Raw genomic sequence first — 72,089 nt, 5'->3', positions numbered from 1 at the left:
CTGCTGTTGCCACCCTCCACTGATGCTGGAACTCAGTGTCCTCGACTTTCTGACATGGGCTCAAGACCTATGATTCCTCAAAAATCCTCTGGGCTTTCTGTGCTAGATGGGACCACTGAGACATTCAGCCTCATGCACTGGAGCAGTTACAGTGTTCTGAGTCTTGTCACTGTGCAGAAATGCCAGCGCTGAGCTACCCAGCCTATATTACACAAGGCAATCTAATAAATGCCCTTTGCAACGTATGTCCATTCTGTTCTTCTCAATAACTCTGACCAGTACAAGGAGAAATGGTAGATTTGCAGAGTCAGGTGTTTTAAAGTTCCTTATAAAACAATAAAATGTCAACAATAAAAAGGAAGACAAGAAATAAACTAAAAAAAATTGTAACATACAGAATAAAGAATTAATATTTGTAATTTGTAAAGCTCATTTACAAACTAAATATTTAGGAATTGGAAAACACAAAGAAATGAAGGGATACAAGAGAGAACTGAAAATAAGCATTAAAGATATGACAGTATCTATTCTTAGATAATAGAAATATAAATTAAAACAAAAACAATAGTACTTTCATTGTACCAAACTGGTAGCAGCATAAAGTTTCAGACATGTTTAAAGACCATATGATAATCAGTGTTTTTTTACAGAGGGGTGTGTGTGTGTGTGTGTGTGTGTGTGTGTGTGTGTGTGTGTGTGTGTTATGTATGCATGTGCACCTGCACCTAGACAAATGAAAATAAACACTTTCAATTTCAGCAATAAAATATATCACAGAAAATTTTATAATTTGCATACTTTTGTGCTACTAAGAACTGGGGTTGATTTTTAAAAATATATTACCCAGTTATCTATCATTAGTTATATACATCTCCTATTCATTTGGCCCTTGCTATTTCTGTATATGCAAAGCAATGGAAGGAAATCTCATTCTGTATGACTCTTCCATAATGAAAACTATCTACATATTTATAATTTAATGCATGTTCCTAGTTGGTCATTAGTGGGTGTCTATTAACTAACAGTTTGGAGTTCACAAAATGACAAGTATCGAGTATTTTAAATATTTTTTATTGTGAAGTTTTATAGTAACATTATTCTTAAATGCTATCATCTCCATTTTAGAGATGAGGAAATTAAGGCCAGATTAAGGATTTGGGTCTAATGTCATTGACTCTGGTTTCACATCATCTAGATCTAATCAAGACATCATAGACTGAGGAGCTGATGGTTTCTGCTTGTCCCAGAATGGATGGAAGACATGAAGGAGCCACACACAGGAAGGCCTGGGTGCCTGGTAGTAATAATGACAGTTTCTTCCTGAGCAATTAGAGCTTACTAAATTTAATATGCCTCAGCACACTGCGTCTTCAACTACGTTGCCACAGACCAGCACTAAAACAGAGGTTGCGGCCACAGGCTATATTCTCTTGTTGTTTTACTCAGTGCACATTTTAAGAAGCACATGAACATCTACATACTTTGGGGTTTACCCTATACCAAATGAGCTCCTGGCTTGGCTGTCACCTGATCAAGCTTAGAATCTTTAACATGGTCGTTCATCTTGCAACTTTGTTCTGCACATGGGTCCATGCACCATAAAAGGGGAAGCTTGCTTACATGGCCACCCACAAATTTATTTGCTAAATGTTTGATCATATTTGCCACAAACATATATGCATATATGTATTTTTTTTAAATAAGATGTTACTTAATTTTCAGGCCAAAATTTTTTCATGTCTGTTTACAAATAGCAAACATGGAAAGGGGTTGTGGTGAAATCACAGAGGATCTGTGTCCAGAATTGGAAAACTCTTATTGATCGTAAATCTGTTCAACTGTAACATTGAGTGTTAAGTGAATTAATGGTTTTATGTTTTAAATAATGTGCTAAAGAAAACAATATTGTGTTTATTGTATCTAGAAACCTTAGCTTTTATGACCTTATAGCTTGAATGCTTTTTAACAAAAACATTTTTGTTAAATGTTTTCTTTTAAATCATGTCCCACGTAAAATAAAATTCATAAAAGAAAGAGTTGGTCCATTGAAGTCATCAATAAGATAGACAAACCATTAGACAAATTAACTAAATGGCAGAGTGAGAATATCCAGATCAATAAAACTGGAGATGAAAAGGGGACATAACAACAGACACCAGGGAGATACAGAGAATCATAAGTACATGCTTTAAAAATCTCTACTCCACCAAATTGGAAAATATAAAATAAATGTATAATTTTCTTGATATAAACCACCTATCAAAGTTAAATTAAGAAAGATAAACAATCTCAAACAGTCTTATAAGTCCTAGTGAAATAGAAGCAGTAATGAAAAATCTCCCTAAAGCTAAAAGCCCAGGGCCAGATGGTTTTCGTGTAGATTTCTACCAGATTTCTAAAGAAGAATTAACACTGAAGCTCCTCAAATTATTCCACAAAATAGAAACATAAATAACACTGACCAATTCTTTTTATGATGTCACAATCACCATAATATCTAAGCCACATAAAGACCCCAAAAAGAAAGCAAATTATAGACCACTTTCCCTAATGAACTTTGATGCAAAAATTCTCAATAAAATGCTTTCAAATAGAATCCAAAAACACATCAAAAAGATCATCCACCATAGTCAAGTAGGCTTCATTCTAGATATGCAGAGATGGTTCAACACACATAAATCGGTAAATGCAATCCACTGTATAAACAGACTGAAAGATAAAAACCACATGGTAACTTCATTAGATGGAGAAAACGCCTTTGACAAAATCCAACACTCCTTCATGATGAAAGTCCTGGAGAGATTGGAGGAACAAAGAACACGTATTAAAATAACAGAGGTGATTTAAAGCAAGCTCACAGTCAACATAAACTAAAGGGCAACAAATTTAAAGCATTTCCACTAAAATTAGAAACAAGAAAAGGTTGTCCAGTTTCTCCATACCTATTCAATATAGTACTTGAAGTCTTAGCTAGAGCAATAAGACAACTGAAGGAGATCAAGGGGATGGAAATAGAAAGTGAAAAATCAAAGTATCCTTATTTACAGATGATATGATTGTATATATGTGACTCTAAAAATTCTACTAGGAAATTTCTACATCTGATAAACTCTTTCAGGAAAGTAACAGGATACAAAATCAATATACAAAAATCAGTTGTCCTCTGTCTTAGTTAGAGTTTCTATTGCTACCATGAAACACCATGACCAAAAAGCAAGCTGGGAAGGAAAGTGTTTCTTTGGCTTACACTTCAGCATTGTTGTTTATCACTGAAGGAAGTCAGGACAGGAACTCAGACAGGGCAGGATCCGGGAGGCAGGAACTGATGCAAAGGCCATGGAGGGTGCTGTGTACTGGCTTGCTACCCATAGCTTGTTCATTCCACTTCATAGAACCCAGGACCAACAGCCTAGGGATGGCACCATCCACCATGATCTGGCCCCTCCTCCATTGATCACTAAATGAGAAAATGCCTACAGCTGGATCTCATGGAGGCATTTCCTCAACTGAGGCTCCTTCCTCTGATGACTCTAGCTTGTGCTAAGTTGATACATAAAACCAGTCAGTACATCTTCCTATATACAAATGTCAAATGAACTGAGAAAAGAAATACCTTTCACAACAGACTCAAAACCCAAAATATCTTGGGGTGACTCCAACTAAGCAAGTGAAAGACTTTTATAATAAAAGCTATAAGACATTGAAGAAAGAAATTTAAGAAGATATCAGAAGATGGAAAGAACTCCCATGCTCATGGATTGGTAGGATTAATATGGTAAAAATGGCCATCCTACCAAAAGCAATCTACAGATTCAATGTAATCACCATCAGAATTTCAACACAATTCTTTATAGATCTCAAATGTTTAGCTTCATACAGAAATAGGAAAAATCCAGAACAGCTAAAATATTCCTAAATAATAAAAGAACTGCTGAAGGTCACCATCCCTAATCTCAAGTTGTACTACAGAACTAAAGTAATGAAAACAGCATTGGCATAGTGACAGATACTTTGATCAGTGGAATCACATCAGAGACTGAGACATAAATCCACACACCTATAGACACCTGATTTTTGATAAAGAAGCCAGGAATACACACTGGAAAAAAAGACAGCATCTTCAAAAAATGGTGCTTACCAAACTGGATAGCTGCATGTAGAAGAATGAAAATAGATCCGTGTTTAGCATCCTGTGCAAAACACAAGTCCAAATGGATCATAGATCGCAACATAAAATGAGACACACTGAATCTGATAGAAGAGAAAGTGGGAAATAGCTTGAATGCATTGGCACAGGAGACAACTTTCTGAACAGGACACTGATAGCACAGGCATGAAGATCAAAAATTAATAAACGGGACCTCATAAAACAGAAAACTTCTGTATGGTAAAGTACACCATCATTCAGATAAAGCAACAGATTACTGACTTGGAAAACATTTTTACCAACTATATATAACTAGAGGGCTAATACTTAAAATATATAAGGAATCAAAAAACTGGACATCAAGAATTAAAAATAAAAAATTAAAAACGGGGTGCAAATCTAAACAGAGACTTCTCAAAAGAGGAAATAAAAATGTCTGAGGAGCACTTAAATATTCAACATCCTTAATGCATCAAGGAAATGCAAATCAAAATTACTTTGAGATTTCAAATTACATGAAGCAGGATGGCTAAGACCAATGAAATAAATTACAGCTCATGCTCATGAGCACGTGGAGTAATAGGAACATTCCTTCATTACTGGTGAGAGTGTAGTGGTATTTGCTCTGCCCATGACCTTGGGCTATACGGCTCAAAGGAGGCGGTGCTTCCTGCTGTTGTACATGATCTCTTATAAGGAGTTGGAGAAGGCTCACATACCCCTTCTCCTTGCTCCTGCCTGCAAGGTGGATTTGCTCCTGGTCAGATCAGAGGATGACTTCAGCTGTCTACTTCATTCTGTATTTGTGAGTGTATTTCCTCAATTTATATCTTAATAAATTCTGTTACCCATTTAATAGACTCACGTGGATTGATTGTAATACAGTACCATAAACACTGGTCCACAGGGTGAAGGTCCTAGGTAGGCACCAGCTCCACTTCTCCATATTTAATGAATTTTGTAAGTGTTGTGGAGAGCAACCAAAAGCATTAGCAAAATCCTGAGTTGTTTGGGGCTTTCCACAGGGCTCCTTTGGCCAATAACTCAATTAGATGTAACCCACTCCTGGTACTGGAAACTTCATTTGGTGACAAGAGATATCCAACTGGGACTCTGTCCACTCCCCACCCTGTTATTTGGTGATTTCATTTCCATCATATTCATACAAGTATATATTTTAAGAAGGGTGGGAACCAACTGACGAGTTGACCAGGTAGGTGGGTGGAGGCACGCAGATTGTAGAGACAATGAAGAGGACAGAACAGAGTCGAGAGGACTGCCCGTCAGTGATGGACAGTGCCTGAGTTTATTTCACAGCCAGCTTATACACAGTCTTGAAGGGCAAAAGTAGAACTCTTCACAGCACAGGCATTCAACCACTATCTATCCTGTCCCTGGGTCAAGGAGCAGGCAGTTTCATTTTCTATCACGCTGCACCTCCGGCTGGTGTCAGCAGCCTGCATTTAGCTAGATAGTATGTTCTTTCCCATGGGCTAATCAGGACTTTATCACAGCCCTCAAGGAGACTCTACGGGCTAATCAGGACTTTCTCACAGCCCTAGAGCAAGCAAACTTGAACTCTTTTGACTCAGAATAGACTTCAGATTCAAACTGGGAAACTGAGTCACTTGTGGGCTCCCACAAAGAAGCTTCTACTATATTAGTTTCCCATACCACCCACAAATGACCTGTAATTTTAGCTCTCTTTCCCTGTGCTCCTTCCTCACCCCCCTCTTTCACCCTCCCCATTTGATCTTTCCATTCTTGCCACCTCCCATCCATCTATCCATAACTAACCCTCTGTTATTTTCCCTCTGTAGGGAGATCCAGCCTTCCCTTTCTATTCCCTTACCCTATGCCTAGCAGCTGTAGTTATACAGATTGTAGCCTGCTTATTGAGAACTTAAGAACTAGTCCCACATATAAGTGCCCACGTACCATAGTCTTCTAGGATCTGAGTTACCCCACTCAGGATCATTGCTTTTAGCTCCATCCATTTATCTATGAATTTCATGATTTTTTTTAAAACTGATTAATTCTCTGTAGCTAGAGTTTTCCTGCCTGGCCCACAGTCAGGGCAAATCTCTCTCACCTGCCAGTCCCACAGCCGCTCAGACCCGACCAAGTAAACACTGAGACTTATATTGGTTACAAACTGTGTGGCTGTGGCAGGCTTCTTGCTAACTGTTCTTACAGCTTAAATTAATCCATTTCCATTAATCTATACCTTGCCACATGGCTCGCGGCTTACCGGCATCTTCACATGCTGTTTGTCACCGTGGCGGCTGGCAGTGTCTCTCTGACTCAGCCTTCCACTTCCCAGCTTTATTCTCCTCCTTGTCCCGCCTATACTTTCTTCCTAGCCAATGGCCAATCAGCATTTTATTTATTGACCAATCAACAACACATTTGCCATATAGAACATCCCACAGCAATTCTCCATTGTACAAATGTACCACACTTTCTTTATCCATTCATCTGTTGATAGACTGTTTCCAATTTCTGGATATTATGGAAGAGTAGCAGTAAACATGGCTGAGTAAATGTCTCTATAGTAGGATAAAGCTTCTTTTAGGACCATGCCCAAGAACGTCATAGCTGAATCTTGAGGTAGAGTGGTCCCATTTCTTTGAGGAACTACCATGCTGGTTTCCATTGTGGCTGTTTAAATTTGCACTCCCACTGCTGGGGGTTATCTTTCTGCATGCTACGAATATATGTTGTTCCCATTGGTTGATAAATACAGCTACATTGGTCTGTGGCAAGGCAGCTTAGAGGCAGGTGGGAAATCTAAGCAGATATATGGAGAAAAGAAAGGAGAAGAGGAAGAGATGCCAGCCTGATGCCCAAGGAGCAACATGCCAGCAGACCAGTAATGCCACGGCCACATAGCAATGTATAGATTAATAGAAATGGGTTAAGTTATAAGAGCTAGCTAGCAAGAAGCTTGCCATAGGTCATACAGTTTGTAAATAATATTAAGTCTCTGAGTGAGTATTTTATAAGTGGCTGAGGGACCTTGGGGCAATGGGTGTTGCAGGAGGAGGTGGTGTAGCAGCTGGGGGGATGGGAACTGATGTGACGTTTGCAGTGATGGTTGGTACAGGGGTGGCAGCAATGACAGGTGTCTGGGATACAGTGGGGGATATGTTCTGGAAGGGGGCTGCTGGGGAGACTGAGGATACAGCTGCTAATTTTTGTGTACCTCCATTATGGACTCCTGCAGCTGGCAGTCGGTAGAGCATGTGACTCTTAATCTCAGGGTCGTGGGTTCATGCTCCATGTTGGGCACCAGTTATTATGATCAATCCATGTGAGTCTGTTAAATGGGTAACAGAATTTATTAAGATATAAATTGAGGAAGTACACTCACAAATACAGAATGGAGTAGACAACAGAAATTGTCCTCTGATCTGACCGGAAGTGAATCCACATCGCAGGCTGGTGCTGGGAATCCAACCTGAGTCCTCTGGGAAAGTAGCCAAGGCTCCTAACCACTGAGCCCTAATCTCTCCAGCCCCGTGATCTTTTAATAAATTTATTCTGGAGGGAAGAGTTTTGTAACGTGAAATTTCCTCCTTTTCTCTTCTCTTTAAAAAATATCAAATCATTCTACTGGAGTATTATTTGATAGTCACATACTGTGACTATTTTATTTTTATTTTATTTTATTTCATATACAATACTGTGTATGAAATAAAATATGGCTTTAAGGACAAAAAATACAAAGTCTCAATTGAATTTTATGTTGCAAAGGATCGTAGAATGGCATATTGCCGTTCTTTCTGATACCAGGAAGCCAAGGTCAAGATTACTCAAGTGACCTGATCATGGGTACACTGAGTTAAAGAGCCAGTTTCTAAGCATGCTGAATTCTTTCTAGACTAGTACTTTTTTACAACACATACATGCTGCTTTTCAGGAAATGAGATTTTTTTTTTTTTAATAATACATGCTTTACGATGGATTTTGGTTCCTCATTTTTCAAAGAAATTCGTAAGTGTTGTTCTAGAATCAAATTACCCAGGATTATATAGACTACCAAAAGTTGGTTCTACTACATGGAGGAACTCAACAAATGTGTAGGAATGAGACTGGCCTTACATAACTTCTTTCTACTTACTCTTGTTTGTTCTTTTGTTTTTCCAAAGCCTTGGGCATAACATTACATACATTGAGTGCTGAGTTCCAGGTACCTTAGAGTCACTGCATCTATTTTTTTTCTAAGTAGTAACTTTATAGGTCAACATCTGAAATGAAGGATGTTACTTTCTATTGAGGAATTGTTTAACTTGTTCTTATCAAGATATAGCGAATTCCATCAATAAAATCTTGATAGGTGGGAGGTAGGTGGACAATGTAAAAAAGACGGTGCCCGAAACTAACCATCCAAAATAGTAATGTATTTTTTATAACCCTTCTTTGTCAATTTTTACAATTATCACTAGATTTTTAGCAGGGCACTATTAGTGCTTAATACTTGCCCAGTGCTATAAGGCGAGGCGGGGTCCCTTTATTTGTCTCAGGGGGTCAGAGTGGAAGTTCATGGGTTCCCTGTGGCCACAGAAAAGGAGAGAGTGGGACATCACAGGCTGTGTTTAATCACGGAGAAGCCACGGAGTATGTGAGCATGGAACCCCTCAGGCTGTGTAACCAAGGAAAGGCCATGGAATATGTGAGCGTGGAACCCCTCAGGCTGTGTGTAGCCATGGAGAGGCCATGGAATATGTGAGCGTGGAACCGCTTAGTCTGTGTCCAGCCACAGAGAGGCCATAGAGGATGTGAGGGTGGAACCCCTCAGGCTGTGTACAGCCACGGAGAGGCCATGGAGGATGTGAGAGGGAACCTCAGAAAGAATGTGTGGCCCTATCAGGGGCAGATTGTACAAGTAAGTAAGGAATGAGCTCTTCCAACTCACAGCCACTTTGGGAAAGGCCCCGTATAATGCTCTCAGCTTCTGTGTGCAATTGTGATCACTGAGGTGATCTTGTGCCTTGAGTTTTTCCAAAAGTGCTTCTAGTTTCACGTTTTTTGTTTTCCTAATACATAGAGTGAGAAAATAATTACTAACATATTAGCAAAATTTTTCAGTTTTTTAACAGAAATTAAAGGAAAGAGCCTCTACTCAATTATTAGAAACATTTCTTCTCAGTTGCATTGCACAATGATGACTTTAAAATTTCAAGAAAATAAAGGAAATGCATTAGTACAGTCTTGAGAATAACTGAGTGTGGTTCCATTTACTGATGCTATTTCAATTCAGAAGAACGTTAATATACTTTTTTTAAATCATAAAAACAGCAACTTGAGAAATATGGTTCATGCTTCTTTGCACAAAATCAGAATGATAACTCCTCTGAGTTTTGACACTCTAAAAACCTGGTGGATATTATCACACTCATTTAGTTCCTGTTGTACTGGGCATTGAACCCAGGGCCTTACACATGCTACGCAAGCTCTTCACCACTGAGACATGCCCCAGCCTTTCTTGTGCTCGTCTTAACAAAATCTTTGGGCAAAAGAAACCATGAATCTTCTGAGGAAAAAAAAAATCAGGCAAAATGTGGTGCCCTTTTAAAGGCTAAATAACAAGAAAAATCAATTTGCTGCCTTGTATTTATCTTAAAGGACAGGCCTGGTGTTGTGACACTGCTTTTGGTCTTTCCATTTATTTGTTCATTTGAAACACTCACGAATATCACCCAGGCTTTGTGCTATATGGTACGACAGGCATTGAGCTAAACATTGGTGATATAAAGGTCAAGGGCAAAATATTTCTTCTTTCAAATTATTCATAGTTTGGAAACCAGGAAGGGGTAGGCACTTATATTATAGTTAATATAGGGAGTGTAGCTTGAGAAACACATAAGAGGATTCTTCTCCAGAATGGATGATAAAGGAACATTAAGGGGTCCTTGCTGCAGAGTTCTAATGTAGTGTCCATAAACTTTATGACATTTCCCAAGGTTCTGGAAGGAAGTAACTGGGTGACATAATTTTCTTAAACCCCTGAGTTTTGTCCAGATGTTTTTGCTCATGGGAAAGAGACATGAATGTAATAAAAATTTAGGAGAATATTTGAATAGTGAGATCTGAGTTCAAACCATATTTTCAGCACTCAATAGTGTTTTGACTTTGACAAAGGACTGCATTTTTTCTGACCTCTGTTTTTAATTTCCAAAGTGTTTTAAATTCAATAACATTAATTGTTTTATTCATATCATAACTGCATCCCATTTCTTTTTTTTTTTTTTTTTTTTTGGTTTTTTTTTTTTTTTTTTTTTTTTTTTGGTTTTTCGAGACAGGGTTTCTCTGTGTAGCTTTGCGCCTTTCCTGGAACTCACTTGGTAGCCCAGGCTGGCCTCGAACTCACAGAGATCCGCCTGGCTCTGCCTCCCGAGTGCTGGGATTAAAGGCGTGCGCCACCACCGCCCGGCGCATCCCATTTCTTAAATAAGAAAATTAGAAGGCTTAGAAAATAAGAAGAAACCGGATGACTCAGAGGGGAAGAGCACTGGCTGCTCTTCCAGAGGACCCAAGCTCAATTCCCAACACCTACGTGGCTGCTCACTGTCATTGATGACTCCAGTTCTGGGGGATCTGGTAAACTCTCCTGGCTTCTGCAGACATACAAGTGGTGCACAGATAGACATGAAGGCAAAATACTCATACACAAAAAATACATTTTTAAAATAAAAAAAATAAAATAATGCCAAATAGAGCCAATGTGAAACATTCGTTAGATATTTTGTTTCTGTTGTTGTTCTCAGGCTAGTTCAAAAATGCTATTTAATCCACAATGTAAAATGAAAGGCAAAAAAAATTCCTTTCATCTACTACTTCCCACATTACAACCTAAACTATTCTGGGCAGCTGACTTAATGGCCACTTTCCACCATTTCTATTCCATTTCTGCAAGAGTATTGGTATATTTACATGGTCAAAAAACAGCCAAGAAAGAAAAAGCACTCATGGATGCACTGTGTGATGTCATCGCACCTAGTATTCATTCAGTCCGTGCATAAGGTCCTTAGAGAAATAAGATAATTGTTATCCCAAGTCATCAATAACTCAGGAGATACAAGAATGCTCAGCTAAGCGTTAATTTATTCACTTCTTTCAACAAACAGACCTACTATGATCTAGCTCTGTACTAAGTGTGAAGTCTGACTAACAAATAAAGGTCTTTAAGCTCTACAACTCCTGAAGATAATAAGAGAGAATGGACGTGTGGCATTGGAGACACACTCTTCCTAGCATTGCACAAACACCAGCTTCTAGGCAGGTGGCCACTTTCTAACATGCCAATAAGTAGGTGGTATAGTTAGTTTTGTTGACTGTGGGTTTTATTATTGAATATAAGAGTAGCTGTATATAATAGAATGCATAATGTGTAGATCAATAGACTAAAAATGGTTATTACAACTAAAATTTGCTTTGTTACTCAGTATTATTTTTTAACCAAAATGTTCTTCATTTTCTTCCAAACTTATAAATACATTTAATTAAAAGGAGATTGAAATAATTTATAAATTTTTGGGAGAACTAATAAAAATCCTGTGATTATTCTTATATTTTTTATATATTTGAATTGAGGTTTTTTTCTCCTCTTCTCATCTGAGAATACCCTTTTATTAGTTTTTTTTTCATTAATAAAACACGGCCTTGTTAAACAGCCCAGGTCGGTCTTGAACCTGAAATTCTCCTGTTCCACCCGCTGAGTGCTAGGATTAGAGGTGTGCACCACCATGCTTAGCAGGAAAACCTGCCTCTAAGTAGTAACTTCATTCTGCTTACTGTGATAATTGGTACGTTTACTTTTACCATCAGGTGTACCTTTCCTTTTGGTCTCCTCCCACATTTCCTTCTGCTGAACTGATTGAGGGATTGGGCCAATCACATATTCATTTCTTTGTTTATGCATAATACATTTTTACTTCTTGGTATTTTACAGTTTTAATGTTCACACTTAGCTTATTAAGTCTGCAGTTGGTTGCTTTTTTTCTGGACATGGAGAGAAGAGTTGTGGTTAAAAAAAAAAAAACCCTGATTATGTTTTAACACTAATCACCCACTTTCTTTCTCAAATGTCAAGTTTAAATATTTTGGAATCATTTCCCCTCTTGTGCTTACATTAATAATAATTTTTGTATTTTGTGTCATTAGTGCTTATACTTATTGCGTGGTCATCAATTTTTGATTGCCTTTTTGTTGTTTAGTTTTTGAGACAAGGACTCATCTCAGTTGTCCAGGCTGGACTCTTAACTCACAAGGTATCCCAAGCTGTCCTCAAACTCCCCATCCTTCCCCTTGAGTTTCCTGAGGACCAGGATTACAGGAATGAGCCACCATGACCAACCTGGCTTTGTTTTCCTAAAGTGTCTCCTTCATGGAAGTTGTTTAAGCATGGATGTAGGTCAAGTAAATTCTATTTCTTTTTGTTCAGATGGAAATTGGTTAGTTTTGCCTACACTGGGATGATGATTTGTTTGGTACAGAATTATGAATTGAAATATATTGTTTCTGAGAGCACTGAAGTACAACTCCGTGAGTGTATGACCTCTATGCATTAGGAGAGGTTCCCCATTATCCACTTCCCATTTTTATAGAAGATCATCTGTCATTAGTTCTCCTTTTCAAAAGTTTTCTCTTTGCCATTCAGTTTTGGCATAATTAGTCTCAGTGTCACTTTGCTTATATACCTGTTCCAGGAGTCACTTGCTACTTTAATCTGAAGATTCATGTCAGCCATCTTGGAAAAGAAAGAAAAATTCCTGTGATTACAGTATATCATTTTACCTAACTGTTGACATCTACATCCATGCATGTTAGCAAGCACTGGTGTTGTGCTGACAGATGGTAACACAAGAACAAATTGGATGGCAAAGTTTTATCTAAGTGCAATGGTTATTAATGGCACCTGTGTTCACACTTCACAGATTGACTCTACAATAAACAATATTTTAACTTAATCGTGTGTGTGTGTGTGTGTGTGTGTGTGTGTGTGTGTGTGTGTGTGTGTAATTTTAAGTGTGATTAATGGTGGGGATTTGTTTTCAAAATACTGCTCTTTTTCCCCATGGACATCTTTTAGAAGCCTGCACACAACAGAGAGAAGAGCAAATTATTCTCATTGTTGTCTTTGTTATGATCATTATCAATGACTGCAGCTAATACAGCAAACACAACAGTCAAGACGAGAGACAGGCGAACGGGAACTTCTGCAATAGGGGAGCAGGAAGGTCAAATGAAGCAGAAACAAATTCTGCTTGCTAAATGGGATGCTTTCTAAGAAAAAGCAGTATATGAATTCAACGTCTACCAGTAATATTTCCTGAAATGATTCCTCCAGGTTATATTTTTCCCAAATTACTTTTTAAATGTTAAGAGGTTAAAATAACTGAATTATTAATATTTTTTATATTTACTCTGAGCATGCCTGTCTTATAACAGGGTTTATTTGCATAGTTAAATTATGTGGAGATATACATAGATTGAGCCACTTTGTATAATTATATATATATTTATATAGATATAGATAATTGCATGTTTATACCCATTTGATTTGACCTGAGTAGTGTTCTCATAAAATTGAGCATATAGTGATTTTCTATATTTATCATTAAGATTTTCTTATTAACTATAATGGTACAGATTTTATGTTCTCTCCTAATTTCTACATTATTTTTATGGAAACACATGAGCCTTTGCATGACAAACTACTTCATACTGCAATATATAGGCAAACTTTGATGAAAGGAGGAACCATATTGAGGAATATTTGTAATAAAGGTTGGAAAAATATTTTAAATAAACTACAAACTAAAATGTTTTTATTAAACATTGAATGACAACATTTAAGAAAGAAACAAAAGCCATAATCCACTAGTTCTTTAGGAGTCATTATTGGAATTGGGAGAGGAAAATGATATCACAGAGGCCAATTATCCTGAAAGTGCAGCCCATAGACATGCTTATTTCTCATTATGCACTAAACATCAGATCAAGTTGGTTTAAAAAGATCCAAACATCTCATCTGAAGTTCAGATGAAATAGAGACCCATTACTACGTGCTAAGTGACAAGCAGTCTCACAATCCACCTGTGGCATAAAGCTGCAATCAAGGTGATGCCAGCACCTTAACTCAGGTTCCAGCACCCATAGAATGCTTGCTGAGACACTGCTGTTGTTTGAAAGTGTCCATTGCACACCCTGCACCAACTGGGAACAACTGCTCCCGAAGACAGAACCCATTAATACTGATTTGACTAAGCTGCTCCCAAAGAAACAGAGCCCAACAGCACCAATTTAACCAAGAACTCCTAGTGAACCAAGACTAAAAATTAGAACAAGAGAGGCACTTTCAGACACAGACACTGCCTGCACCGAGCAGAGGAAGAGATGAGTAGACGACAGTGCAAAAATACAGGCAACAACATAAAGACCTATATGACAACATCAGAACCTAGTGATTGTACACCTTCTAGACCTGAACATACCAAGACAGAAGAAACAGAATAAATCAATCCTAAAAATGACTTTAAGAAGATGATAGAGGCCCTTAAAGAAGAAATAAAAAATTCCCTTAAAGAGGAAATAAATTCCCTTAAAGAGGAAATGAAAAACTCCCTTAAAGAGGAAATAAAAAATTCCCTTAAAGAGGAAATGAAAAACTCCCTTAAAGAGGAAATAAAAAATTCCCTTAAAGAAATGGAAGAAAAAACAAACAAAAATTGGAAGAAATCAAAGAAAGCCAAGAAATGTAATGAAACAGATGAAGGAAACAATTCAAGATCTGAAAGTTGAAATTGATACAATAAAGGAAACACAAACTGAGGGAATGCTGGAAATAGAAATCCTGACTAAACGAACAGGAACTACAGAAACAAGCATAACCAACTGAATGCAAGAGATGGAACAGAGAATCTCTAACACTGAAGACAAAATAGAGAAAATAGATTCGTCAGTCAAAGAAAACAGTAAAAACAAAAAAGTTGTAACACAAAACCTCCAAGAAATTTGGGACACCATGAAAAGACCAAACCTAAGAATAATAGGGATAGAAGAAGGAGAAGAATACCAACTCAAAGGCACAGAAAATATATTCAACAAAATCATGGAAGAAAACTTTTCTAACCTAAAGAAAGAAATGCCTATGAAGATACAAGAAACAGAACACCAAATAGGCTGGATCCAAAAAAAAAGTCCCCTCGCCACATAATAATCAAAACACTAAACACACAGAACAAAGAAAAAATATTAAGAGCCGCAAAGGAAAAAGACCAAGTAACATATAAAGGCAAACCCATCAGAATAACATCAGACTTCTCAATAGAGAAAGCTTGAAGATCCTGGACAAATGTTATGCAGACTCTAAGAGACCACGGATGCCAACCCAGACTATTATACCCAGCAAAACTCTCAATAGCCATAGGTGGAGTAAACAAAATATTCCATGATAAAACCAGATCTAATCAATACCTGTCCACAAACCCAGCCCTACAGAAAGCACTAGAAGGGAAAATCCAACCCAAAGAAGCTAAACACACCCATGAAAACTCAGGCAATAGATAATCCCACACCAACAAATACCAAAGAAGGACAACACAACACAACCACAAAAAATAACAGGAATTAACAATCAATGGTCATTAATATCCATCAATATCAATGGTCTCAACTCACCTATAAAAAGACACAGACTAACAGAATGGATAAGAAAACAGGATCCATCCATCTGCTGCATACAAGAAACACACTTTAACTTCAAAGACAGACACTACCTCAGAGTAAAGGGCTGGGAAAAGGCTTTCCAAGCAAATGGACCTAAGAAACAAGCTGGTGTAGCTATCCTAATATCTAATAAAATAGACTTCAAACTAAAATCAATCAAAAGAGATCAGGATGGACATTACATATTTATCACAGGAAAAATCCACCAAGATGAAGTCTCGATTCTGAATATTTATGCCCCAAATACAAAAGCACCCACATTCATAAAAGAAACATTGCTAAAATTTAAAATGCACATCAAACCCCACACATTAGTAGTGGGAGATTTTAACACACCACTCTCACCAAAAGAGAGATCTACCAGACTGAAACTTAACAAAGAAATAAAGGACCTAACAGATGTTATGGCTCAAATGGACTTAATAGATATCTACAGAACATTCCATCCTAACACAAAAGAATATACCTTCTTCTCAGCACCCCATGGAACCTTCTCAAAATTTGACCACATGCTTGGTCACAAAACAAATCTCAACAGATACAAAAAAATTGGAATAACCTCCTGTATCTTATCGGACCACCATGCCTTAAAGTTAGACTTCAACAACAACAACAAAAATTATAGAAAGCCTACAATCTCATGGAAACTGAATAATGCCCACCTGAAATATCAATGGGTTAAGGAAGAAATAAAGAAAGAAATAAAAGATTTTCTAGAATTCAATGAAAATGAAAGTACAACATACCCAAACTTATAGGACACTATGAAAGCAGTGTTAAGAGGAAAATTCATAGCTCTAAATGAACACATAAAGAAGATGGAGCAATCCCATACCAATGAATTAACAGCACAACTGAAAGCTCTAGAACAAAAAGAAACAAACTCACCCAGGAGAAATAGACACCAGGAAATAATCAAATTGAGGGCTGAAATCAACAAAATAGAAACTAAGAGAACAATACAAAGAATCAATGAAACAAAAAGTTGGTTCTTTGAAAAAATCAACAAGATAGACAAACCCCTAGCCAAATTAACCAAAAGGCAAAGAGAGAGCACACAAATTAACAAAATCAGAAATGAAAAGAGAGACATAACAACAGACAATGAGGAAATCCATAGAATCATCAGATCATACTTTAAAAACCTGTACTCCACAAAAATGGAAAATCTGGAAGAAATGGACAATTTTCTGGATAGATACCACATACCAAAATTAAATCAAGACCAGATAAACTATTTAAATAGTCCAATAACCCCTAAAGAAATAGAAACAGTCATCAAAAGTCTCCCAACCATAAAAAGCCCAGGACCAGATGGTTTTAGTGCAGAATTCTACCAGACTTTCAAAGAAGAACTAATGCCAATACTCTTCAAATTGTTTCACACAATAGAAACAGAAGGAACATTACCAAACTCTTTTTATGAGGCTACAATTACCCTGATACCCAAACCACACAAAGATGCAACAAAGAAAGAATTACAGACCAATCTCCCTCATGAACATTGATGTAAAAATACTCAACAAAATATTGGCAAACCGAATCCAAGAATACATCAAAACAATTATCCATCATGACCAAGTAGGATTCATCCCAGGGATGCAAGGGTGGTTCAACATATGAAAATCTGTCAATGTAATACACCATATAAACAAACTGAAAGAAAAAAACCACATGATCATCTCATTAGATGCTGAAAAAGCCTTTGACAAAATCCAATACCCCTTCATGATAAAGGCCTTAGAGAGATCAGGAATATAAGGAACATTCCTAAACATTATAAAGGCAATTTACAGCAAGCCAACATCCAACATCAAATCAAATGGAGAGAAACTCAAAGCAATACCACTAAAATCAGGAATAAGACAAGGCTGTCCACTCTCCCCATATTTATTCAATATAGTACTAGAAGTTCTAGTTAGAGCAATAAGACAACAAAAGGAGATCAAAGGGATACAAATTAGAAAAGAAGTCAAACTTTCAGTATTTGCAGGTGATGTGATAATAAACATAAGTGACCCCAAAAATTCTACCAGGGAACTCCTACAGCTGATAAACTCCTTCAGTAAAGTGGCAGGATACAAGATCCACTCAAAAAAATCAGTGGCCCTCCTATACACAAATGATAAAAGGGCTGAGAAAGAAGTCAGAGAAACATCACCCTTTACAATAGCCACAAATAATATAAAATACCTTGGGATAACACTAACTAAACAAGTGAAGGACCTTTTTGATAAGAACTTTAAATCTCTAAAGAAAGAAATTGAAGAAGATATCAGGAAACGAAGGGATCTCTGAGATACCACCTTACACATGTCAGAATGGCTATGATCAAAAACACTAATGACAGTCAATGTTGGAGAGGATGTGAAGCAAGGGGAACAATCCTCCACTGTTGGTGGGAATGCAAGCTTGTACAACTACTGTGGAAATCAGTATGGCAGTTTCTCAGAAAATTAGGAATTGAACTACCTCAAGACCCAGCCATACCACTCTTGGGCATATACCCAAGGAACGCTTATTCATAACACAAAGATACATGCTCAGCTATGTTCATAGCAACACTATTTGTAATAGCCAGAACCTGGAAACAACCTAGATGCCCGTCAACTGAAGAATGGATTAAGAAAATGTGGTACATATACACAATGGAGTACTACTCAGCAGAAAAAAACAATAAACACATGAAATTTGCAAGCAAATGGATGGAACTAGAAAAAATCATCCTGAGTGAGGTAATCCAAACCCAGAAGGACAAACATGGTATGTACTCACTCATAAGTGGATTCTAGATATAAAATAAAGAACAATCAGACTACAACCCACAGAACCATGGAGACTATATATATCATGGGGAACCCTAGGAAGACTGTGGCTTATAATAAGTTTTGGTTTTATTCAATTACTGAGCAAGCCTCAATGAAACATTTCACAATTAAGATGAGAATACATACTGTATCAAGCTGATAATAGAAAGGTGGATAAATTGATTAATTTGAAAAAGTGAAAAATGAAAAAAACAAACAAACAAAAAAAGAAAAATTTGAACTGTTTAAAAAGGAGCCAAACAAACATATTTTGCTGGAGTAAAAAAAGGGTGGGGGAACTGGGGACTCATCATTCCTCTCCACATTCTGTTCTTTCCCTTGTTTTATATATTTTAAATTTTTTATCGGTGGTTTCTGCTGGAGTATCCACTGCAGATAAGCACTGGAGGTCTCCTGTTGCAAATCACCCTCTGGAACGATGGAAAGATCTTTCTACTAGCACTTGAAGGAGACTCGATCTGGTGTTGGTGTAGGCCTGGGATTCTGTTTATGTCTTTCCTCAGGACAATGAGGATTCCTGAGCACTGTGTTCACCCTGTGACTGCTGCTGAAACCCAACATGACAGAGACCTATTGGATCTTAATGAAAAACTCTCCACTTCTGATGCCAACGGGGATTGAGAGCCCAATATGGCCAGCTTTGGCAAGCATTAACATAAGCCTAGGAACTGTAGCCATCCTTTTGGATTCTCCAGAAGAGCTGCCAGCCTAAGTCGTGCTGGGATCAAGAAAAATGGGCCTTGGCGGTTCATGTTCCTGGAGTTATATCCATGCCAGTGGATGTCCACACGCTCCAGAAGAGAATTTGACATTGCTGCTGCTGTTGTTGCTGTTATAGCAGTGGCAGCCACCACTGCTACTGTTTCTGGGATTAACATTTCATAATTGCTTACTACAGCTAGCACAGTGGAGACCCTGGCAGCAAAAGCAGCTACAACAGTTAATTAATCTTTCATTCTATTGGGCATGATAAATTTAATTCAATAGTTATATACATTTCGATTGGCTTTGAAAATTATAAATTTGTAAACTCAAGTTCCATTTGCTTTTGGGATACCATCTTACAAGGACTCCAATTTGCAGTAAGGCTCGTTAAGGAAGGGAATGGCTCAGTTGCCTTTATGGGTGGGATAGAACTGGCTATGGGTGGGATAGAACCTCTGTTGGTCTTTTCTGTGTCGAACACACAGATTGCAAGTCCAGCGCCACTTTGAGATCTTTGGCAGCAGTTAACTCTGCAACTCACACACGATTGAGCCTGTATGATAATGAGTATTCAGAGACAGGTAATGCCTAGGGGGCGCTCACCAACCTAAGACAGAGTGCCTGTGTGGCCTAGGCAGGCGTTTCCATGACGTGTAAAGTGACCTGCTGACTTCCCATGCAACCTAAGTCAGAAGCTCATTTTTTAGTAAAAGGGGGACCTGTAGGGCCCTGGCCCCCATTTTGGGTAACTGTTGCCTTGCTTGCTGACCTTGACCTTGATATCCTCCCTATGCTAATTCCCTGCCAGGTTCCACCCTCCTGAATGCTTAAGGGAAGTTCCTTTTCTGTGTATCCTGCATAATGGGCGATAACAGCTTAGATGCAAGATTGTAAAACATTGGTAGTGAATTTCTGTCCTCCGGGATTCTCCCATTGTGCTGTAAGCCTGTATTTAAGACCTCTTCCCTCCTTTAATAAACAGCATTCGGCATTAAAAATAAATAAATAAATAAATAAATAAATAAATAAATAAATAAATAAATAAATAAAAGTGTCCATTGCAAGTGCGTTCATACAACATTTAGTCTCCAGCCTATGGTGCTGTTGAGAAGTAGTAAAAACCTTAAGAGGCAAGGCCTAGTGAAAGGAAATTAGGCCATTTGGGTATGTCCTTTAAATTGGAACTCTGGCTGCTTTTATTGCTTATTGGCTGCCATGAGAAGAGCAATTTCCTCTGCCAAATGTTCCTGTCATGGCTCTCTCTCTCTCTCTCTCTCTCTGTCTCTCTCTCTCTCTGTCTCTCTCTCTGTCTCTCTCTCTCTCTCTCTCACACACACACACACACACACACACACACACACACACACACACCGTCTATACCTATAGAACTGAACCAAATTGATCCATTCCTCATTATAAGTTGTTTACCTCAGGTGCTTAACACACGCTGGCAAGCTAACACAAGTGCTGCCTTTGGCCTGCTCCATTGCTGTCATATTTCCTGCAACACTTCCTTGTGACCTCTGTGGGTGAAGCTTTAGGGTTAACTACTAAAGGACATTGCACAGTGAGACTGCCTGGTATGGGTAGGAGAGCATGCTGGATATGGTGGCCATGAAAGTTTAAGCGAATTTCAAACTTTCTCTCAGAGCGTTCCCAAGTCACTCTTTGTGGAGCAGTAATAAACCCACTTTCCTCTATTGAATTCCCTTCTCAATAGGGAATTGCATTACATTTACCTTTCAATCATGCTAATGAGGTTGATGATTCTGTGCACTTTGTTGAACAGAGTCTCTCTTTTACCTCTCCTTTCGCAAACATGGGGACAAGCTTTGATCCATGGCCATGTACTGTGTTCCTGCATGGGTACAGCTTGGTTCCTAAAGCAAATCCTTCCTGAGCAAGCACAAGTTCAGAGAGGCTTAAGTCCCTTATATTAAAACTCATGGTATTTGCATATATCCAATAAATATCTTCATGTAGGAAAATTTTAAATCATCTATTTATAATAACAAATATAACATGAACTTTATCTTAACAATTGTTAAACTCTTAGCACCCATCTCAAGAAAAAAAAAAGAGCATCTTTTCAGCATAGACACAGTTTTCCCAAAATATTTTTGATTCATATGGTTTGACTCCATGGGTACTCAACTCATGGGTGTGGATGCTGACCATGTGTGGATCCTACAGTTCGGGCAAGCTTTATGGGGTATGCGTTGCATAGCAGCAGTTAGGAACTTTGATCTTTTGTGAGCTTTTGAGACTGGAAAGATGGCTCCAGTGGGTAAGAGAAAATTTCTCTTGTGGGGGATCTGAGATAAAGGGAAGTGTGTGAGGTTTCATTCAAAATGGCAAGTCTAGACCAGGTAGATGAGCTTGTACAGAGGAAAATGGATTTATGAAAGGTTTCTTTTATTTTCTGACTGATTGAAGGAGAGGCTCCTGTAATAAATGACTGTAAAACATCAAGGAAATATTCATTGGGCAGTTAATCTAATATTTCATTATTTTTTTCATTTAAAAAATTTGAGATTATAATACAATTACAACATTTCTCCCGTCCCTTTCCTCCCTCTAAACCCTACCTCATACCTCTCCTTACCCCCTTCGAAATTCATGGCCTCTTATTTCATTAAATGCTATTTCATGCATATATGTATTCCTATATTTCTATATTCCATATTGCAATGCATATATATTCCTAAATATAGCCTGCTCAGTCTGTATAATGTCCCTTGTGTGAATGTTTTTAGACCATTTGGTACTAGGTAACCAATTGGTATGCTCTTCCCTGTGGAAGACTATTTCTCTCGTGTCAGCTTGCCTTAGTTGCCTGCGGTTCTTTGTGGAGGGTTGAGTTCTCATGACCTTTCCTCCACTCCAGTTGGAATGTCCATGGGTAATTTTAGCCAACTTGCTTTCCCCTAGAAGCTCTGAAGGAAGGCAGAGGAGGAGGAGAAGAGAAATGAAGGATTTAGGTCTCATGAAGGAGTTGAAAATGGCCAGAGCCCTATTCCTATGGTTCCCTAGGTATATATTCTCCAAAATTTTAGACATTTCTTTTTATACAAAATTATAAAAGTTAGCAAAATATTCAGAGGGCATCTTGTGATATCTGTCTTAAACAAAGCCTAATACTAAGGGTGGCCTCCAACCCCTAAATATACTTATAAGGTCCAGCCAGGTAAAACATATTCATCAAGCAAACCAAATAAGGAATTCATTAACTGAAGATCAGAGCATAGATCCACCGGGAAGTGGCAGTCACCATCGGTTTCCAGGTAATTGCTCTCAGATAAAACTGTGGCTGGATGTGGCTGAGATTTTGCCACTTTTTAAAAAAGGGAAATAAGGAACTTTCCCTTTGTAAAATAAGTGATTTAAAAATGGCTAATTACAGTTTTAAAACATCTAGGTAAAACAGAATGTTTGTGTAGTTTCCCCAAGGAATTCCTGCAGTCAGGAGAAAAGCCAGATTCTTCAGCACTTGGGTCTGTTAATCCGATGAACACTGAGGACACAAGAGTTTATGTAATTCGAGGGTGATTCTCTGGCTGAGTGTTGTTTGGACCCATGCTATCTCTATTGTCTTGTTCCCTCATCTTAGTGTTTAATTCTTATCCTTGGACCCATTGCCTCGTAACTGAGCTAGCCTCTAAGATTTCATTGTTATGGACTCAGCAGGAAAATGGAGGAGCAAGCTTTCCTACAGTCTGTCTTTCTGTATCAAGGAATAACTATTTTTGTCTGAGAATTCCAGGCAACTAGCTCTCTAGTTTCATAGCACAGCATTGGACTAAACACAAGAGAAATTGGGAAAATGAGTAGCCAGTTTTCTTTTTTCTTTTCTTCCTTACATAGAGCATGAGCAAGGTGGCCATGAATGGAGGGTGGATGCTGGGTGGCCATCAGGGTGTGCTGTATCAGCCAGTCCATAGAGGATGGTGTAGACAAATTTTTAAACAGTCTTATTAAATAAGAAACACAGAGCCAAATACAGGGGTACACGCTGTAGAGATTAGAGCAACAGGCGCCAACTAACCTTAGCTCATCATGTCTCCATAGTTTCCCAAGAGAGCCTCTTCTTGTCTAACCTGTGCCTTTATTGCCTTGTTGTTCTGCCTTCTCATTGGCTCTTAACCCAGCCACCTCACTTCCTTGTCACTGCCTGTCTATACAGACGTCTAGGTCTCTATGGTTGGTACTGGGATTAAAGGCGTATTTCACCATGCTTGGCTGTGTCCTTGAACACACAGAGATTCTGCCTGCCATGTGATTGGATTAAGGGCGTGTGCTACCACCGCCTGACTTCTGTTTATGGCTGGCTATGACCTCTGATCTCCAGGCAACTTTATTTATTAACATACAAATAAAATATCACATTTCAGCACAAATCAAATATCACCGTAGGTTGGAATTTTTTTTTAATTTATTTACAGTCTTACAGCTGGGTTATGGTTAATACTCCCCTTCACTTTGAATCTGAAATATCCCCTAGAGGCTCTTGTATTAGGGGCTTGATTGATAGTTGATGGACTTTGGGGAATTGGGTAGATCTCGAGGAGCTTGTAGAGGAGCCTAGATTCAAGAAGAGGATCCCTGGGGGCACACCCTAGAAATGCATACCTTGTTCTGTTGCCCCTTCCCTCTTTCCTGGCTATCATTGAAGAAAGAGCTTCCTTCACCACATATTCCCAGCACCATGACCTTCTGCTTCAAGCCTAGTACAACAGAACCCACTGACCATGGCCTAAAACCACACTCAAGAGTAAAGCATTGCTTCTTACAAATTGTTCCTCTCAGGTACCTCTCACAGCAGAGACAAACACAGATAATCGGTACCATGAGTGGCATCAGTGCTAGGACTATTCCTGGTATCTTAGTTCAAATGTCTTTGGAGCTTGTCTGCTGGAAAAGTGGGTGAGAAAGCCTAGGATGCTGTGAGGAAACAAGGGAACCCCTTTCATTTTTCTTCTGTGCTTTCAGACCATTCAGCCTTTACTTATTTTGAAAATAATTATGTACATTCCACTTTCTCCTGTGAAACTGAAATCAGGCAAGAAACAAAAACAGAGACAATTTTCTCTAATTTGTCACCTGGGTCTTGACCTGGAAGGATGGGAGGATGCTTCAGGAAAGTGGGATGGGTGCTGTGTCAGGGCTGGAGCTGACCTGGTCTCCTGGACTTCACTCTGAGACAGTTACCAGAAGCCAGTCCTCAGAGAGAGGACTGTGTGCCAAAGCCCTGCAGAAGAGAGGCACGGCATCCACTCTGTCTTCCAGTAGGCTGGCACTGAATCCTCCTAAAGAACCAGGAGGAAACACTTTCAGAAAGGGAGTTGGACTAGAAGCCATTAACGTAACAATCTGGGAATTCATTTATGTTGTGCTGCTTTGGTTTTGTCAACTAGATATAAACCTGGACACCTACAGGAAGAGGTCATCTCAATCGAGGAACGGTCCCTCAGATCGGCCTGTAGGCAAGTCTACAGGGTGTTTTCTTGATTCATGATCAAAGTAGGTGAGCTCCCTGTGGGCAGTACCACCTCTGGGTAGGTGGTCTTGTGTGGTATGCAAAAGTAGTCTGGATAAGCCATAGCGAACAAGCCAATAAGCAGCATTCCTCAATGGTTTCTGCTTCAGTTCCTGCCTCCAGGTTCCTACCACTATGACAGTCTGCCTAACCTCAAGCTCAATGGACCAGAACCCATGGTTCACAGACCATTGCCTCTGAAACTAAGAAAAAAAAAAAAAACAACCAAAAACCAAAATATGTCTTTCCTTCCTTACCGTAGCTCATTTTAGGACTTCATGACAATGACTAGTGAGTGACTGTCACATACACAGAACTACAGCATCAATAAGTTCTTTCATCAGATAATATCACTGTTGAAGAAGACAATCCTGTTTCCAAATCTCTAAAAGATTTTGATGAAAAAAGTCATGACGGCCTTGCTGGTATCACTTCATGGTGAGAGATGCAGAATTAATTAGGGGGTAAAATTATGGGAAACATTTCAAAAGCCTTGGGATAATTTATTAATTTCATTTTAAACTCCTAAGTGGCTTTTCTGAGAAAAAAATACTTCATCTTTCTAGAGTTTGTTTACCAAAAATATTTAGCCTTGATCTTACCATTAAAAAAAACATCAGAAGAATTAAAATTCAAAGACATTCGGGAACAAAAACAGAAAGGCAACAAGATCTGGCCAGTGTTCTTCAAAATAGCCAAGGCCAGCAAGGATAAGGGAACTCTGAGCCACTGTCAGAGCCAGTTTAGGGATGTGGCAAATAATAATAATAAATAATAAAAAGTAATAAAATCTTAATAAAGTTGCAACAAATCAGCTGTAAATAAATCTCTGCTCTTAGATTTGACAGATGTACAACTGGAACACAGATGTTAACCAGAAAAGGGCATCCAGAAGTTCTCTCAAGTGTCTTTGCGACTTCTCTATGTCCTTTTGCTCCTGTTTCTCCCTAGGACCTCACTTCCCAGCATCCTTGCAATGCAAGGCTTTGGCGTGAGCTCCACTCCAAAAGTTTTGGTGGGTGAGATTTGTAATTTAGCTCATATTTATTAGTAACTAGTATTTTAGGGCAGTGAAATACTTTCACTATCTGCCTAGAATAGTTCATCGTAAGAAGTTTTTCTCATTCCTGTATCTTCCTCTCTTCTGAATAACCACAAATCCCTGACTCCCTGGATTTGCCTCTGCACTGGACAGCTCCAGCCAGGGTTCCAAGGGGGCAAATCCTCTTCTTCTTCTTTTTTTTCTAATGTTCTGTTGATTTAAACACAAAGTGACTTTAGATTCTTGCCTGGGGTTCTTAGTGTCTCCTTGGCACACCCCTCCCTAACAGACACTGAGGAATCCTACTAATCAAATCTATCAAATCTGTTCTCTAAACAGGAGCCCAAAAAGCAAGGCAGCATCAAACAAGGATGACTGGGCACTTCAGAGGGAAAAGAGACTCAGATATGAGGAAAGAAGACCTGGGTACAGGATTTATCTAGCATCTAAGCAGAACTAAGGGACTTTTAAGTTCTAAAACTTCACTTTCTTTACTTGCTTACATCCTCTCTGTCCCTCCTTCCCTCCCCCCTCCCTCCCTCTCCCATCTTTCTGTTCTCACCCGTGTTTTCATTTTACATGGGCACAAGTGAACATAACTGAGGTGTGTGGGTTGTCAAGGGGATTCAACATACATTAACAGGAATTACTCCTGCAGGCTCCCGAATCCTACATTTTCTTTGGAAGGGCAGCTCCTGGTCCTCTGTCAATGGAACAGACATCACGACTTAAAGAAAATCAAAGGCGGGTTGTTTTGGTTTTCACTCACTATAATTGGAGCCAACAACTTAACTTCATGTTCTGTCATGAGCAGAAAGAAGGGCGCGTGTTCTCGAGACGCTCACCAGGTTCCCTCGACTGAGAAATTCTGCCGTGCTCTTCTTTCCAATGAACCAAAGGACTGCTTATACTCCATCCTGTGTGTTCACATCCTCACTCTTGTCTTCTTCTCTTTTGTGGGTGCAGCTCCTGGTGAAAAAAAAATGAAGCCATTTTCAAGGAAAAGCTGGCTTTCTCCCATTTGCAGATGTTTTGAGATGAGAATAGTTCACGTTGATTGATTTCCTTTTTAAGTATGTCTTGGATTACAGTGTTTTCAGATACATGGAGGAAAAGAGAGTTCAATAGACAGGCTGTCTTTTAGTGAACTGTATGAATAGTGGGTGATAGCATATATTCTAAGCAATTCTTGGTGTAGCTTGATGAAAAAAGCATTATAACGATAGAATTTTTGAGAAGAGCATTTAGCAATATATATTGAAATGGTTAAAAATATATGCAATTTTGTCTCAGCAATTTCAGATATAGGAAATTATCCTAATAAATATTTTCATAACAATTAGCTATAGCAATATTATGCTAGTGTTGTTTATTATATAGTGAAATATCAGAACTTAAATCTTCAATAATAGAGGAACAATCTAATAAAGTATAGAATAGAACAAAATACTAGTGATTTAAAAATGAATTATAGGCTAGGCACTAGCATTAAATATAATATATTAACTAATCTACTCTATGAAGAGCAACATAGCAGAACACAAATGCTTTATTTTATTTAATTTGAATAAAAACAATGAAATTATGCCAAAATTGGGATTCAGTCATTCAGTGTAAATGAATGCATCCAGTGCTAGAAGTGAGTGAATAATTCTGTATAGCTCATATCAGCTTTTGAAAGACAGTGATTTATATTTGTAGATGATAACATTTATTAATTATGTCGTCTGCTTGTAACAATTCAATGCTCCCTCTAGGGGTGTGAGGTCTAAGGTTATGGACTGCTAATTCAGTTCAGAACTTTATACAATCTCATCTATCAAGTACTTTGATTTAATTAATTGATGTATATCCCAGCTATAAATTCATTTTTAACATTAAGTTTCTTCTGTTTTAGGCAGGGAAGCAGGTACTAAGGTGGTTTCTCAAACTTGGGATACTTAAACTTTTAGAACTGGTATCCTTTAGTTCTTCTGGTCATGACTCTTAAAGACTGGAGAAACCTTCAAATCCCAGTTCAAATTCTTTCTTCCCCAAAAGCCTTTCTCAAGCACACCTCCCCTGAAACTCTCTTTCAGATGTTTGGCCATCAGGTCAAGGGCCATGCTATACACTTTCTTTTTCTTCTCTTTCACACATTCATCTCATTATCTCATATAAAATAATTGTTCAGTTATTATTCCTTAAATTAATTATCTGACAATGACGGCCATGCTATACACTTTCTTTTTCTTCTCTCTCACACATTCATCTCATTATTTCATATAGAATAGTTCAGTTAGTATTCCTTGAATTAATTATCTGACAATGACAACAACCGCAGGAAACCTGAATTATAAATTCTGGGCCATCTTGTAAAAAGAGAAATTAATAAACCCCAACAATAACAACACTAATATGCAGCTACTGCTTTAAAAAATAACACATTCTATAGAAGTGTTAATAAAAACAAAATGTAATAGCAACAAAGTATTAAAGGTTCCACAGGTATTAAAATTGATCTGTATTTTTGGCATCAAGGAATTATCTATTTAGAATTTTTATTCTTCAAGGCTCCTGTCACTCTAAATATTAGATACAGTGTTTGAAAATCTAGGATGAGAATCTACTAAGGGTTGTTAAGACTCTAGGTGGCTGCTGTTATTGGAGGAGTTCCAGTAATGGGACCCACCAACCTTTATTTCCAACTTCTCTGACTCTCTTTAGCTGTGAGGCCAAAACTATTCATGTCTGACTTACTTCAGTATTCTTTCCCGAATCTGAAACTTTAAAAGAAATGACTGAGGGTGGGTGGAGTCCCATTGCTTAATTATAAAAGTCAGAAAGTGTGTCCCAACGCCAGTCTGATTTCCTGTCTTTAATAACAGATGCATAATCACATTTAATTAAGAGAATCCTTTTTGTCACTCTCAAATCCCTTCATTGTCTGCTTTCCTATCTCATGCCTATTCTGTCATTTTTAATTTTGTGTTGTTGCCACTAACGTGCAGCTTTCTTATCCACCAATGCCATCTACCCATCTCCTCCAGGGAAGCATAGTGCAATCCAAGCCTCTCGCCAATAACACCACCCGAACAACCCATTATGTGATTATTAATTTGGCAGACAGGCCACCTTATTTATTTGTAGCTGATAAGATACAAAGCACATGGTTGAGTTTCCTGAGGAATTTCTCTATATAACATCCCCGCAGCCTTCATTTTTTAAAACACATCTTGTCCCAAGACTTTCTTTGTTCCATTTATGCTTGGAGAAATGGTACACACGATAGTAGGCAGACCATGTCTGCAGCGCCCAAGTGGCCAGTGTGCCCCTTGGGTTAAGTATAATAACCAGGCACTTATGGACTTGGGTCACAATTTTGGGTAATTTTTTTCTGTTTTATTTTTCCTCTGTATTTTGTTCCTGTTCTCTGTAGATTGTTTGAAGAACATTACATACTATCGTTCTAATGAGCCACGGGTCTCACTTCCACTTCATTTGTTTGAATACAGAGATTTATTTCTTTAGAAGAAATCTGACAAGGAAAAAAAAGATCTAATTCTTAGTCCCAGGGTCATTTCCTCTTCGGGGGTTGCCAAACCTTATTGACAATGGCAAATACAACTTCACTTTCCATCTTAAATGTGCAAATTTTAACACACCACCACCTTGCATTGAACACTTCTGACAAGTGTGATTTTGCCATAAATACACATTTTTAAAGAACAGCAATGGCCATTTTGCCTTTTCTTCACAGTAATCCACTTTTCAATGATTGTTACCTTCAAAAGCTTGAAGCTATATGAATGTGCTACATCTGTATATGGCTAATTCATTTTAAACTCGCTTGCTTATGATAGATTTAGGTGTGAATTATATTAAATTGCTGTAATCATGTGTGCCATACTGCTGTGATGTTTCTTTCTTTCAATCAATATTAATTATATTTCAAAATCAATTTTAGAGCATGACAGTATAATTTATGACAATTCTGCTGTCAATTAATAATTTGAACACTAATAAAATTTCAGACACTGGAAAGCTGATATTCAGTAGGCTTTTTTATTTACATCGTGTGTGTGTGTGTGTGTGTGTGTGTGTGTGTGTGTGTGTGTGTGTGTGTATCTGTATATATGTATGTGCATATGTTCACATGCACATAAGGGTGTGGACATTTCTTGGAATTAGTTCTCTCATCTCACTATGTGCATCACAGGTTGGAACTCAGCTTGCCAGACTTGGTGGCAAGTATCTTTGCCTGCTGAGTCCTCTTGTCTGCTACTTAAGTACTTTTTTTATAAGTAGAGGACCAGATCACGAATGGTATGGTAACAGAATAGAGACTGGAGTGGACCCTGCCTGAATTGGAAGGGGAGAAATGTGAAGAGAACATGTATTTTGAAAGCTGTTACTAAGTAGCTAATGTGCTCAAACTAGGACATAGCTCAGTTTTACTCCCATCAGCCTAATATATTCATATGGCCATAGTAAACCATGTGGAAAAACTTACTGATTTTTTTTCTATTTAATTTTTCACACAATATTTCAAACAAGCGAAAGTGAAACAATATACACCATCTAGCTATTTTCTAGATTTAGCATCTGTTTAACAATTTGTCACAGGTCCACTCAATCTCCCAGCAAAGTAATGCTCTATAATCTCAATTGAATTGCAATTCCATCTCATTTCTCTCCACAAATACCCTCTATGCTAGCGCTGGAGTATGTGACCCTGGCATTACGTTTTATCTTTTTTTTTTCTTTTTTTGTCTTAGTCTATAAACAATTTGTTTAAATATTGCTGATGTTTACTTGACACAGGCTCTCGTTAGGTAGCCCAGGTTGGCTTCAAAGTCGTGATCCCCCTGCCTCAGCCTCCCGAGTGCTAGGATTACAGACATGCAATACAGTACTCAGCTAACTATTGTGCATTGTATACATATGTGTTGAACCTATTGTTTTATACATGTATGTATTTTACAGTTTCTCTGAATGTTTCACCCAACATTATTTTATGGAGATATATCCATGCAGATATATTTTAAATTCCATTTTTTTTCTCAAGGTGTGAATAGGTGTATAATGTAGTGAATGTATTTCCTTGCAGATGGGTCATTTCCTGTTTATTCAGTTCTCAGTAATGCCATGAAAAGCGCTGCTCCAGTCTGGTTTGGAAACATTCAGAATGTCAGGACAGAAATTTCTCTACAAGAATCTGTCTGCTGCTGTAGGCTCAGGGAAACAATCCTCTGCATATCTGATTCTGTTTGAATCTCTTACTTTAATTTACCCTGTGAGTATTTGGGTGCTACATCCCTGTTAAACTTTGCCTGCTTAAGATGAGGACCAGTATTTTTCAACTAAGTGCTATAGTGCTACTCTAAATGGCCAGAATGATAAGTACGAAGCATTGGTCTTCTGGAAGGAAATGCTTCACGGCACCACAGAAAGTTATCTTCTACAAAGTTGAATCCACTGCTTTAGGCATCTTGTATTTTACATATTTACACTTTTTTTTGACTTGTGTTAGAAAAAGAGAAAAAAAAATTTTCCGTTTTCTATTTTAACCAAGATGTTCTGGTCTGTTGCATCAGTAGTTTGTGCCCATTAAGGTTCTGTGATAAAGCAAAGCATTGCAGAATTTGCTTGAAAGCAAGCTATCTGATAATAAAGAATTTAGGAAAACAAATTAGCTTGAAGTGATCTTATACAGTTTGATTGTGGCTGATATCATTAGCAGGAACAAAATTCTAAGGAAACAGATGTTTACTGGGTAGATTTAAAATATCTTTAATCCAACTATATTCTCACGTATTTAAAATGTATTTCATCTGCTCATCACATTGCATGGCTAGCATTGTCCATCACATTACTGGTGTAATAAATGCTGCTAGAAAACCCAGGAGTAGGGACATCAATTTCTCATGTTCAGAGAGAAAATAGCTTCTGTGTCCAGCTGCTGAGGCTCTGTAGGAATGCAGTCCTAGGACAGCAGCCTGTCCTCACTGTTTACTACCATCCTTCAGCGGTCGTGGTGAAGCATGGCTGCTAGCAATCTGGGGGTTGAAGGACAATGGCAATTTCTCTCCATTCCTCTGAGAGAATGGTAGAGGAAATGTTGGCAAATGACTTCCATTCAACTTGCAGTTAAATTCCAGCCGTGTTCCTGTGAACTGGCTGGATGCCCTTATCATCTCTTTTGCTACTTAGAGCATTTAGAAGCATGAGAACAGAGGCACATCCCACAGTAGATGCTTTGCTATGTAAACAGCAGAGGAGAACTTGATGACCAGAGACTTTAATCTAGCAGAGGAAAAATTTTAAGACACACTTTCAATGAAAAGAAATCACTTTTACCACGTTGAAAATGTACATTTAAGCTATGATGTACATAACCCATACATTGCTGTGCAGTTCAATGGCATAAAACAAATTCTATAACAAGGAATAAAAAGATCATGTATTTGCTCATAAGGAGGCAATAGTGGTCACGTTTTCTTTATCTTTGAAACTAGAATTTGTAGCATGACTCTTAAATGGTCTTATTAATAAAAACAAGCCTGAGCTAGGTATTGGGTTAAAGCTGGAAGATCAGAGAAGCAGAACAAGCCACAGCCACCTCACCTTGCCAATTCCTCAGCTGATTCTGTTTCTTCAGACTTGATGCCTCTCAGCTGAACTGTGCTGCTCAAAAACCTAAAAGCTTAACCAGCTCTAGTTCCTGGTTTCCACGCTTTATATTACTTTCTGCTTTCTTACAGCACTTCCTGGGATTAAAGACTCGTGTTGCCATGCCTGGCTGTTTCCAGTGTGGCTTTAAACTCACAGAGATCCAAGCAGATCTCTGCCTCTGGAATGCTAGGATTAAAGGCGTGTGCTACCACTTTCTGTCCTCTGTATCTAGTGACTGTTCTGTTCTCTGACCCCAGATAAGTTTATTAGGGTGCACAATATTTTGGAGAACACAATATCACCACAAGAATTACTGATGCCTTTTCTGTTTTAGTTGTTACAGGAATGACAATTTTCTCTATCTCTCCATCCATGGTGTTCCTGCATAGAGGATTCTCTAAAAATGTTCTGTGACTTCCAAAAGTCACACTAGTTACCCCATGGATTTATCAGAACTCCATCATACTAAAAATTAATTCATTGATTGAAATGTTGCAAAGATTACTTAGTAAGTCGAGACCAAGGGGTGAACTTATTTATAAAAGTATAAGAACATACTTTATAAATTATTCTCGGGTTATAGTATGCTGTTGAATGTTGGAGTAAAATGTAGAAGCATCTTTAGTTCTCAAATGCTTAAGTTTCGATTTCTTCCTGTATGGACCATCCTGTATGAATCCCTGCTTTGAGGGAAATATCACCATTTTCAAGCTTAGTAGCACACACCTGTCAGCATCAGGCATCTTAATTACTCAGCTTTGTGGGTTTTCCAAGACTTCGGGCCAGTGTGCTCTGACCTGATGTGACAGATGAACTTAGTTTCTCTTTGCTATCTTATTTCTTGTCACCAAAGGAGGAAGCTATAACTGTCAAAATTCCAATTAGTAGCCAGAGTTCAAGAACTCACCTTGATGGTGCCAGGTAAAATTACTCTAATGGGGAGTCAATGAGTGAAGACATATGAAATGTTTAAAGCCAGACCTGGCACCAAGTGAATGCTAGATGTTATTAGAATCTCCTGGTACTCTCTGAGTGATTCCCCCAAAATGAGTCAGAGTAATGAGGACCAACTTTGAAAAGGAATGCATTGGAACTATTCCCACCCTGATCCCACTGCAAAGTAGGTAGAAATCCAGGACAAGCAGCGACTTGGAAGTGTTTTTCTTCCTAGGGCTATAAATATATGTTTCAACTGCTCCAAAAATCAAAGCAATACTATTGTATTTGTTCAGCCCTTCATCGGCTGGCAATCTGCAAGTAGCTGGTGAAGATGTTTTTCAGTTGTGGAAGTTGTAGGATAATGAAGTCTCTAGGCCAGCAGTTTTATTTTAGAAAGCCTGTACAATTTGCACATGTAAAAATAGTCCTTCTATTGAGTCCCAGAAGGGCTTGGTTTCAGCAACATGGGCAGCTCTGCAGAAGTGCACACAGCGAGATTGTTAGAAGAAATGAGCTCTCTGAAAATGTCAGAACATTCTACTACAGCATGGCCATTTGCTGATGATTTTTCATGTTGTGTCTAGCCTTCTTAATACCAAGACACTCTTTAAAATGCCAGATACCACCTCCAAAAATACACATGAATCAGTCATTTGCATTTTCTCATAAAGCTCTCTCCTTTTCAAAGATCACTAGCTCCAAGACAAGAGGGCCTTTCTATCTCTTCACTGAGAGCCACTCACTCAGAACACCATATAGTTTCCCTAATTTATTTATGTGAGTGCATCACGGGGCACTGCTCTTTCCATGCTTTGAAAGACTGAGAACTTATTAAGCATTTAAATATCAGCTGTCTTGACCCTGGTATTTCATATAGCATGAGGAGGAATGCTGTGATGACCCACTAACACGTTCCTCTGATCAGCCCCATTCAGTTGGAAATAGACATGGCCCTTTTACTTGTCTGTTATTTGACTTCTACTGGACAAGGAATTTTTTCTCATCTCTATTTCAGTTACGACCACCGCGGTCCCTTTGTGTCCTTTCTGGCTCTCTAATCTTTGGTGCTCCTTTGTTCTCTTCCTCTGATAGATTCCCTTCTTGCTTTTTCTCTTGCCTGTCCCTTATTTCATGGCAACTGCTCCTTTTCAAAGGCAGATACTTGTGGATTTGGGTAAGAGGAGCCAGTGTCCTGTTTCCTGCACACTGGGCATGGTATATTAGGTGCACTTCTACGATGTCTTTTCTTTCTTCTGGATCATTCAAGGCCCAAACAGGGTTTAGCTTCTGGGATAGAAGCTGTGTGTTCTGTACAGTTGACAGCTGGGCCTCTGTGACTAGGAAAGGTGACTTAGTGTCTTTGAGGGGACATGTATGAGTGTCATGTAATCTTTTTTTTTTTCTAGGGAGAATGCATATCTACTCCCTCAGATAGAGCACCAGTGACAGGTTGAGGTAAAATGGTTCCACTCAAGTTTAACTTGGTGAACCAATGAGTTTATTGGACTTAGTTACAAGAAAATGTGTGATGATTTCCTTACAGCAGAGGTGACCCAAAGCAGCTGCATCACTCCAAAGTCCTACCTCACCATGCGTGTTGAATCCCCACAGCTACATAGGAGTCCCTCTCCCTTCATCTGACCTCTGCTCTCTATAGACTATATCATCTCCTGAGACGATGAGACCATGTGACACTGGGAAAGAGTTGCATGCAACTGGAAGGGATGTGTAGGAAGGAACAGCTTGGATGGATCTCATCTGAGGGCCCAATAACCTTCCTCGTCCCCTTCTTCTATAAGTGGATACCGAGAGGGTCGCCGGTGGATAGTCACAGCTGCTCTCATTAAGACAGCGTGTCTGTTGTGCTTAGAGAGCAGTGTTCTACAGCACACACGTGATGTGGAAGTCAGGTGCTGAGGTCCCATTTCCCAGACTGAATCTCAGTGTGTCTATTACTTTTCACATTGATGCAACAAAATATCTGACCAGAGCAACTTAAAGAAGGAAGGAAGAAATATGGTTGCAGAGTATGAGGTTACAGTTCATTATGTATGGAGAAGGACTGGCCATGGGAACAGAAGGTGACTGGTCACGTTGTGTCTGCAGTCAGGAAGCACTATGAGATGAACGCTGCTGTTCCACTCCCTTGCTCCTTTTTAATCCGTTTGGAACTTGAGCCTGTGCGATGGTGTCATCTGAATACTGGATGTCTTCTCCCATCTGTTAGACCTTTCTGGAAACACTTTCATAGATACACCCAGGGGTGTGTTTCCATAGTGAGTCTAAATTCTGTCAAATTAACAATCAAGATTAACTGTTACTATCACACCTAGAGGTGGACAATACCTTGACATGAACCAAGGAAATAGTCAATAGTGAGGCCAGAGTAAAGCTGGTGTAGCTCATTCAGGATCTGTGCACTTCCATAGGCTCCTGTGAGGCTCTGAACCAAGTGTCTTGGAGATGAGGAGCCCTCTGTATATTACTGAGGAAGGACAAATCAATGCCCTTTGTTTAAGATCTAAAATGAATCTTGCTTTGGGTGGGCCTGAGGGGCTATTGATGTATCTTGTGGGATTGGCAGTCAGAAGACAACTCTTTGTAATAAGACTAGGAGATAGACAATAGCCAGGCAGTTTTAGGGTAAAGACTCCAAAAGTGAAGTTTTTTTTCTCCAGTTTCAAACCTGGATGGGCATCGTTGTCTGGAGAGGGTAGAGATGCCGAGAGTATTTAAGATGAAATGCGTTTGCTCTGCTCTAGCCAGAGGTGAGAGACTCAGAAGAGGGGTCTATTTTTTCTCCTTACCTCCTTTGCCCTAAAGGAGCACCCCTTTCCTGACAGTCATACTGAGGATGTGACTATACCTGCAGGGCACTTAGACACCTGCAATGGAAATTGGACTGACTATCTCATCTCCTTTCCATGCTAGCTGATAAAGTCCTATTAACTTCAAGAGAGTGGCCTTCCATGGTTCCTACTCCTGAGGACCCCTCCTGCTGTACAGGAGCTCTGCCTTCTTTCATGCCACTAAGCATATAATACTTTATATATAAAATTCTTCTTTCTAAATCTCACCCCCCGCTATCCATGAATTTCATTCTTCAAATTCTCAGACAAGAACCCAAAGACCGCTGAGTCGGTGAAAGTTTTGTGTGACAATGCACTCAGAGCATCTAGCTTCTGAGTCCAAAGCCTATCTGAGAGCCACAAAAGGCTCCAACATTCTCAATGACACTGGATATCCACGTGTCCCTTGGAGGACAGGCACTCATCTCTGTTGCATCTTCTCTTACCCCACAATTTTAAATTGCCAGCAGAATTAAGCTCCACATATGCCTGAACTCTGGTAGTCACAGCCCCCTACCCCAAGAAGGTTGGGAGTGTAGACTTGGTCTGTGTCACCCCACTAGTGTTAACTCTTGAAAGCCTACTGTGTTGACTGAACAGAGATGTTATAAGGATTTTGCAAAAATCCAAGTTATTATAAAAGGAACAATATTTAAATCTTTTTTTAAATAGATAGCCCATTTATTTGGGGGATGAGACACAGATAAAGCAGACAGGGAAAACAGCAGTTTTCATCTGTATGACAGTGAATATGTCTCTGGGTATTTATTTATAACAGGCAAACACTAAAGCTTGTAGAATCTGGTCTCTACACAAAAGTAAGAGCTGCAAACATTTTCATTTTAACACTCATTCTTCATCATTTCCCCAGGGCATTTTCATTTCAAGTGGTTCATTCTTTTCATAGCTCCTAAGTCTCCTTAGAAAACGTGTTCACCTTGGGGAGAGAGAGACTCACACTGGATCTTATGCAACTCTTCTTCTGGCCATGGAATATTTTCAAGGAACTCAAAGGAAGGACGGGTACTTTGCATTTTATTGCCTTATGTTCTGCATTTCAAGCATTATCCAAATTTCTAAAATGTATTTGCAGTAAAGCACCCTTCCTACATACAGTGTCCTTGAATACCACAGAATATGTCATCAGGTTTCCAATACATGTATCTGAGACCAAGTCTGACCATCAAGAGACTGTAAAGTAGACATTGCCCCCATAGTAATGCTAAGATAAATGCAGATTCAGATTAGTATTACTGTTCTCAAGGTAGGACTCTTGGCTGGAGTTTATCGTCTGTTTAATGAAAGAATGATCAGACCAATTAAAATCAATATTCTTCATTCATCTTAATCTATCTTTTCTGTTAGTCATCCCTTTCCATGCAATGGTGACCTATATGTTACTTCTTTTCTTGGTCTACTCTGTCCATGCTTCTTATAAACATGAGTACAGGCAAAGGCCTAACACAAATGGAGTGCAGGGACTGCCCTGAAGGAGGGAAACTGACTGCTGTCATGTAAGGTCCCCATTAGTCTTCTTATTTTTCTAACTCAACCATCAGTCCCATATGTCTCTTCAATGTCAGGCTAGCTCAGAGCTCTGGTGAGTAGGTGGAGCGGGAAGGATCAGGGGCTACCACACCATGTGGAGTTCTTTGCTTTTTCAGTGCTGACCCTGGTCTGTGATAAAGAGGCCTATACTTCCAAAGCATTCTTTAATGGTTATAATGGAAGAAACAATGACTTCAGCAGATTTATACAGAGACTCAGCTTGCTAACTAGAATCTAATGCAGCTCACAGAATTCTAAGGCCTGCTCTGTTTTCTGTAGGTAGCTGGGCACATAGGAGTGTCTTCTGGGCTCACTGTACTCCGTGGGCTCACAGTGCCCTGGGGCCCACAGTACTCTCTGGGCTCACAGTGCTAACTGGACACTGGGATTTTGTTGTAAATGGGTCTGTCTTGCAGACAGTATTAGCTTTGGCATTATGCCTTAATAGGAACCTTTTTTTTCATGGAAAATTCAATTTATTGACTTCCAAAAATGTTCTTAGTTCTGGTATCCTATCCTGTTATGTCTTTTGTTTTTATTGTAGAAGAAAGTATTTTTCCCAGGGCTAGAGATCAAATCCAGAAGCTGTCTGCCAATTGGGCAAATGTTCCACTATCAGTCCATACCTCCAGCTCCCGCAAAAGTCTTTCAGTTTATGTTTCTAAGTGACTGACTCGAAATATACTTAATCTACTTTTTAAGACTCATATATTGACCTCCTTTAAGAAAAGTTCTACTACATTTAAGGTCTGACAATTTTAAGCCTCCTTCCTCCTCGACAATATTCAAATTTAAACAGATTCTATATTTTAGAGATTATTCCTTTATTTTATAGATTTTCTATTGTTTTATCCATTTTAAATATCTTTTAACTCTGTATCTGTATGAAGGATCACTATGCACACTCTCTACCCTCATCTCTTACTTCTTTAGCTAATAGCTATGAATTTTATTATTTCTACATGGTAGAGATTAAGACATATGCAATCTAGTCTAAAACAAAAAAAACTTCATATTTGTTTTCCAAATTCTGAGGCTAAGAGGATCTTCTGTTCACAGTCATGCTTTTAAGTATGGAAAGTGACACTTTTTTTCTTACAATTTTTAAAGAATCTCAGCAAATGTACATCTATTTCATGTTCCAAAAGTTTGTCTTCTGTCTTTACACCTAATCTATGTGTCAGCTAGACACATAAATCTCAGTTTGCTCTTTCTTTGAGAACTTTATAGGCATTGATTTGCTGCCTTCAGGGAACTATCGGTAGATTTTTATGTTTCAGAGAACTCTTACCCAGAAACTGACCAGAAAAGTCAGCTCAGGAATTTACCCAAGAGAAAGGCAAATGTGTACCCACAAAACACTGGGATCTGAATGTTCATGGGAGCTTCATCTCTACCAGCCCAAGACTGTGATAACCTAAATGTGTAAGAGAAGGCTGGATAAACAAGTCATGGCGTTTTTATTTAATTGAATATTCCTTTGCAATTAGAATGAATAATTCAGCAATATGCACATCAACATGTATGAATTTCATGAGCATCATGTTCACAAAAGGAGGCTGATATAATGGTAGTTAAATGAACTGTATCTCCAATGGAAAGGATGCTAATTAGGATTCTGGAGGCTTGGGACTCAGGCCTTAGTATGCAAGGTAAAGCAATAATTATAACTTGTGTTTTAGTGACTGTCCAATATACTGAATTAAATATTGTCAGATTTTACTTTTTCATCATCTGCTAAATGAAAGTAAATCAAATTATTTTGAGCTTTTTTTTAAACTTCCAAATTCCAGACCTTTAGATGTGCATGTGATTTAGCATGCCTGAGAGTTTTAAAATTCATGTGACTAAATATTAACTACACATCATACCATTTGTAGTTTGCTAGCTGTCCTTGCGAATGACCTTGGATTTGACCCGGTTATTTCTATTGTTACTTACCCTGAAAATGAAGATGGCAGGGCTGGTAGTGAATAAGGCAAAGTTACATCAGATTCACTAGTTGAGTTCATTAGTTATTCAGTGTTTCTCTTCTACTCACCAATGGTCAAGGATTTTACATTAAATTACTCATTTATTAAGTATCTGTTGGCTGCTTATCTTAGAAGTGTATGTACTCCCATAAGTTTGTCTGATTGACTTTACTGTCTCTTGCTCCTATTTTTATGAGAGATAGGTTTAAAAAGTTTCTGATCTTCATGAGTGAACTTTAAGTAGCCTCTGATGAATAGATTTTCTCTATATACTGAGTTCTTTTCTTCTAGTAAGATTTCCTTACATATATGAAATAGAGACTCAGGGAAGACACACATCATGGAGGAAAACAGAAGGAGAAGCACATGCAAGAGATTTCCCCTTATCTACTAGATGCGTTCTGCATTCCCAGTCAGTGTCTGCAACCCAAACCCTGCTTGTGCTGTGCTTCTTCCTGTGCATGCAAGCCCAGCCCATGATATGGTGATATTTGTGAAAACCAAAGTAAAGCATTAGCAACAATAATTGACCCCAGATCGTAATAACCTCAATATGCATTTTTTCTAAGTCAAGGACTTTCTATTTTCAGTTTAACTGTAAGGATGGATTTTGTGGCTTTTCTTTGACATATGCAAATTGCAATAACTTGGGGGCCACTATGAACTAATAGAAAGATATTTAAGCATAAGCACTGTGTTGCCACAGTGGAGAGATGTGAACGAGAAGGTCACTAAGAGACCAGTGAGTAGGGAGGAAGTATATTTGCTGAGGATACTCTGAGCACAGGAGTCATTCACTTTCAGGTAGAGTGGAGTAAGAAGGCTCAGATTTCAGAATGCTGCTCAGAATGCTATAAAGTTTAAGACTTATAAATAGTTTATTTCCAGGATTTTCAAACCACAGTGGACTGTACATAAATGAAACTGCTAAAGGGAAACTATAAAAAACAGAAGACTGCCGTTACAGCAATTATCCCTAAGGATTTTAATAGTTTCTGGGTCACATATCATACTACCCAAACTCAATTCAGATAAACTTTGTGGCAACTTGAAACAGTTCTATTTACCTTTTAAAGTAAATTTGATTCCAGCAGTCTTCCACTGTGGTCCAGAGAGTTTGAAGTATCCTGGATTTTAATGTGGCTGCTATTGCGCTCTGTAAGACACAGGGAGGTTTTCAACACCACTTTTCTCTAGATAGAGAAGAGCAATCCCCACATTTCTTGTTTTTCACATTATAGATCCTATAGCCTGAAAAAAAATCACTATTCTATCTGGTTCAATGGACAATTTTCTCTTCAGTTCAGAAACATTTTTTTCTTGATATTTTAGACCTCACTTGTAACTGTCTGAGGTTTTAAGACAGCCCCTTTAATTCCGTGTGAAGGCGACTGTGAGCTAAATGAGATCAGAGCTTTATGATCCAGAAAAGAGAGGAGGGAGGGAGGAGGAGGAGGAGGAGGAGGAGGAGGAGGAGGAGGAGGAGGAGGAGAAGGAGAGAGAGAGAGAGAGAGAGAGAGAGAGAGAGAGAGAGGGAGAGAGAGAGAGAGAGAGAGAGAGAGAGAGAGAGAGAGAGAGAGAGAGAGAGAGAGAGAGAGAGAATTCATCAGAGCTGACCTCTGGATCTTTTAAAAATATTCAAGCGTGTTGAGGGAAACTGTTTTTCAAAGACAGTCCATTCTGTAAGCCCAGACAGCTGCTCCGCTGTCCTGGCGATGGAGCTGGCAATAAATTTTCTTCATTTCTAATAAGCTTCTGTTTGAGCACAATAATTTATAATCACTACCATGCACTAGAAATTTAACCAGGAATTACTTGTTCCAGCAGGTGAAGCATCACCTTCCCCTTTTCTGTATGTAGATGTTTCATAAAGATGGAAGCCTGTGCTATAATACTCTTTTCTCATAGTTTCTCAGGCTTGTGTACAGGTAGCCATTAATCATCACATTAGCTGATATTTCCTAATTGTTGTGTTTCTTTTACATGTAATATTTACTTAGCTTCCTTCTTAGTAATTTTTTTTTAATGAGGAAATATCTATATTAATCTCGGAAATATTCATGGAAGGATGAATTTCAGAATTTCATTTCCGAAACAGCCTCAGTCCTCCTTAGATTGAAGACAGCGGCTGTGAAACAGATGACGTAGCTGATCCACATCCTCTGTCCTTTCCAACATTCCCCTTTGTCCTTTCTAGGGCTGGGATACATACAGTCCCCGCCTTAGTGAAGGTGTGCACTGCTCTGACCAGGACAGTCTCGAGCTACGTTTTCAGAGGCAGCATGTGTCACTGCTAACGTCTCTGACACTTCTGGCATCACCCTGAGTAAGACAGTCTTTTGGTCACAGGGCAACAAGGGAGTCTCATGTCCAGGTGCCCCAGGGTCCTGCTGGCCAGCGTGTGTGACGGCATGTGCCTGTTGTCTGCCACTGTGCTTGGGGGGTTTTACAGCAGTGTTATGGTGACGGTAGCTGCCTGGCGTGGACAAAAGTTCTGAAAGCAAGATTGCCTTCATGAGCTTTATTATAGAGGAAGTATCTCGTTGCTGTGTAAGAAGATGGAGAGTTCTTTAGCCATAGTGGAGGCCATATCTGCCACAGCATTAGGAATTTGTTTCCATTTAAACGTGAGTGCTTTCATGGCGCCTTCTGACAGCTCAGAGATTATATTTGCACTAACCTATAAAAGGAATCTAGGGGATCTTCAGTCTTTGAAGTTGTCTTTACGCAATGTTTTACTTACCATTTTATTGCACTGTTCATTACTTCAGCCCCAGTTATCACTCCTACTCTCAATTCCTCCATGAAACTGGGTGTAATAATCTACCAAGAATCTAGTCTGACTTAAAAAGAAATCACATTGTATACCATTAAAATCTTACTGGCTGGGCATGGTGGCACATACCTGTTATCCCAGCAGTGTGAAGGGAGGGGGAATCTCTGTGAGTTTGAGGCCAGTAGGGGTTGCATAGTGAGACACTATCTTAAAAATAAGTCACACACAAACAAACATACAATGAAAAAAAAACATAAAATCTTACTATATTTTATGCACTTAATATCTTACTATACAATTAAAAATACTCTAAGGCATCTTTTCTGGACACTACTTCTGTTTACCCTGTCTCCTTCTGCCCAGATGCAGAGGATTCAGCTGATTGTGCTCCATAAAACCCTCTTAACACTCCACCTTGCATCAAGCCTGAAAATTATTTCCTACTTAGTGACCCTGTTCTACGGATTGTCCCTGCTAAGGGATGTCCTGCTTGTGTCAGTTAAACCTCCCGAGACAGACAACCTGTAAGGAGTAAGCTTTCAGGTTATGTTTGCTTTCCTTTGTTGCTTTTGACGTATGGCAATAGCGTAGTGTTGAGATTGTATGGCGTGGTCCTGCTCACTTTACAGTAACTTGAAGCAAAGACAAGGAGGGAGGGGAAGGCTTCTACTCTGTTCTTTAAGATCTCACCCCCACTGATGTAACTTTCTTGTACTCAGACTCCCTTCCTAGGGGTTCCATCACCTGCCAATGGTGCCCCGGGCCAGGAACCAGACTTCAGTGTATAAGACTTCAGGGGACATTCCATATCCAAGCTGTAGCACAGGCTCTTATATTTTCACCATAAGTCTCTGTAGGTATTTCAATAGTTCTTTAAACAACCGGGTAGGAAGTCTGACCACTGCATTCTGAATTATTTGGAATCCTGGCGGGTCACCTCCTCTTTGCACATGCCCTGAATGTCAACCAGAACAAAAGTGATAGATATTGTTCACAAAGCATCCATCCTTCTTTATTATGCTCTTATTAATAGCCCCTAAAAATTTAATCCAATATAAACTCCTTGTAGTACACTGAATTACTTTGATCTGGTAAACTAAAACTTCAAGAGCTTTCTGTCATTTCCACAACATTCAAGCCTAAAATTCTGTTAAAATGATTTTTTTTTCTAGTTGAGACAAATAAATCATTCTAAGTACTATGCCAACTCCTAGAGACGAAACATCAACTTTACTTAAATATTATTTATTCAGACAAAAACTACAAAGTATCAATTCATGTTCAGCATAATAATAGATAAGACACACTTATACACATTCACGTGTGCACGTTCAAAAGCAGTGAAATAGATTTTTAGTTTTTAAGATGCATGTATTTTATTGTATTTTCTGATTGCAATACAAAACCACATAGTCCACTTCGTAGATGACAAAACCAAGTTCTGAAATGTTGTAGGTAATCCAACAGTTCCAACTGCATCACAGATGGAATCTTCAAAATGCACAAGAAAGCATAATGCATAAAAACTAAAGTAGTTAAGTCCTAAAACAAGTGAGTGAGAAAGAGAAAGCAGGAGGAAAACTGATTTTTTAACAGAAGTATATAGATAAAGTTCATTTCAAGCAACAGTCCTGTGGAACACGGGCTTCTCAGAAGTGAGAAGGATGCAGGATAAATTGAAAAGAAACCATCAACCATCAGCAATTGCAGAACGAAAGAAAAACAGAAATTGCAAGGGTCTGACTGACTTCAGAGTAGAATACAACTCATAAGCTTTCTCTCTCCCAAGGCCAAAGGCGGATATCAAAACAACTTGTCAGAGCAGAAGGTAAACATCAAAAGGGTCATGATGTGCCGCGTTATCCCTTGAAGGAGAGGATGAGGTGAAGCCCATTAGAGACAGAGACCTGAAGAACACAGAGAGATGACGTGATGGGGCAGAGGAGGGGAGGGAAGGTACAGGCTGGAAGATGTGTTCCCTAACTTAGAAACAAGGACAAGGGTGCTCTGAAAGGCGATGGCAATTATAGAGCCCCACAGGCAGGGAAAGAAAGGACAGCGGTCTTAATGGGTTGAGGTGAGGCGTGGCCAAAGAGGGCAGCGCAATTTTAGCAGCTTTTTAAAGCTGTTAAGAATGCAGGGAGAGATTTATAGTGAATAAAAATGGAAAAGACAAACCAGAACACGTTATTGCAAAAAAAAAAAAACCACTAAAATTCCTCAGAAAAATTTTCTTGGATTTTAGAATACTCTCTCCAAGCGGTAATTGTTTGTAGTATTTTTCCCTGTCTTTTTTTTTTTTTTTGACATTATCCCTTTAACACAACAATCATCACAATAAAAACTAGTTTATGTATTGGGATATATAATTTATATGTGTGCTTTATAAATTCCAGTTATGAAACGTACGCTGCTCAGATCCAAGTATCCCTGTGTTGTGAGCATATTGTCCCCTTTGTTCAGAAGCAACTTTTATCTTTGAGAGTTTTTGTAACTTCTCTGCCTACCGTATCTCTAGTGAGATTCTGCAGTGTCCTAGGATTTCCCCACGGCAGAGTCAAATACATTCCAACCGTTGTTTTTATTTTTAACTATAAAAGTGGATGGGAACCAATGAAATGACTCAGGGGAATGAAGGTGCGCACTAAACCTGAAGCCTGCGTTCAGCCCGTTTCCACAAGAAGCTCTCTGACCTCCACAGTACAGAGGGATTTTTGTGTAGGTGTGGGGACACACACACACACACACACACACACACACACACACACACACACACACGAGTGAGTGAGAGAGAGAGAGAAAACAAATGTAAAATATTTAAGAATGTGGCAATTTTCATATTTCTTAAAGTAGTCCATGCCCCCACCCTGTTTTGTTTGTTTGTTCGTTTTTTGAGACAGACAGGGTGTCTCTAGATAGCCCTGGCTGTCCTGGAAGTCACTGCAGAGATCCACCTGTCTCTGCCTTCTCAGTGCTGGTATTACAGGCATGCATCACCACACCCTGTTTAGTGGCCCCTTTCTTGGCAAGGCTGCTCTGTTGATCTTGACACAGAAGGAGTCTATAGGACGGGTGTCGTAGCTTGCAAGACCAACTTCAGGTGGAGGTTTCCTCCCTCTGTTATTCAGGGAAAGTGACTTCAGGCAGTCATGACCAAAAAGCAAAATGGAGGCTGTCTGCGTTTCTGAAGTATACTGTTGAAAGGAGAACGTTTTTCTCACACTCTGTCACCTACTTACTGTAAGGTACATTACAAGCAAATCCACCCCGCTTTACTTATACTTGCATCCATATTTGCTGAGAAAGAGCTACATATGCTACACACTTAAAGCCATTGTTACTTTTCTTTCTAGAATATGGCTGTTTGAACATATAAGTGCATAATAATCATTTGATACTGAGAAATTATAACAATAAAGAACTAGAAAATTTTTCTTAATACCTATGTTTTGAAAAGAGGAGAGGGAAGGAGAGAGAGAGAGAGAGAGAGAGAGAGAGAGAGAGAGAGAGAGAGAGAGAGAGAGAGAGAGAGACAGAGACAGAGAGAGACAGAGAGAGACAGAGAGAGATTCCAGATATTTCCTGTGTGGTATGTCCCAGTAAATCTTTTTCCATTTCTCAATGACAGTCTCATACAATGTCAGCAGCCTGGACAACTGAAAATTTGCCTGATTCATCTTGAATAACACAAAATTGCTTCATTTTTTATTTACAAAATGTCTTCATGAATTATAGACTAAAATATGCTTATTTTTCTCACGAGTTCACTTATCACAAAATCACCACATTTGTTGTTTTTAAAGCAAAAATCAGATTTTATATAATATAGTTAATACAATGCATGGCTTTTTAAAATAACAGAAGGAAAATAAATCTCACACAGATGGGTTGAGCATCTCTCTTATTCACATATTGAGTTTTTTTCATAGCAGAATGCCGACCTCTCCTTCATCTTGGAACAAAGAATGTGAGTAACCAATAACTACAAATGAGCAACTCCTCAGAAAAAAGTGAAATTACACATTTATGAACATACATAGAAATTCTAAAATTATATCACTTCCTTAGACATTCGAATCAGGAACAAATGCAGTGTCTGAACAGATAAACTTTTGGGAAATTCCACAGACAGTTCTTCTTGTAGGCTTCTAACTATTAACTCAGTTTATTTATTTATTTCTTTATCTATCTATTTATTTATTTATTTTTACATATTTAGAAATAATATTACTGAAACTGATGATCTTAGTGGTAAAGAAAATTTTTACCCTCTTCCATATTTTCTTTGAGGATACATTATTGTGGAAGCTCATATTCACAAAAACTCGTTGCAAAATAGATGGTTGGATACGTAGCTGGTCTGTGACATTATTACTAGGGAGATATGAAGAAACATCTACTTACCTTAGTCAGGGAAGTGACAAGAACTAAAGGTGCTTTGGTCACTTCTCTATTGCTGTGACAAAACACCATGATGAAGGCAACTTATAAAAGAAGGCATTTAATTCTGGGGCTCACAGTTTCAGAGGGTTAGAATCCATGACCATCATGATGGGGAGTGTGGCGTCAGGCAGGCAGGCATGGTGCTGGATCAGAAGCTGAGAGCTTCCATCTGATCCAGAAGCACAAAGGAGAGAGAGCTAATTGGAAATGGTGTCGACTTTTGAATCCTCAAAGCCCACCACCAGTGACCTCCTCCTAAAAGGCCACTCTTCCTAACGCTTCCCAAGCAGTTCTACCAACTTGGGATCAAGTATTTAAATACCTGAACCCAAGGGCATTCTCATTCAAACAACCATACAAGGATACCACCAAAATATAATTGGTGAACCAATGAGTTTAATGATGTTACTTATAGGATTATAGATAAGAGGTAAATTGCAGGAGCAGAAATAACTCAAAGACAGTTGCATCACCCAAACTAGCATGGGCGATAATGGCTCATGAAAGCTGGAAACCTGGAGCACACTGCACAACCTTCAGGCAGCTGAACAGCCTACAGGGTGTCCTTTCTAGGCAGATCCATTGGTCTGAGCCTCCTCTTGTAGTCAGCTTGGCTGATATCTGCTTCTTCCAGGCAGCTCAGCATGTCTGAGAGTATCTCTCAGCAGTCCTTGCTGCTTCTATATGTCCGTGGACAGAGGAGGCCAAGTGAATCTGGTCAGTTTCAGGTACTTCCTGAACCTTTCTAGTTTTTTTTTCTCTTGAGCTTAATAAGACTCCCCCCAGGATGAAATTTTTCACCTCTCTTCAGAACATCCTGTGTCTTCATGAGTTTGCCTCCCAGATAAAGTGTTTCATCTCAGAGGAAATTGATATACAACAATAGTAAGCGGGGCTACAAATCCCAAGGATGTCACCATGTCATACACAGCAAAGTATTTATGTATGTGTTTGTGTATGCATGTGTGTGTATTTGTGTGTATGTGTGTATGTGTGTGTGTAGTGTGTAAAGATGACATCTCACAATACTGCTGGTCTGATCATAGCACAGACTCTGACTATCAGATCTACATGTCAGATAATTTAGAGAAAATAAAACTGTTGCAACACATCTAGAGCAGTGATTCCTCTTGCTGGCTTGCATGGTGCTCTTGCTCTGTGTGACCATTGCCCTTTGGAAATCTCCCATGACTTCCACAGATCCCTGATTTTTTGAAATTGCAGGATTTTTATAGTACTTATTGTTTTGAAACCATGTAAAATTCCTTGCTCTTTAAATTGTGCTCCTGATCACCGAAGTGTATGCTGAGATATCTTATGCTTTACAAAGGCAATTGCAGAGCACATTATGCTGCATAATCAATAAAATCCCAGAAAATCGGCTTCTGATTTGATATCTGAGCTAATGCGATTTGGGACAAAGGTCTCTCTGTTACTTGCTTTGGTACTTTCAAAGCATTATGGAAATCCATAAATAAAATAATTGCCATTTAAGTAGTTGTTCTGTTCTGAAAGCACAAAATCTGTGATTGAGTTTGGCCAGAGAATCAGGGGGAAATCCACACAGAATACTGCCACTCTTTGTTTCATTTGCTGGAATGTTTCATCGCCTCAGCTTCACGTTCCACGTTCAGGGCTTAATTGAATGAAATGTAGTTTAAAATGAAAGGAAATCTATTTTCTTTTTATGAGAACGTCCACCTATTAAAGGTTAACTAAAAGGTGAAGAGCATTTCACTTATTGTGAATACAAATGACTAGGCTTTAACTATTTAAATGTTAAACAGTGAAAGACTAGTTTCTACCAGTAACCCAGTCTGTCCATATTCCTAAATAGGAGCTTATGTCCTTTTAGAAACCTACATGATGAAGCACTTAAATAGATTTTTTAAAAGTATCTTTTTAACAATTTTAAGGAAAGAAATGATGCAAACTCCTCTTATTAATATTTTATTTTGTTCTTACTCTGTTATGAATCAAAACCTGTCACTTTATTTCCCTGTCTTAAGGATTTTTCTTCTGGTAGCTTTTTTTGGAAGTAGGTTTTAGAAAAAAATATAACTCATCACATTTAAAATAATTTGAGAGGAAATGAATGATATCTACATAGTTGAGTGTCAGAGCATCTTAAGGTTGCGGAACTTGTTCTGTGGCTCTGCATCTCATCAGAAACTGTGCCCCGAAATAATTTTTACATTTACTCAAACTACTGCTAAGTGAGCAGTAATTACACGTGAATACATCATCTTTAATTATGTCTAATTTGGATGTTACCTGTAAACACTGTTGAGATTATCTCAATTGGGATGGAGTAACACATAGTTAAAGTAATATCCATAATTTCAAAAATTTTAGTTGTAATAGTTCCCGTTAAACAGAGTATATTTAGTAGTTAACCTTGTTTGGAGAGGAAATTGAGAAATATATCAGCATATCAATGAATGATGTGAAGGATAACCCATTTTTCTAGATGTTAGAAAAGATTTAGGAGCACAAAATCATCTTCTACTGATAAAGGTAAACCCACATTGAATTATATAAACCCACATTAGCGTGCTGTTTTCCCTTTTAAGAAATGAGATATTTTATTATTGCTTCAGATTCATAGTTTTCTTGTAAAGAGTGGATAGGCCCAGTGTCACATCAGCTGGGGAGTCCACACAGACCCGCCCTCTTGTGTTCTGTTTTCTTCTGATTTATCAGAATTGTGCATCAGGGGACTACCCACAATGCCCTGGACCATGACCAGGGGGTGGCCCACAGTGAGGAGGATGACCACTATGGTGATGCCCCTAGTGACTCAGATCCATCTTTATAAACAAGAGCAGGAAGTGACATGTAGAACACATGCAGGTGCAGAATAGGACAGGAAGTCTGAGGCTCTGGCCACCCTCAGGTAGGACAGAAAGGCTCTCTCCATTATTTAAAAATTTATTTTATTTTTACTTCACGTATATGCATGTTTAGCCTGCACAGGAAGTAGAAGAGGGCACCAGGCCTGGATCTACAATTACACATGGATGTGAACTATTATGTGAGTGCTGAGAATTGAACTCAGGTCCTAAGCAAGACCAGCAAGCGCTTTTAACCACTGAAATATCTCTCCAGCCCCCAAGAAATTCTTAAACATGGAGAATCCACGTTTTTATAAAAGAGATTTGGAATCACAGGCCATGCTTGAAGGAAGTTTAGAAATTGTATCTGGTGCTACCCCGTCTCTGTCATCTTCACTGGATGGTCATCATTGTCAACATAAGTATGAAGAATGGCAGGGAACTTACCTCTTTGTAAATCTGGTCCTCAGATGTGCTTTGAAGTGATTATAATTATCCTAAGTTCTCCTCCATGTCTTGAGACATTAATCCCTTCTTTATTGTTTTTCATCCATCAGCCTTAAGTTCGACTTCCACACAAATAATTCACCCTCCATTCACTCTTGGGGATGTGTTCTCCAGTGGGAAGAGAGGTGACCCACATACCATCAATGCACTGTGTTCAGTGCTAATGTCATCACACTCAGTTGTGGTATGTCAGGAAACTGAACTCCTACCTTGGTGTCTTCACCTATACACCCAAAAAGGAGTAAGCCTCTTCTTACTCCCTAAGTTACACATCCATTAAGAAATATAAATTAAGGTATGAAGCATCTTTCTGAAATATAAAATGTCAAGAAATATGCTATAGTATCAGTAATCACTCAATTAACTATCTCAATTGCCTCTTGAGATTTTTTTCCTAGTGCACAGATTAGAAGTACCCTTAATTGTCATGACATGATATGGGCTTAGGATTTATCACCGTAGATTCTTTCTGGGTTGTTATTTCTAAACATAAGATTTCTAAGAGGACCATGCTAGATGCTTACAGTTACTCTCTAATTTAATCTTTAAAACCAAAATTATCATTTTGGAATAAGCAAACAAGGATTAGGGATGCCACACACATGGGCAGATGCCACACAGGCAGTAGGCAGTGGGGTTAGTGATGTATCTCATGAATCTCACCAGAGCTTGTATTCTCCATCTCTGGGGCACTCATCATTTAATCTTTATTCAGCATTTGCTTCTCATGAACAGTGTATTAGATATGATGTATAATATAGCAGAGATTCCATCTTCAGAGAACTCAAAATACGACAGAGAACTTACACAAGGAAACAGTAAGTGTCCAAGAAAATGCAACATGGTAATTTTCATAATAGAAGTGAGAACAAAGAGAATATTACTCCTTTGGGCATGCTATATTTACTGGACAGCTGAAGATTTTTATTTATCTTATTTTGTTTTATTATGCATTGTTTGTCCTGCCAAATAGCACCTAGCTGAGAACCTCATGAAAGTACCAACACAGATGACATCAGGTGCCTGAGAAGGTCACTCATGAATCACAGAGAAAGTTAAACAAGGTCCTTTCCAATATGTTCTCAAACTTTTAGATTCTAAGCACTTGAGCTGGAATTAAATAAACCCCAAAGTCATATTTACCTGAACTAATATTCTACAACCTACACATCTGTGGTTGATTGTTTAGAAGCTAAGTGCAAAACTTGACATTTTTCTCTTATGAAATTCCTCTCTGTCGAGTGTGTCTCGCTGTTCTTTGGGAAACTGCTTTCATCACCAGTGTGACTGCTCTGGAGTCCAACCTTGCATCTTCTGTAAATGTTATTTGCATGCCCTTGTTGTCCTCACTCATCTGACAGAATTTATTAAGCTTTCACTCTGGCCAGTTGCCATGCTGATGCAGGTAGGGAAGAAATGCTCAGATCAGTTAATGGAAAAAGAACAGAGTGTCATGGTCAATACTGTTATGGAAAGGTGCACAGGGGGTGAAATGTCTAACTGAGGTAGATATGAAGATGGAACAGATGAGGGGGAGACTTTCTGGCTTGGTCATGAGACATAGGCAGATTTAGGAAGAGGGTGCAGAGAATGAGACTGTGCAGTATGAGAAGGGCACAGAGGAGGAGAACTGCATATAAGTTTGATAGCATTATATGGTGGTATTTTATTTGTACTGAAATGTGATTTTAACTGTATGTTAATAAATAAAGTTGCCTGGGGGTCAGAGCTATTAGAGCCATAGCAAGAGCGTGGCGGTGGTGGCGCACGCCTTTAATCCCAGCACTTGGTAGACAGAGCTAGGTAGATCTCTGTGTGTAAAAAGATACAGCCAGCATTGGAGACACACGCCTTTAATCTCAATCCCAACCATAGAAGACCTGGAAGTCTTTACAGACAGGCAGTGACGAGGCATGGGTTTACAACCAATGAGAAGGCAGAACCGAAAGTCTTTATAAAGACAAACACACAGGAAGTAGCTCCCTTTTCGGAGAGCTCTCTTGGCTGAAGCAGGAAGGGTAAGGCTCTTAGTTCTGACTCCTTGGCTTTCTTCTCTGAATCGGCTCTGTGTTTCTTATTTAATAAGATGGTTGGTTACATCTACAGCATTATGATAGGATGTAAGGGACAGATAAGGACAGTGATGTCAGAAGGGTCTTTCAAGCATGAGTGAATGAAGAGCATCTTCAAACTGCCATGAACACATTCCAATTCATATCAGTCAGCCTCTTGGTGAGGTAGTGCTATTCTTTAGGCAGAGAACTTTATATACTATTTACTATGCTTTGATGCTACAGTGTGGGTCAAGAAAAGGATAAGGGGAAGGAAAAGACAATTACAGAAAAGAAGAAAATAGAGAAAGAAAATGACTTCTGCATGAGAAATGTACCTCAGTCGTAGAGCTGAATGTGTGCATGACCTTGGAATTTACCATCGGCACCACAAACACAGAGCAGCAGCAGCAAAACCAAAGGAAACATGACCTCTTACCACAAAGAAGGAAAATACGTGGCTGCATTGGATGCATCTCAGGAAACAGAAATAGTACAGCTTGAATGTCAGAAACGGGGGGCGGGGGGGCTTTCTAAAAAGGATGACTGGCTCTCAGTCTTGATACAACACCTAAGTTCTGCTTCTAAGCACAAAAATGCACACACACAAAAATTTAAAACTAGGTAAGAAACTAGAATTACCTCCATCTTGACAATTCATCTTGAGGCAGGACTAAATTCTAAAGAAATCTCACATATTGGTAATCTTGTTAAATTGCCAAACTGCCTATAACTGGTTCTTTCTTAAATCCAGTAAATTTTTTGGCAAGGAACGATGACAAAATCATTAGAAAGTATGATTTAAAAAACAAGAAATATTTTAGCATGTACTACTTAATCAAAATTCATTAAGCACTGTACATATTGAACAATGAATTACTATCAACATCTTTAGGCTTGTTTTCCAAGCATTGTGACAATTAAATAGAACTAGCTCATTGGATAGTGGTTTAAATACTTCGATAGATTCACAATGAAGATGGCTTTTACTGCCATATAACCTAAGAGAATGCCCCAAATTTTATTCAGTTGAAATATGGAATTCCTTATCATCTTTCTTTCTTTGATTCTTTCCAATTCTATAAGAATTCCCTGAAATTCCACAGGGTTCTTTCATTTGGGGATTGAGTGAGAGATGGGGATTGAACTCATGGGTTTACACATGGCAGGCAAATGTGTCACCACTAGGCTACATCCCAGTCAGACATCACCCTCTTAATAACTGTCGTTTACTTAGCATTTACGCTGCAAAAATCTTACTTCGAAGAAATAACTTTAAAAATTCCTACATTGGGGCATGAATATTTTATTTCATTGTCTAGATTTAAGATCATGGGACAGTCTGAGACTAGGCCCCTTTTCTTCTGACTGAGCATCTGTCAATAACAAATGGGTGCAAAATACTTCAACACTGAAATTGAAGTTCTTTCTATAATGAGTCCCCAATGACAGACTTGGATTGAATATTCTTGTTCCTCTCAGAGGAGTCATTCCCTGAAACACCATGGACCATGTCTCATATGCCTTTGCTGTCTATCTCCCCCCGCAGTTCACAGTTGCCTTGATGTCCATCTGTCTTCCCTGTTTGTGTTCTGTGCTCTTGGTGTCATTTCTCACTCTGGGCCCAACACATTATGTTCATTTTTGGTGGCTCTTTGTTATGTCAATCAAGTATGCGTGGACTGTGCTTTACTGGGTCTCTTCTATTTCCAATAGCTTCTAAAGATCTTCACAAAAGCCTTTCTCCTGCAGTTCAGTTGTGTTCTGCTTCTGTGTTTCACTTTGAGAGTACCTTCCATATTGCCTCCTAAAGTGCCTTCTGTGGAGAGGTTCTTCTGATGTATATGTAATATATTTGTCTAATATACATGTATATGATGTATATATATGTATATGTATACTTCATGCTAGACTGTGTATGCATAATTGAGATATATTGAAGAAAATAGTAGAGATTATCACAGTTTTCTTGTTTTAATATAATTTGGAGAGATCTAACTTTTGTTATCCTAATTACATATTTTCTACTAAGGATGGAAACAATATTTGATCATGTTTATCTTCTATTTCAAAATGACCAGCATGACTGAATTGACTTGCTTTCTCTCATGGGTTTACATCTTATTTTATTGCTTTCCATCTTAATTCTGTAATCTACTTATTCCTCTTTAGTTATCCATACTTCATACCTGAATCACACCTCCTTCTATGTACTCATCTCACTCAGCACAGACGCCTATTACCTATCACATTCTCACTTATTTGCTTTTGTGTCTTTGCAGCATAGAAGCCCCCCCCCCCCCCCCCCCCCCCCCCCCCCCCCCCCCCCCCCCCCCCGAGAACAGGCTTGGATTAGGTGGATGGATACATGTTGTCACCCTCAACTAGTCTCAGCCTAAGAATTTAAATCCACCTTAAGTCAATTTGAGCAAACACCTAACTCTTTCCCACCTTGTGCATTGTATTCTAAGCCCCAGAGAACACTTTCTGGCCTAAACTTACAATGCAGAAGCCTCTGTGGTGCAGATGACCATCATGCTGCTGTTCATTCACACTAGTTCAGCAGCTACAAACTAAGAAATAAGAATTTTCACATGTAGACACATTTTTCATGAGAGAAAAACTTCAGTTGTTTGTGATGGACACTCAGATGAATGGCTAGTTGTTTAGAGTCAACAATTCTGATGATGTCCTACGTGTTCACTCACTTTTGTCTGCAAGTACATGGAAGCCTGAAAATAGAATGGGACAGGATTTGTACTTGGACTGCTAGGTTTAAATCCTTACCTTTTCCTTCCTGAGTCGTGTGACTTTAATGGTATGAACTACATTCACCAAAAATGCATATGTTGCATTAACCCCACGTGGGGGTAGTGAAGGGCGAGGGTCGAGGGAAAGAGAGCTTGGGGGAGCGGGAGATCCCAGCTGGATCAACAACAGAGAGGGAGAACAAGGGATAGGAGACCATGGTAAATGAAGACCACATGAGAATAGGAAGAAGCAAAGTGCTAGAGAGGCCCACAGAAATCCACAAAGATACCCTCACAACAGACTGCTGGCAATGGTCGAGATACAGCCCGAACTGACCTACTCTGGTGATGGGATGGCCAAACACCCTAATTGTCGTGCTAGAAACCTCATCCAACTACTGAGGGATCTGGATGCAGAGATCCATGGCTAGGCCCCGGGTGGATCTCTGGGAGTCCAATTAGCGAGAATGAGGAGGGTTTATATGAGCGAGAATTGTTGAGACCAAGGTTGGATAAAGCACAGGGACAAATAGCCAAACAAATGGAAACACATGAACTATGAACCAATGGCTGAGGGGTCACCAACTGGATCAGACCCTCTGAATGGGTGAGACAGTTGATCGGCTTGATCTGTTTGGGAGGCATCCAGGCAGTGGGACCGGGTCCTGTGCTCATTGCATGAGTTGGCTGTTTGAAACCTGGGTCTTATGCAGGGTCGCTTGGCTTGGCCTGGGAGGAGGGGACTGGACCTACCTGGACTGAGTCTACCAGGTTGATCTCGGTCTGCGGGGAAGGCTTTGCCCTGGAGGAGGAGGGACTGGGGGGTGGGCTGGGGGGAAGGTGAGGGGGGGCGGGAGGGGGGAGAACATGGGAATTCGTGGCTGATATGTAGAACTGAATTGTATTGCAAAATAAAATAAATAAACAAACAAACAAACAAATAAATAAATAAATAAATAAATAAATAAATAAAATGCCTGTGTCGAAGCCCTAGCTGCAATATAACTGTACGTGGAGAGATGGCCTTCAAGGAGGTAATTAAGGTTGAATGATGACACAGGGGAGTCTGATCTAATAGACTGATGTCCCTATAAGAAAAGGAAGTACCAAGATCCATCCCCTTCTCTCTGTGCTTTCATAGAGGTAAGGCCATGCGAGGACACAGAAAAGTCACCTTTGACAAATCCAGAGGAGCTCTTAAATTTTTTAAATTACAGTTAAAATATAATTACATAATTCCCCCCTTCCATTTCCCCTCTTCAACCCCTCCTGTGTCCTTCTCATCCAGCCCTTCCCACATCCCCACCTCCAGGTCCCCATCCTCCATAATCCCTCTCAAATTCATGGATGCTTTTTCTATGGTTTTTGCTGCGAGATATATGTGATTGTATATGTGTACATGTATGTATGAATAAATACAACCCAATAAGTTCATTTAGTATTGCTTGTATTACATGAGTTCAGGACTGACAACTTGGCATTGTATAACTAAGTAGGGGCTTGTCCCTGGAGGAGACTAGTTTTTCCTCTTCCAGCAATAGTTACTTGTAGGTCTTTGTCTGGGAGTGAGACTCCTTGAGATTTTCCCCCTATCTGTGTTAACATACCTATTGGTGTTGTCATTATTCTGGTCTTGATTAGGCAGCCATATTGTGAAGTGCCATGGGTAGAAGCTTCTCTAAAATTTTCAGTCTCATAGCAGACTTCCCATTCCTCTGCCTCTCATATTTCTGTCCCTCCCCTGACATGTTCCCTAAGCCTGAGATGCAGTATTTGTGCTAACGATGTATCAGCTGGTGCTTGGCAGCCCACAATCAATTATTCTGTGTATTTTGACCAAGTGTGGCTTCCAGTGATGGCGTCTGCCACAAAGATTTTGGATGAGAAATGAGAGCTAAACTTTTCTGTAGGAATAAGGATATGTATTTAGAATGCGGTTAGTCATCACGCTGGTTTAGTAAAGCAGAATTACCAGGTTCTCTGCTAAAGTTCCATGAACTCACTAGTCCTGAGTACTCGCCTAGGTGTCCAGTACCAGACACGATTTACTTTCTGTTGTGTGAGCCCTGAGTCCAGTTACAGTTGTTGGTTTCCACTAAGGTAAACATACCACTACTGCACCTTTGGTAGTATCTTCCAGGGCTCGGCATTGTTGTGGTTCATAGGTGGCCATCAGGGTATGAGTATTGATCCCACCCCACCTCCAGGTTTGTCTCCTTGCATATCACATGGTGCCATTGAGAACTAGTCTTCAGGGAGAAGGCTTTTCAGACAGATCCTGCTTGAATTCTCTAAGTCCTGTGTCTGAAGTACCTGGTGTCCTCAGTATCAGGGACTCAACTTCAACCCTAGGAGGCAACCCATGGTGACAACAAGTGTCAACACTATTTTGGGAAGTCTCTTGGACTTCCCTGACCAGTAACTCAGAAAGAGGCTTCTTACTGTTGTTTAAGCCATCCACTATCTTGTTATAGTAGCCTGAGAAGGTCAACACGGTGACTAGGTTTACTTAACTTTTCCCCAGCCTTTCTTTTTCTGTAAAGTTGTTACTATATTTTCAAGGATTTTTTTTTCCCCACCAAGAAGGCATTCCGATGGTACAATTGCCTCTTAACACAGTACCTGGCACTTAGGAAGTATTCAGAACCATTAGCAACTATTTCTACTACTTTCACTTCACTTTGAAGCCAATCACTGGGACCTGTACCCTTGTGATTGAGAGTCCTTGAGTGATACTGAGAGAACTCAGTCAAGAGTTTAACCAATAAGACCTCTGTGAAGTCTTGGTCAGTTCAAGTGTGCTCACACAAAGCTTGTTGTCCTTGCTAACTCTGGTAACTCTAAATAAGCTGTAATCATAATTGATGAGGCCTTTGATGGAGTCATTAATTAATTAAAAAGACAATTTGCCCATGGCTAGGGAGTAATAGTTATTAATTAGTAATTAATAAGGTTACATTCATACAGAAAAGATAGGAACAGAACAGGAAGAAGGCAAAGAATGTCAACCAGGTGTTGGAAACTGATAACATGACTTTCTCCCCATCTTATATACAATTCGGACCAGGATCTGCCTCATTCAGAGGTAGCACTGGTTCTCCATAACTCTACTTTTACCTCTATTTTAAATTTCTTGTTCAGTTGGAGATGAGCTTTCTACAGGGGATAGATTTCTAAGCCACGCATGTTAAATAGCTCTGTTTACTTTACTTTTGTCCTTTCCACCAGTCACCCTGGCATGGGACACCTACAAAGCTCATCTGCAACATCTTTGTGTACCTTTGTATAAAGAATTATCCACTGTAAGCCTGTATGTAGTCTTAATTACGAGACACCGTGATGCGTCTCCTCCACGATGAGTGGTTTTGCACCTCTCTGCAGCTCCCTGCAATCCCTGGTGCCCAGACTGTTCAGGCGGTGCAGTAGACCTGTGTCATTCTGTGTGTCGGCGTCAGCAGGATCGTCTACTTCCCACTTCTCCTTTTTCCATCCTGTCACAGCTGGCAAGCCTTGTCCCATAACACTTGCCATCTCCACCATTATCCCCAAATGACTAAGACAACCAAATGTTGGCTGAGGCTGGACTCAGAGTCTTGCAGAAATAGATTCTGATGTTGGAGTTACACACAGTTTTTGTTTCAGATTTATATTGGTAACACCCCTCTCTAAGTCTCTCTTCTCAGTGTCACGTTGTGCCAAGTGCTTCTTTCCCACAGTTGTTCACAAGGTCAGCTTTGCCACTGACATCCACCTTTGTGTCTGCTCAGGAGACTGTGGCAAAACTCTCTTAGTTTTGCATTTTCATAGTTCTGACCATTTTTATATTGCTGCCACCTATTTTCTGATTAATTTTTAATTTTTGCTCTAACTTATTTTGTACTCTAATTATTATTATTATTTTGGTTTTTTGAGACAGTATTTCTCTGTGTAGCTCTGGCTGTCCTGGAACTAGCTCTGTAGACCAAGCTATCCTTGAACTCATAGAGATCTGCCTGCCTCTTCCTCCTAAGTGCTGGGATTAAAGGCGTGCTCCACCATGACCCCAAATTATCATTCTTTAAAACAAACTGTTTCAATTTTGGTGTATTTTTTACATTTACAGAGAAGCTGCAGTGATTGTTTAAGTATATCCCCATATAGGCACCCTTCACTTTATCCCATGTTTTTAGGCACAGCATTATTAACTAATTCCATGTTTTGTATTTCACCAGTGTTTTTCACTTATGTCTTCATTGATGTCCCAGAATCCATTCTAATGTCCTGTATTACCATCAGTATCCATGTCCACTCATCTCTGGCTTCCTCTCCTCTTAGTCTACCTGTTTTTCATGATCTTGACAAAATTGAGGATTATTTCTTTTTTTGCCAGAGATCCTGCAGAATGTGCCTTGCAAGTGTTTGTCTGATGTTTTCCTCATGACTAGAATACTGTTATCTGTTTGGCAAAGAATACCATGGAGTCAAGGTGCCCTTCTTTTTTCATTATGTCACAAGGTACCCGATGTCCTCATAAAGTCACCTGGCTAATGTAGTATCAGCTAGGATTTCCTATTCTCTTCTATGGACTCCAGTCACAGAATACAGGCCACATTTGAGGGAAGAGGGCTAGGAATCAAGAGCCTTCTTCTAGAAGGGAGAATACAATCATATATTATTTAAATTTTTCCTGGATTTTTTATTTTTTAATTTTGAGATTATAAAAAATTACAACATTTTCCCTCCCATCCCTCCCATATACCTACACCCTCTTTCAAATTCATGGCCTCTTTTTTTAATAATTGTCATTGCATCATATATGTATTTGTGTATACATGTATATTCCTAAGCAAAACCTGTGAATTCAATTATCTAACTCAAAACATATACTCATCATATATTTCTAACAACCTAAGCTACGCTCATTTATACCACTTCCTCTTAGATACAACATGTTGTGTGTTTCTTCTAGTTTTCATCCTTAGAGTTTATATTCTTTTCTTCCTGCTGTTTGTATTTACTCCATGCATGGCTTCAATTAGGGCTTTGCAGCTTCTTTCTGGTCCACTTAACGCATCTCTGCCATGCCGGTCAGGACCATCAGATACCCAGGCTGTCACATATCTATCTCCATTCTCTAGGGCTGCTCTCTGCTTTCGTTTCAACAGCATGCCTTCTGTAGCTACTCTCCTAGCTTCTTTGTTCCTAAATTGTAGTCTCAGACAGAATCTCTCTTTTGAGTGCCCTCACCTAGGAGGAGCATGGTGTCCTTCCCCTGCCTCAGCTACAGCTCCTGTTTGTCTTTGACGCCCCTGTTCTCCTTCTCTCTTCCGCCCACTCTACCATCTGGAAATCAGTGTTTTATTTTCTCCCTTTTCCCTCCTCCACCCTGATGTTCTAAGGTTCTCCTTAAATTCACGTGGGTGCATATTACCTGCTCAAAGGTTTGACATATCTCCTTCCTTCATTAAAACATGCTCTTGCCATAAACACACTCTCCTTCCCCTTCCTTCTCCTATCTATCAACTACCTAACTATCGTCTATCTATCTATCAATCAATCAATCAATCAGCTATCTATCTATCTATCTATCTACCCACCTATCTCCAATTTCATGAACACATTCTTATTTCCACAGCGGGATCAACAAAACTTATTGTAAGTGAGATATGTTTTTGTACTCCATACTTGAAAAAATAAATAATTACTAATTATAATAATCTCTAAGCCAAGCCACCATTATTCCTGAGCATTGAGACTATGCCAGGTGTTACGCCTCTACTTCATATTCATGAAACTTCTAAAGTTCTACGGATATTGTTATCACATCTATTTTACAGGATCTTGTTATTGCATCTGTTTTACAGTTAAGAAACTAAGCTTCGAATTTTTAACTAGCTCACTAATTTACACTGTTAGTTTTAAAACTTCCAAACAATCACTCATCATATAATTCCAGGCCCTATGGTTATTATCAAGATAAGTCTGAGTGCATCCCTGCAGAACCCCCTTATCTCTCTTGATACTTATCTTGACAGCCTTTGAATTTTTAACGTGTTTAAATGAAAACATTTGTTTTGTGAGAAACCTGTCTTTTGCCGTAAATTTTTAGACTTCCACAAAAAAAGAAAACAACAACAACAAAAAAAAAAAAAAAACCACAGCCTTGCCCTCAAATAACTGAAGTTTTACCTTCATGTGGCATCTGCATTATTGTATACAGCTTTCTAACATCTCTTTGCAGAAAACACTTACTATTCCCTATTACACATATAAGAGATGCAATTTTAAAGAATTTTTTGTAACTTGATAAATATAATTACACAAATTAGTAAATGGCCAACTTGGAATTTTAACTCAGGTTGTCTAACTCAGAAGCCACACTCTAACTGACTAGACATCATGTTTCTAAAACCCCCAGCTATGGTTATATTTCTCCCCTCGAGATAAGTCAGATCCACTATCTGTTTCTTTTACCTTTCATCCTGAGCCTTAACTAAGATTTATCATGCTGCGAACAAAACTTTGATTATGTCCCCATAAAGGCCAAATGAAACTTTTCATTCAGAAAACATCATTTAGCGTATTCTCAGACTATGATATCGTGATTATCTCTGGGCCACTGCGGAAAGCTAGTCATAATGGAGCTGTAAGATTTTTAAACAGGTATTAGTCACAAGGAAAAGAAACCTCAGCATTCTGCTCTGATTCACATACTTTGGGTAATAGAATGAAGGTAGTCACGTTAGCCATTATGTACTCGTTTCTTGGTGCCATATTCTTATGGATTTCCAAGTATCAGTAATTTGCTGGATGTATTCCTTCACCTCACATCTTGAAATTTCATTACCACAAGTTTTAAAGGGATGCTAAAATGTATTCATTTGCCTGGAAGATTGTGACATAATAAGTGAACCATGGATAAAACTTGAAAATCTTGAAGATTACAAATAATGCTCTTACTAGGGAACTGATCATAATGAGATTTAACCTTGTTACAACCAAATAATTCAAGTTTCTAAGTGGAAAAGAGCTAGGGAATTATTTAGAACTTTTAATTGCATAAAAAAATGTACAATTAAATCTACCAGGATTCCAAATGTACTAAAGAATTTGAAGAAATAAAGCACCAGAGAAGGTGAGTTAGACGTGTTTTACAATGGCTTGCTTTTGAATTGCCACATTTATTGTTCCTATTGCAGAAAAACAGGATAATGATAAAATGTCTGAAATATAATGAAATATGGGTAATATGCTATCCTCCAAAAGCCTTCTGAAAATGATCACTCCCATCTAAATGAAGACTCAGGTTTTGTAACTTCAGCTTTCAGCTCCCACTGCAATGAAATATGAGAGTATCTTTATCTAAGGCTTTGCATACTGCTCCTTTTAAGTCCTTTGAATCTAGGATACTGCCAACCACATCAACATTGCTCTGCAATGTAAATATAGAGCAATGTAAATATGGCTCTTTCTGAAAAGAGCAGCGTGTTTGTGTTAGGCTATCCTTCTAGTCCCTCCATTACCATTAGTGGCCCCAATATCACTGGCAGCAAGGATCTTCTTGTAAGAGATGCAAACGGCTTAGTGTTAATTTATAATGCATATGGATGATATGGGAATCCAAAGGGTGCAAAACAGCATAGACTGAGAGAAGAAACTCTTTCTCCTCTTGACCGTTGTGCTCCCATCTCACAGCCCAGAGGCAAACACTGTTGCATTTCTTAGGGGACCTTCAGGAGGTACTCTGCTGATTTCTCCAAGTGGTATCATTTCAAATGTGACTTTGGTGAAGCACACTTTTATGAAGAAAAAATAGTCACATGAGTTAGGTTTGATGGAACATGCCTATAATCCTAGTACTTGAGAAACTGAGGCAGGAAGAGTGCACATTTGAGGCAAGTCTCAGTTACATAGTGAGACATTGTCTCAGAGAAAATGATCAATTTTACTGAGCATACTTACACATAATTAGGTAAGACCTAAGAGAGGTAAGTAAAAAAAAAAAAAAAAAAAAAAAAAAACTTTTAATGATACTAAGTTTAGAGGCACAAGATTAAAAACGATCTAATTTTTAGACTATTTCCTTCATTTCCAAAATATTCCTGGTAGTTATTTTTGTTATTTTTTGTTCTTATTCAAGCCCCAGAAAAATCACCTATGTATTTTATGTCTTTATAAATTGTCTATTTCTGGAGTTTTTGTCCAAATATAATCAAACAATATATAGTTTTTGTGACTGACTTCTCTCCCTTAGCTTTGTGTTTTCAAGATTCACTCACATTGTAGCATAACAATAACTTATTTTATTAGCTTTTGCATACTAATAATAAAGTAGTATGACAAGTCAGATAGAGAACTGTGCAATGCAGATGTTATCACTTGCTATCCTTTAGATTTTCCATACACAGGTGATAAGTTAGCCTGTGTTGACACTAATTCAAAGTTTAACTTATCTGATCTCCTCCAAAGGAAATAATTCTAAAAACCACATGGAGTGAATTGTCTTGCAAATTTTCTTGATGATTTCACAGGAAGGCAAAAGAGCATATGTAAATAATATCCTCAATCTAATAGTTGGACACTCGGACAGGCATTTGCTTTTTCCTATCTTCTTGGATCTGTATGTTGGGTTTTCATTGCTCAGAAGCAGGCTTGCTAGCTCACCATTACTTACTTTGCTTTATGTCTTCTTTGCTTATCTTTCTCCCTAGCAAGATCAAGAAAATTCCCTCTTTCATTTATATGGAGAATATTCATAATCCTTGTTTACTACAGTTTTGAAGGCCTGGAGCATCAGCTTATCCTCTAAGGACTTCTCAAAGTATTTCATTCTCAAACCGATGTCCATGGCCTGTGCTGCAGACTGAAGCCATGTTTATATGAGTGAACTGTTCTGCCTGCCACCTGAGGCCATGTTGATGTCCTTAGCCTGAGCTGCTGCCAAGGGCTATGATGGTGTCTGTGGCCTGAGAAATGGCAGAGGGCCATGCTGGTGGTCTGAACTGCCACCAAAAACTGTGCTGAGGTCCGTAGCACGTGCTGATGCCATTGTGGTCCGTCCTGTTGCCAGAAACCATGTGTAAGTCCATGATTTGCGGTGAGTCTGCAATCATCAATACCATGGCAAAAGTAGCTTCCTTGCCCTTGACAGTTGGTGTGCTTTGCACAACACCGCACCCTTTGAAATCCACGGCATCCCCTTGAGATAAACAGAACCACTATGACTATCTCCATTATGAGAGATGTAACCAAAGCTTAGACAGATGCCAAATCGGGAACACTCTTCCCTTTAAACTGTACTTCAGATTAAATGAAGTATAAATATAAACAGCTAAAAATGATTTAAAGCATTGCAAAAAATAAAAGTAGTTGCTATGATTGTTTTTATCTTGCTGCAGACAGGCTAAAAAATTATTAGAACCCGGAACTTTGCATCCACAGTTCAAAGCAAAACTTTTAATCCCATGACAAAAGGCTTCAAAAGGAAATCATAGTTCTTTTCCTACATTATGAATCTGCTTTTCCTCCAGAGATTGCAATAAGTGATGTGGAGCTTAGAAGAAACCCCCATTCAAGACCCGACAGATATTTTTGGACAAGTTGGTTTCCAGGGCCAGATTTCCCACAGGAATTGGCTCTAGTCCTTGTCAACAGAAGGTACCTATGATCAGTTAAACATTGATTACTGATACAGAGTCAGCTTGGGTCCTGTGGACCACAAGTCCCCTTAGCTTTAAGACCATCTCTTGAGAGTAAAATTTGAGGACCTGAGCCTTTCATAATGTTAATGAACTTCTGTGTTGTTGAGACATCTCCCTACATAGTCACAGCTCTTCATTCTGCAAGTGAGCCCAGATCATCAGGGTTGCAGGCACCAGCAACAAATCAGAGAGAAAGCAACTCTGAAAGTGACTTGTGAGTCTATTTACATCGTAGTTTTAGTGAACTTCTATCAATTCATAGCTAGATGCCTCTGGCCTTTGGCTAAAAATGTATGCATTTCATTTATGGAAATTATCTACACTATTTCCAAGGTGATCTTATCAGCTTTATATTTCAGAAAATGAAAGATCTTTACAATTTTGTGAGAATAAATTTACATAGAGATGCTTAATAAAAATTGCCTGTATCTTCCCATCAATGAATATTCTGAATAATTCTCAATAGATATCCTAAAAGCAAAACTGAAATATCCAAACAGCATTTAGAAAACTTTATGAAACAAAGTGAAAGAGTTAAGAGCCCAACACTGATTGATGTCTGTCAACTAAGTCTTGGTTTAAAACATTCATAGGGAAACAACTCTAAATTCAAAGCTATTTTTGTATCATGTAGCAGAGGGTTATGGTACAAGTTTTCTAAAAATGCTGACAGAATTGGCTACATGGTCATCTTCCAACCAAGATCTTCTTATCCTACACTGTATTGGAATATTCAAAATGAAGATTTTCTCCTACTTGACAACACAATAAACTTAGGAGGTATGCTGGCTAGTTTAAAATCTATATCCCATTGCTTTATGAACTGAAAGTATGGGCAAGTTACTCATACTCATTTTTTCCAGTAGTAAAATGGGAATAATGGGCCTGAAGAGATGGCCCATCAATTAAGAGTGAACATTGCTCTTCCAGAGAAGCCTTGTTCAGTTATCAATATTCAGGTCAGATGGTTCACAACTCTCTGTAACTCCCTTTGTAGAGGGATTAGATACCTATAGCCATCCCAGGCACTCATGTGCACGTATGCCTCTACATAATTAAAAATAATAAAAAAACCCCCAAATCTTTAAAAATATTGAAGGCAGAAATGGGAAATTGAGGAGTGTCCCTTAGAAAGAAGAGGAGGAGGAGGAGGGAAGGTAAAATAACAGTAAGGATGTCTGAAAAAGGCATAAGGAATCACATTATCACCCATTTACCTAAAGCTACATATAATGTAGTATACATATATAGTTTAAATGAAATTTTCCCATCGGGCCAACAGTGTTCCTCCCAAAATCTGAAACTGTACAACAAAACCCACAATACCAGGCATGAGAAACTATGCTTTGAGCTGTGGATCAGGGGAGTCCAAGAGACACCGAAAACATCATAGGCCATTGCTGTTGCACTTGGAGGTCTCCCAGGGATGGAGAATAAGTCCCTATTACTAAAGATGTCTTTCACTTAGGACACAGGGTCCAGAGGACCTGAGCTGCATCTGACATAAAATATTCCTATCTAGGGACCAGTTTTGATGGCACTAGAAAGTGTTATGCAAGCCCCAAGGGATGAATCAATAGTCTTACCAAACTATGATGTCTCTGAACAAAAACAATGACCAGCACGGCACAATAATGCTAAGGGTACAAATAGTGTCACACCTGTTTTGGTGGTAGCTTACAGCTCTCTAACTGGACTTAAGGCCTGCTCAACAGGAGGGAACTCATGCCTGAAACTGGGAAGCTAGCCAAAATATCTGTGTGGTGATACTGTGTTCCCCCAAATATTGTGCACCCTAATAAACTTATCTGGGGTCAGAGAACAGAACAGCCACTAGATACAGAGGCCAGAAAATGGTGGCACTCACACCTTTAATCCTAGCATTCCTAAGGCAGAGATCCATCCAGATCTGAGTTAAAAGCGGAAACAGCCAGGCATGATGACTCATGCCTTTAATCCCAGGAAGTGATGGAAGAAAGCAGAAGGGTATATAAGGCATGAAGACCAGAAACTAGAATCTTCTGGCTGGTTAAGCTTTTAGGCTTTTGAGCAGTTCAGCTGAGATTAATTCTGGATGCGGACTCAGAGGCTTCCATTCTGAGGAAACAGGATCAACTGAGGAAATGGCAAGGTGAGGTGGCTGTGGCTTGTTCTGCTTCTCTGATCTTCCAGCATTCACCCCAATATCTGGCTTCAGGTTTGATTTTATTAATAAGAACTTTTAAGATTCGTGCTACATATCTGAAACTAGTGAAGTCATGGATCTTGGAGGAGAATCTGTACCTGTCACTTTACTAAACTAACATGATTCCTTACTACATTCTAAAAATAAATATAAATGTGGTTCTTACCCTTCACCAAAGAAAGTTCTCTTTTGCAACAGACAGAAACCACAACAGAAAAACACAACTCAGCCTGGTGCTAAGGGGGAAAAAGGGAGTAGTAACTTCAGAGAAGGACCCTACTCAGTGTATCTTCCAACTAGTGAAAAGGAGTTAAAGAAAAGTGGGAAGGAATTAAAGAAAAGTTTAGGCCTGAGCATGCTGATGTGCACCTTTAATCCCAGCACTCAGAAGGCAGGACTGGCAGATCTCTGAGTTTGAGGTCAGCCTGGTCTACAAAGCAAGGACCAGGACAGCCAATCTTAGGCAGGGAAGGAAACCATCAAAAACAGAAAGCTGGCCGGGCGGTGGTGGCGCACACCTTTAATCCCAGCACTCGGGAGGCAGAGCCAGGCGGATCTCTGTGAGTTCGAGGCCAGCCTGGGCTACCAAGTGAGTTCCAGGAAAAAGGCGCAAAGCTACACAGAGAAACCCTGTCTCCAAAAACCAAAAAAAAAAAAAAAAACAAAAAAAAAACAGAAAGTTGGTTGAAGATATAATTGAACAAGGGGGTGGGGCATGTTCCATCCTGAGCAAGCAGTAGATCTTAGGACTTTTGTCACATGGTTCTGGCTTTAGAGTGAAAGACACAAGAAAAAGGGCATGGAATCTCCCTCCATGACTAAGGAAAGCTGTTGAGGCCAGACATGTGTCAATGGTGTCCCAGAGTGGAGGCTTGGAGAGGCCGTTGAGTGAAGTTGTGAAGGTAAAGCCTAGATTGCCTTGGAGACCACAAGATGTTGGAGATGTCAGAGTTGTGGGATACCTGCTGAGAAAAGCTGCCAATAGGAAGTGGAACCAGTCCAAGGGGAAAAAGTGTGCTGCAGTCAACAAAGATGAAAGGAGTTGGAGATCTGAAGAACACTTTGACATCAGACATGGAAATGCAGAGTTTGGAGTTTGCCCAGATGGTTTTTTGTCTTGCTTTATTCTAGCATTTCTTCATTATAATCTCTTTTCTCCCTTTTGGAATGGTAATATATATTCTATGCCATTATATGTTGGAAGTATGTGATCCCCTTTTTTATTTTGATTTTATAAGGGTTACAGTTAAGAGAGTGCCATGAGTCTCTGAAGAGACTTTGGACTTTTTCACAGGATTGAGACTAACAGACTATGGAAGCTTAAAGTTGGACTGAATGCATTTCTGCACTATGATATAGTTACAAGCCATAGAGGCCAAGGAGTGGAATGTGGAAGGAAAGTGGACCCCACAGGGTCACAGGGAGTGGCACTATTAGGAGATGTGGCCTTGTTGGAGTAGGCGTGGCCTTGTTTTCTTATGTTTTCCTTTATAAGAGTTGCTGTGGTCATGCTGTCTCTTCACAGCAGTAGCAACCCTCAGACAGTCATTGTGCTCCACAGCAATAAGAAGCAAACCAGGACAGTGTCCTTATATCTAGTTGTGCTTGTTTTTATGGAATTGTGTGTCCTGATGTTTGGTGCATTTATGTTTAGAATTGTGAAATCCTCTTGATGGATTGTTCAAATTTGCAACTTCTACCCAATTTTTAAAATCTCTATCTCCCTAAATTTTTTCAGAGATTTAACATTTAGAGCACTATATAAGTATATATAATATACATTATATGGGTTTTGAGATAGAGTCTTATTGTGTAGCCTAGGCTGGCCTGACAGAGATCCATGTGCCTCTGTCTCTCAAGTACTGGGATTAAAGAGTGCACATAGAACATAATTTATTCATGCTAATTAATGTATTTCCTGTGTTTTGGAGCATTCTTAGTGCTTGAAACACAAGATGTGTCCGTGTTTATTGGAGGAATAGAAAGATTATTTCAGATAAATGTCATCTGTTATGTCTGATACCAATAAAGGGAATAAGTAAATATATATTCACAATGGAGAAAGCTATTGGGTAGGAAATTTATACAAATCTAAACTTAGTATGTAGGTTTCAATATTATTTTCTGACACATTGTAATACATGCTCCTTATTGTGATACACTATTTGTGTGAGTTTTTATATTTACATGAATGTAAATGTTTACAAGCTTTGGTGGTTTAGGATCTACATCTAAGAATAGATAAAAAACTTGTTCCTGCAATTATAATGTACTACCCAGTTAATATTATATTCCCTTGGGAAATAGATAACATATTCATAGTTATTTGGAGTAAAATTCCTGGGAAGCAAGAATTTCATAGCAAGAGCTTGCTCTGTAATAAACTTTGTATTTATTTTTGGAAATTGATAACTGTATCTTAACCAATTTTAGTATAGACCAATAGACTAAGACCAAGCATAGTTTTGACTTAATACTACATTCCTACTGAAACCAACCTAACAAAGTTTGGTTATAAAACTGTTTAATAAGGAAAATGCTTCTATAGGTTATTATGTAATATGGAATTTGGCTACCTTTTGTCCTCCATTCTTGGGAAATGAACACTTGGTATTTCCTAAACAATAGAAATCTACTTCTTAATCATGGTAGGTCCCTAAGAAGTTTATGTTAGCAATATGATTCAGGATGATTCTGGCTATCCCAGGAAGAAAACAGTCATGGACTTAGAAGTTGAGGGCTGTGAGTAATGTGTATGAGAATGCTCTCCAGGAGCAAAAAGGAGCTGGAGATTGAGTTCAACCTCAGGATCAATGAGGTAGTCAATACCGAAATCCCAGAATAAAACCTCCAGATCCCAAAGGTGAACGTCCATCATCACACTTTCATGTGTCAGGAGAATGATGTGCCCTCTCAGGGAAGAGGGCAATAGAAATGTCAAGCATACATCATTGCACATTTCTTCCCGTGGCTGCTTCTGATTTGTATCCTTTCTGTTTAACAGCATTTCCATGCATTCTGCAACTCATGCTAATGAATTATCAAGCCAAAGGGGGCAGAATGAGGCTAGCCTGGGACTCTGAATTTGTACCCAATTCCTGAAATGTCACACATCTAGTCACTTTGTGGATGTGGCCCTAACCCAAGAAGGTTGGTCCCACTCACAGTATTTAGTAGTATCAGCAGTCACTGTAGCTTTCTTTCCCTAACTCTACCCAAATAATTACCAGTCTTTTAGTGCAAGTAACTCTTGCTTGACATTAATGCTTTACCATAAAGAGGCACTTTTCCTTTGCTAGAAAGAGACAGTACTTTAATAGTAACAGATTCATTCATATGATTCATTTTGTGAGATAAATGGATTGTCATGGTCCCCTTGGAAGGATACAGAATGTGAGAGATTCAACCACATCTAAAATATCTAAAGACTTTTCTTTGACTCTTCAAATGAATATAAAATAAAAAGGCTGATGGGGGAAATTGTAACTCATGATGATTTCCTTAGGATAGTGAAAAAATAGATTATCATGGTTCCATTAGGAAAATATAAAATATTTAAAGTCTCTATGAGTCCCCAAACATACCTCTAAATTTTCTTTATAAATGAATTTATTGTCAAACAACAGATGAAATAAACCTCATTATGTTTCTTTTCATCTAGAAGATACCCTTGGATATTTGATTAAATGTGACTTTGAGGGGTTTAAATAAAAGAATTGTGTGCCTTTTCCATACTTTAATACAATAAGATCATCACAGAGAAAATGAAAAAAAATAGCCCCACTTTCCTTAACATGGTTATAACGTTACATCATTCCTTAAAGGAAGTGATGTTTCTCACCTGTGTTTTATGCTATCATGTCAGTGACTTTTACGTGCTCACATTTTAATCAGTGTGGCTTTATACTCTATCATGAACCTTCTCGAAGTGTGGGTTGTAATCCTATTTTAGATATTGGAACTAAATGTCCAGTAACTATGGCAACAGTAAAAGGCTTCTGACTGTGCAATGACCAAACATTAATTAAAAACAAACATGGAGTGAATCGGCGGCTCCAGGACAGCACTCTCTGTACGGCATTGCATGGCTTCTGGAGCCATGGTTCTGAACATACATGTGCACTTTGCCCTGAACAGCCATCGTGCCATGTGATGCCAGTGAACACTACTTGAAACACATCAGCTCACATTTGAGACTAATTGCATTGTTGTGTATGCAAAGTTTTCTGCTCCTGTAAAAACATAATGGCCTAATTAAGTAAAACAACATTTAATGTATTCCTACTGTCATTTCTCAGCATGTAAGTATCAAATAAGTATATTATGTTAGAATGTTTGATTTTAAAAATTAATGTTTGAAGGACTGACTTGAATTTCATTAAAATCATTAAATGAATTTTAATGGGCTTTGGCAGGAATTTTCAACAATTTCTGAATTGGGCCTAAATATGCTTTAGCCAATTTTTACTTTATACTTACATGAAACAACATTCTCAGCCTTAACAATTATAAAATTAAAATTAGATCACTCTGAAAATTGTTAGATACTCTACATCTCGTATTAAATACTCAGCTAAGATTTAATTTTCTATGTGAAAACCACAAATATCAGTATGCAGATTTCTTTCATATTTAATAAATAGTAAAATTATATAAACAATAATTATTTTAAAATAAATTTACTCATTGCATACCTATTTTACACACCTGTATAGTGAGATTACATAAAAATTTCTTAGCGTAAAAGGCGTTGTGAATGGGAAACATTTAAGACTCCCTTGTTTAAAAGACAAATAGAAGTTGTGTATACTTTTCTATCTTCTCTCCATTATAAGCCCCTGGTGATGAAACCATGACATAGGTAATTCAAAGGAATCCTTAAGAAGTTTCATTTCCGAATGGAGTTGAG

The sequence above is a fragment of the Peromyscus californicus genome, unplaced genomic scaffold (genome assembly GCF_007827085.1).
Source record: "Peromyscus californicus insignis strain IS unplaced genomic scaffold, ASM782708v3 Scaffold_15__1_contigs__length_86483966, whole genome shotgun sequence".
NCBI classification, from domain to species: domain Eukaryota; kingdom Metazoa; phylum Chordata; class Mammalia; order Rodentia; family Cricetidae; genus Peromyscus; species Peromyscus californicus.
This window is presented reverse-complemented; position numbering follows the sequence as displayed.